A 69276-nucleotide genomic window follows, 5' to 3' on the forward strand; every position below is an offset into this window, starting at 1 on the left:
CCCCTCTGTTGGTCTTCCTTGGTCTCTTGTGTTCTGAGGGCCTCTGGATGTCTGGAGTCTTGATCTCCTCCATACCTGCTTCATGCCCTGGTGGACGGGGCTGTGGCCCCCCAACACCCTCTAGCAGATCATTACATGAAGGAACCTTTTAAAACAAGCGCGCTCATGCTCACAGGTGTACACACGGGTGCTCACACACACAAACTACACCCTTTTTGGCTCCTACCTCAAAGCACACTGTGCGCTGTCGATATTATGTGCTGCACATGTTTAACACTTAGTATTTACTGCTATATTCCCATATATCATCATGATGTTGTTTATCCCTTGTTAAATGCTTGTTTTCTTTTTTCTTTCTCAACAGGTGATCCAGATGATTGATATATGTATTTTTTGTCTGCTTATTTTGTTGTTTTTTGCCCTTTATCCCCGTCCCTCTCCCCCGCTGTTTTTCTTTCCCTCTTTCTTTCTCCCTTTTCTTTTCCTCATTCAAGTCTGTCCCGTATCTAGTAAGTGAAAATAAAATAAACAATAAAAGGTGAATCAAATAGACCATTACGGCAAGGCTGGGATGGTCAATTTGGTAAAGTAAATCTGTTGGGCATCTTTCTTCGCCTTTAGACAATAATTCTGATGGCAAAAGAGCCAAACGGGACAGGCAAAAAAAAAAAAAGAAAAAGGAAAAAGAAAAAAGAAAAAAAAATCCTCGGCCTATAAAAACGAAAAATCACCATCGACCCACCGGGATGGCCAGTCGAGCTATGGTCGTGCCATCAGTAGTGATGTGCGGATCGATCCTGAAATATCGATTCCTCCGATACCAATCATTTATGTTCTAGAATCAATTCTCATATTAAAATATCGATATTTTAGTAATTTAGGGTAAATTTGTAGTTTATCATTAACAGGAACACAGTGGAAAGAAACTATATCATTCGGATTGTCTACATTGGAAGGAACTACTTCCTCTTCCACCTTTCATAGTCATGTGTGAAATACGGCTGTATAAATGTGTGGCAGCCTCTGGCGTGCGCACTCACAATGGCTGAGCGTAAATGGAGTCATGTGTGGACGCATTTTACCTCCACAAACAGCCAACACGTGGTTTGCGATACATGTGGCAAGACAGTGAGGTGTTTTGGCAACACCACTAACCTGGTCAAGCACCTCAGAGTAAATCATATCACAGAATATGACGAGCGTATGTTGAGACGAACTGAAGAGGAAGACAGGGACAGGTGCTGCTAGGGCGAGACAGACGTCTCTCAGGGAGTCCTTTAGTGCTGCAGGCAGGCAAGGTGTTCAAATAGGCACAACTTCAGGTTTTTTATTTCTATATGATGAACTCTGCATTATTAAGTGATAAGAACAAGTAATCTGATGTCCTGTAATCATTATGACGCTATAATTTGAGACAATAAAATATACAATAAATAAAATAAGTTTTTGCAAAAAGTATCGGTATCGGATCAGTATCGTCGATACCACCCTGAATTTTACTTGGTATCGGATCGGAAAGGAAGTCAGTGGTATCGCACATCACTAGCCATCACCCCTAATCTAGAGACTTAAAATAGGGGCATGCGCCACACCTGTTTTATTTAATATCTGAAGGTTTTTTAAATTCGATATCATTTGTATATAAAGAAATGCCAGAGGAACGCGTGTTGCAGCAGGGACACATGGAAAAGTGTCAGGACACTGGAGTTTGACAGCTGTGATGTAAAGTGACTCCTTGCAGTACATTTCTACATTCTGACCTCAACCCACCACTTGCACCATCAGTTTTCTGATGGTCACACTTTCCATACATTAATGTTGTTTCTGAAAGACTCCAACCTCTGCAGGGATGTTTGGCCTCCTCCTTTAAATGCCACATTTAGAAATGACAAACCTTCTCATTTAAAGATTGGTGTGAACAGGCACATCCAAGAAAAACATTACACATAACCAGAGTGGCAGCACGGTGCACTGTGAAGGATCAACTTTGTGATCATGTTACTCATGGTATGTTCACACTGATTATTCTGTATCTCTAACCTGAGCAGGATACACTAACATTACATGATGCCCCACAATATGACCAGTCAGATTTCTGACAACACTAGCAGACAGTTTTTCTGAAGCATCGTGTTGGCCTTGGTTTGTGGAAAGTTGTATTTATTGAGTTTTCTGCTGGGATAGTCAGGTAGTCTCATTGTGACTCAATATGAGGATTTACTAGAGAAAGCCTCATTTTGACACTTTCATCATGTTGCCACGCTCATCTGTCCATGTTTGTGATTGGTTACTTGTTGCCAAGCCTTTATAGTAAAGGACACACATTTAGTCAATGCTGAATTAACTGACATATAATATTAACATAGTATTTTGCAAGTGCAACTCAATTAACGAGACAAAGCCTGAGTTTCTTTGATATGTAGACCAGGGAAGGAAAAGTCCAGCTCTAACCAACCCAGATAATTTCAACCCCTCCTAACCAGTTTAAACCAGATCATGGGTTTAATTAACTGGGTTTGGATTTAACGAGCTCACTTCTGACCAGTTCAGTTCAGAGTATAAATTAGCCAAGACGATTTCAACTGAGATGAGGGACAAACAGGTCCAGTCCAAATCAGATGACCCTGTACAGGTGGATCTGTCTGAGAGCATCGGGGTCTGTGTCTCTGCCCAGGTAGACGTCATAGTTGATAGGAAGCTCCTCCACCCAGTCAGGCTGCAACACCTCCTGTTTGACACAGACACAAACACATTGAGGAACAGACCAAGAACGGCTTTGTTCATGATGTTAGCAGTCACTTTATCCACGAACAAACTTCATGCATCTGTCACAACATGAGAAACACTTTTTACTGTCCACATGTAAGAACTGCTAACATCAGCCGAGTGTCACCTGCAGGGGATTCAGACTCTCGTGCAGACTGGGAACAGTGACCAGCAGAGATCCCTTCTTCCGGAAATTCTGCATGATGAACTTCCATGCCCTGAAAACAGAAAGTCATCATAGCTGTGTGCATCTGACAGAGCGTACAGAAGGGTGTTTGTGCGCTTTATACAGCCAAGCCAAAACCAAGGTTTTCTATATCAGGACATAATGAAACACATATGGTCTTTGGCAGGTCTCCATGTAGTTAAAGTGTCTTAAGGTCCCACCTGAGTTTTCAGTCAGGTAAACTTTGACTGGCACATGGATTCTTTTCATGAATTCTCAGTAGATTGAGAACAAACTGGACTGTCAGACCAGGGACCTCACATCCGACTCTAGAACAGAGGTCCCAGGTCTGTTCTGGCTGCACGACGAACCCAAATCATCACGTGTTTGTGCCAGTGTGCTGTGTTTGGGTTTAACTAATTGTACTGCTGTGGACTACAGACACACATCTCCACTTTGGTCTCACCTGTCCAAAGCACATTGTTCAAATGAAGTTTGCAAACCTAACGGGTATTTTTGAAAACGGAAAATCTCCGTTTTCAAAAATACCCATGTACGCGTGGACGTAGCCTCAGTCTTTTTCCAACTGCACATGAACTTTTCAGCATGCTTAATGGAGTCCTCTGTTGTCTGAGATAATCCTCAGATAACCCTTCCCAGACTAACGGGCAGTAACTATTGTTTCTCTACTGCTGACAGCTTTCATCCTTGGCAGCGAGTTAACACACACCTGAAAGTCACAGTCATGCAAACTGCCCGATCTGCTTGTATAGAGGCGCTCACACCTGTTCATCACCTGATACGGTGCGTTCACTAGCAGCACCGAGCTGCTTTCGCACTCTTGGTTCCTCTGGAAGCAGAAAGACAAAGTTAGGTTGTATTCTGTTTGTTATAAGACCTGCTAATGAGCTGAGGATTTTTATTATGTGCTGATGAAACTGTACTTTCCTATTACCATCACTGTATCACTGTTTCTGGTGCTGCTTGTATCTTGTATATACTTTGAGTGTATTTCTGTGTGCATTGTAGTGTAGTTATGTACATTTCTGTGTGTGTTTATGTACGCATCTTTGTACATTTTGTACATGTATTTCTATCAGGGTTCATACGCCTTTTTCAGGGTCAAATTCAAGCACTTTTTAAACACTTTCAAGGTCCCTTAAAACAAATCATCCTAGGTGAACTTAAACACCTTTGTTCCCCTTTTATTAAGACCACACAAAAATACTGCAAAAGGAAACGGTCGCATTCTATGCAAACAGTGCATAAACTCAAAATGCACATTTCACTCAAAAATTAAGATGTGAAAATGTGAACAAATCAACTTGTTAGAGATTCTTCTCCTGTTGAAAAACAGTCTCATCAGATACTGATGCTTCTTTCCTGTACGACACAAAAATAGGAGACAGATGTTTGTTTGTTTTCAAGTTAATTCCCATTAAAACTAACTGTGAGATGTTTAACGACACTACATTATTGCTGAAGTCCTACATGATCACCTTTAAAGTGGTAATAACATCATGTGCAGTCAGACAGGCCTGGAGAACAGCACTGACTGGGAGGCTTTGAACAGATCACATAGTTCAATTCAACATATAAGACTTTAAGAATGCACAAGCATCTACTTAAAATCTATTTAATTTATCATCTGTGATATTATTATGTACAATTCCAGTGTATTTTGTTCATCTCCCTTAAATAAACAGCCTTAAAATATGAAATATTCATATACAAACACACATAAATGTGTGTACAGTCTCAGTGGCTGATTGTGCCCCACAGGCCTCAGTGTGAGTTTGAAGACATTTATAATGTTTAAGTAGTTTAATGTGTCGGTGCTGACCATAAACACAGAAACAAGTGGCTATTCTTTGTGACCATATGGATCACTCATATTACCATTATTTCACCCAAAGGCACCAAGTTAATACTCAAAAAAGCTGCAGCAATACACACAAATACAAACAGTACTTGGTGACAACTTTGCTTTTAGCCTTTAACCCTCTGGGGTCCAGGGTGTAATTGGCCGTTTATGACTACTTTTGATTTGTTCTCTATATTTCACCTTTAAAAACGGTTTATCTTGCCAATCTGTTATTTTCTCATTTTGACAAACTGTATCAGCACAATTTATCTACATTCAGACAAAATTTAAAACATGAGTAGAAAGTGATATTTTTGACTGTAAAAACCACAGGCATGTTTAACGAATCATTTTCATAACTTGAAATGCAAATAGAAATTGTACATTGTTAAAAAATATCACAAGTTTTGCAAACAACAAAGTTATTTGGTACTATTTACCTAAAAATGCAGCCAAGGCTCAGACGTTTTTTATATAACCATTTAAAACTATTTACAGAACAATCAGATGTTCTGCATCAAATAAGAAGACACACAAATTATGTATGCAACTCCAAAAAATAGTTTGTGTCACTATAAGACAGATGAGAACAGCACAGGGATAAACCTGCAGGTGTGACAGCAGCTGTGTCACTCAGCGTTTACACTGCAATCTGCCTTTGGTGGCTTTAAGGCAGCAACTGTGACGTTCACTAGTAGAACTGACACACAAAACAAAACAACGACTACACACTAACTACACAAGACAACACACTAACTTGAGACTCCAAACACGGTAAACGTCACAAGTCTATCACCTATCAAAACTCGCTCTCTCTCGCTGGTGTCACTCCTAAAACTTCCCCCTCTTCCCAAACCTTCAAATGCCACATGTTGCCATATCGTTTTTTGATTCACACAGTTTTTACGGTTTCTTCCCGCTGTAAACACCACTGTTTTATTCAGAAAAAATATCGCGTGTATTTTTTTATTGTAACTCTGGTTTTACGTGGCCTATCAACACAATTTAAAAACTGGTATAGAGATGTGGGCACGAGTGGCACCAAAATCTAAACACTGCATCAAGCGCCAGCATTTCCAGCACCAGTAATCATTAGTTCTGTGGTTTTAATCCCTACTTGCATTTTATTTGCCCCAAAAACAGTTATGTACAAAACGACGGAGAACACGGCAGGTCGGTACAAAGACAGACGTGACGAAGAGGCAAAAAAAGTACAAAGAGAAAATCAAAGGAGTGAAAGGGTCAGACCCACACGAGCATACAGAGTGGAGTAAGGACGTTAGCGTGCTGCACAACTGTCATCACGCACATATTTATTATTATATGGTCCTGAGTGTGAGTGCATACACTCACAAGATGTTTATTGACTTCAGATCCCTGCAACAAGCCCAGGTCCAGTTTACTTTGGTGATTTGGACTATTCCATCTCACAGCTGTTGTTTTTTTCCTTTATCTCCTGTACAGGCAAACGCATCTATTTGTCGTTTCAGGTTGTAGTGTTACACAACATTTTCAGATCTAATAGAAATAAAATGTTTTGTAATTCATTCAATTCATTGTCTTTATTTATAACTGGCATTATTGTTTCGTTCTGTTATAGAATCTTACAAGAAAGAGGCAACATTGTAAAAATCCATCAGCTTTATTAGCTGCTTCGGTGAAAAACAACAATGCAAAACAACATACTGGAAAACGGTTATTCATCACTTGATTGCTTCAATACAACCCTTCGGCACATATATGCGGACGTTTCGTGGCTGTTTTGATCTCGCTCTCTCTCCTAACCGATCAAATCTGGCTGTGGTAGCAGCTTTAAACTCGGTATGACCCAGGTTGATAGAGGGGCCCAGTCTGGATCGCATTCCAGCATTTTGTTGGCTGGTTTTCCTACAAAACACAACAAACATTAGCCCTCACATTATGTGAGCTGGAGTGTTCTGGGACGTTATATTTGGTCTTCGAATGGCTGCAATCCAGGCCATCCGTCGGCTCTTTGTTACTTCGGAAACATGGCTCGAACAATTTCTCTTCAACGATGTAATCCGATAACAACCGATCTCTTTACCCGTCGGCTTCCTGTGGCTGTCATGCAACCGGCTATTGCAGTTAATAATACAACAGCTTCTTGCCATTTTTTGTGTTTCTTTTTATCGCTGTGTGACTGTTTTCTTGTGAAAGCCTGCATGCGCTAGTACTGCTTGCCACTCGTACCCACAATCCTTTGCGGTTTTACCCCAGAAATGACGTCATATTTTCAATCTCTATATAGTTTGAAGTCCGCACTTTCGACCCAAGTTGAAACTGAGACTTCTCTGGGTCCGTCAACCCCAGAGGGTTAATCAGAAAGCCTTAAGTTAGCTAGTTATGTAACGGGCTAATGTTTAAAGCTTTCACTTGAGTAAAGTAACTTATATGACTGCTACTGCTAAGTAATGTTAGCTAAGTTCACAGCATATTCCATGCCATAACTAACTGTGATATAGCGCTGCCGTATTGCATCACACTCAGTGCATTTCAATCATTTCTCCAGCGAGTTTGACAGCAAAATAATAATCAGGCAGCCCAGGAGGAGAAATTTTGCTTTTACATATTGTGACTCATTTTATTTCTCTATTTGATAAGAAAAATATTCAATCAGATAGTTATTTGTGGTGAATGAAATACAGTTACACTTTCAAGCACTTCATCTGAAATTCAAGCACTTTTCAAACCGTGAAAAGACAATATTAAAATTCAAGCATTTTCAAGGATTTCAAGCACCCTTACGAACCCTGTCTATAAAAGATAGTTATAGCTCCCGGTCGGCAACCCTGGGCATGTGTGCCACAGCTGGCACGCGAAAGGTTAACTGATTGCATGACCATAGCTGGGCTGGCCATCGACCCACCGGGCATTGGTCCTAAGTGTGAGTTTTTCGTTTTTATAGGCCGATGATTTTTTTTTTGTTTCTGTGTGTAACGGTATAAACAGTGGATTGGCCAATCTGTAAAAGTAACTCAGTTGTTTGGTGGTGGCTATGGCGGAGCTCCCGGAGGAGGAGAGACCCGAGGCAGCCGCCGGTCCGAGTGTCAGGTGAACTGAACTTCAGGTAAGAAGTTATGACCTGCAGTCTATCTGGGTCAGATATAAACCAAGTTTAGGTGGAGTTTATTTTCGTTGTGCTGACTTTTTACAGTCAGTTACAATAACTCGTACTGCGTACTAGCTAGCATGACGGAGTTTCTATACAGCTGGGTGGGTGCTATGATGTTACTGATAGTGAACTTTATTTTATTCATAAGGTTAGTTAGTCGAGTTGCCAACCGTCCCCTAAAAAACGGAATCACCTCGTATTCAGAGAAAATATTACGCGTTTTGTATTGAGGTGAGAAGGAACACAGTTTGTCCCGGACTTCAGCTACAATGAAAAAGACACTGGAGTTATTCTGTGTCTTTGCTGCACAGCTGCCTCTTCTCCTCTCATTCTCTCCCCCTCCCTCTCCTGTTTCTACTTCAATCATGAAACTGATCAATGATCAGCTGATCGGCTTTTCTCTCTTGTTTGTTTATCGCCCACTTTGCGCCAGAAAGAGGAAACCAGCGGATGTCGCGCTAAACAACAGCAGCAGTTTAAGCTTGATCAGCTGTTGTTAGAATTTATTTAATATTACTTTCTAGTATCAGCTGATGTTTGCTGGAGCCACAGCTGTAAAGCTGCTGGTCATGATGTCGGTTTGGATATGTGGTGAGAGGGAAACATGAAGATGAAACCAGGAGATGTCCTTACTGAATCATCAGAGCTGAACAGGTGATGGAGAAACAGGTTTACCTTTTAGGTGACATGAATGAGTTGAAGTTATGAACTGTTTCTGAGAGACAAATAACACCAGGATCCTTTTCTATGTAGCTGACAGCTGGTAACTGTGCAGGGGCGGGTCTAGCAAAGTGTTGCCAGGGGGGCAGGTAGGGCATTAACAGGGAGAGGGGGGCACAAAGAAATACTTTTCATTCTTATTCTCATTGAAAATGTCTCGCTGTTAAAAAATAATTATCTGAATCTTACAATCAAAGTTTTATCTGATGTAACATGTATAGAAATCATACATATAACAACAAGTTTTTTTAATTTATTTATTTACAGAATTTCCCACAGGAACCTACCCAAGGGATTAATAAAGTTTCATCTAATCTAATCTAAGACAGCGTACATCACTGTCACAACAGGGTTGTTTTCATTCAAAGGCTTTATGGCTTTAATACCTGGGGGCCGGTCTCTAGTCAAAAGGCTGTTCTTTTTGTCCCAGTCCAGCCCTGGACACGACACGCAGTGAATTAATCTGAGAAGGTGCATTAAAAAATAAATGGCCGCACCAGCGGTGCACGTCGCAAATTAGCTCGCATAGACACATTAGTTGTGCCGCTTCTTAATGACGGTATCTTAGCTAACAACCCCAACTACCAGATTCAACTTGTAACTGGCTAAAAATAACTTAGCCTACCAGTGAGAGGGACGTTGCTAGCTGGCAATTTTATCAAGCGATGTTGAAATTTCCACATTCCGACACTTCAAAAGCTTCAGGAGCAGCAGCACCACGTAAATACACGGATACATCCATAGACTGGAGACAGAATTCACAATGCTTTTTTGGGACTTTCAGGTGTTTGGACCAATGTTTTATTTTCTGATCAAACCAGAAAGTTTTAATGAGCAGCTGGATTTGTCTCACATTAACTGGTTGGATACAGAGGACATCGAAATGCAGCTGACTGAACTGAAAAGCTCGACTCTGTGAGGGTCAAAGTTTGCAGAACTACGAACGCAGCTGGAATCCACAGCTGTGCGTGCTCATGGAGCTGCATGTTCACCTGCTGGACATCACTACCGGACAAGTTTAACTGTCTTCAGAACATTGCAGAGGCCTTATTGACAGTATTTGGCTCTACATGTCTGTGTGAGCAGATTTTCTCTCACATGAGTCCTCAGGTAGCCGTCTGAACGCTGGACACTCGGAGACCTGTGTCTCTTAATATAGAGCGTTACTAAATTTATTGATAATGCAATCATATGGCACACTGACCTCTCAGGAAATGTTAGATGGCGCTCATCATCAGAAAGGTTGCCGACCCCTGCTCTACACAAACGTAAATAACTGAGTACTGATTGCTCCGATCAGACATTACTATAGAAACAGATGATACAGATGTATAAAGAATAGAAACAGGATGACAGAGTAATGCTGCAAAAATCACTCAACTGAGAGGTCAAAGAAAAACTCCAGCTAATGCACTGATCCTGTTCATTTCTGCAGATTAGAGCTCTTTAACCTCCTAGGACCTGGCGTCCACATATGTGGACATCACATTTTGGGTTATTTAGACCAAAATACTCAATTTTGCTCTACAAGGGCCTGATATCCACTTACGAGGGCATTATACTGCTACTGTTCTTCAACATTTTAAATAAATATCCTCATACGTGGCTCTGATTTTTCTTAAAAACAAAAATAAGGTAAAAGAAAAAATCTGGTAATTCTTTGTTTTTACATTCATCGGGCCCCAATATGCCCAAATATCAAAGAGAAATTAAAAATGCTGCTGTGGAAGAGTTCAGGTCTTAGGAGGTTAAAGTGCATCCATTCAAACACTAAAGGTTACTTTAGGACTTGTAGTGTTTCACCTGATCACAATTACATTTATTGCTCTGAGTCAATCAGTATGCTTAGTGATAAACAGCCTGCAAGCACACCTGATGTTTTTTTTAACTTCTGCAATTCACTGTATTACTTTTGTAATACAGTGAATTGCAGTGACAGGCTTGTGCTTCTGTAACTGTAACAGCTGGGCTGTGGTGTAAAGCTCCTTCATGACACTGAACACTGAGTTGAACAAACCTCTTTAACTAAATAATGGCACTTCTTCGTACAACCCTCTGAGACGTGAAGCCAGGAATGTCTTAAACCTGCATTCTTTCTAATGGCCAGCAGGGGGAGACGACTCTGGCTGCAGAGAAGCTGTGAGAAAATGATCATTACTTTCATGTTTGAACACAAAATGCTGATCATTCGTTTCATTACAGGAGCAAACCAGTGGGACAAGTCTGAAATAGTACATATGGAGGCTGTCCAGCCTGCGCCTTCACATGAACAGTCACAATAGGAGATATATGCCAGTGCTGTCCTACTGTGCACATACGTCACAGGACTAAACCCTTATTTTAGGGCAAAGTCAGCACATTTTTTGCTGGATTCGACTGATGATTCTGTACATACAGCTTTCTGTGCCTAAGGGCTTCAAAGACGCCTGCCCTGATTCAACGAGTTCAGTCAGACCTGAGTGCATGTCAGCATGTCCTCTCAACAAAAACGAAAACCAAGATCAAACTGTCACACAGATAACCAAACACAACAAAACTTGAGCACTGTCCAAGCTTACAGCCTGCAGGTCTTATATTCTGTGTAACCTTACCTGACCTGTTGCTCGGGCTCCATGAAGTACTCAAAGACATTATTCATGACAACAACATCTGCGTTTTGCAGCAGAATATCCTGCGTGCAGACGTCAGCCTGGAGGACCTGTAGAGAGAAGAAACCATCTGTGGCTGAGCGTTCTTCTAGGCGATCATCACGACTCAAACACACAAACCTGAACTCTGTCAGTCAGCTTGTATTTGTGCAACATGGAGTCCTGCAGCCTGACAAAACCCTCGCTGATCTCCAGGCCGAGCAGCCGGGACGCTGAGCTGTACACGTACCCCTGAATACACACACACACACACACATGCACGTACCACACACACACACGCACATTAAAGACAACAGGTGAAAAAGAAATGAAAGACTTCCAAGCAACAACATTTGTTAAATTAAATTGAATGATTTACTTTTTTAAAAGTTTGTCACAAAAGTGCATTCAGACCAAACGTCTGAGCGTTTGTTCGTGTTCCTGGAAAATCCTCCTGCAAGTCTGTACAGCTCCACTTATTAGGAAGAAGGACAGTCGTTCTAATGTCCTCTAAAGTGACAAAAACACGACAGCAACAGTGTGTGTGTGTGTGTGTGTGTTGACCTCTGACCCCATACAGCACAGCCCCCAGTCTGGATCCTACATCCACCAGTGTCCGGCCACTCAGATCTGGAAGAACGTGCTGGAACAGGAACCGAAGCTCGGTCACGGAGAACGAGTGAGAGATGAAGTCTGCCAAAGGAGACGATGACAGCAAACGGTTTCATTCAGCTGCCTGCACCATCACCTCGTGCATCCACTGGTCTGCTGTAAGTGCTGAAAGTGGAGCAGTTTACTGGCTTAAGCCTGGGTCATCTTTTCAGAAGCCCGGGGTCTTTTGGAGTGTAATTTGTTTCATAGTTAGATGCCTGACTGACAACTGTATAAAACAAAAACTACACACAATATTCGAAGCACATAGCGCACAGTAGTAAATTCCCCCTAATTTTGGTATGATCCGAGCTCAGGCACTCGGCGACTGAGCACAGAATGTGAGCGAGGGGGGAGGAGCTGCTGCCTGCGAGTTTGCTGTAGGAGAAGCGCAGCCAGGCAGACAGAGGAGAGCTGAAGTTTGAGCAGGTACCAAAGCAAATCATTCGTACTGTACAAATAATGTAAATATGACGGTGAATCACAAAAGATTGATATCAAACTGATCACTTGACCCATATTACGTTACTTGCTCTTGGAGTGAATCAACAAATGGTGAAATGAAAAGCCGAACAACAACAATGCTGTTTCTTTAGAGAGTCTTAGCTTACATGTGTGTTTATTTCATATTTTCAGTTGTTACCCCCGACACAGTGATCCGAGTGGAGGGCACTGCGAGGGGTGAAACCTGCATGAATTCATCGTTCAAATACAGGCCACTCTCTATAAGCTGATTGACAAACCCCTGCTCTTTCAAGAATATGACAACCGCTTTATTCATACGTGAAGCATACAAAATGTTTCCATGCCCCACCCGCTCACCTACAGCCAACAGCACCTGCTCGACAGTGGTGCTCGGCTGCGGCACCACCCTGACTCCATGCTTCAAAGACAGGGACAGCGTCCCACTGGACGCCATGCCTGTCAAACTGAAATACAAACTACACAACCACAAACAGCTATGAAACAATCATACAATAAACACAGCAAGAAAACGGGAAAATAAGCATTCAGTGAAAAAAAAAATCACACACTCTCACTCAGACACACCAAACTCACCACCATCAAACTCCCAGCATGCAGTGCGAGAGAGAGAGAGAGAGAGAGAGGAACAGAGAGAGAGAGAGAGAGGAACAGAGAGAGAGACCTTTGACCTTTAACACACCTTTATTACATCAATACTTCAGCTCACAACCATAACCGAAAATGAATGCCAAATCAACATAGAAACAACCCTCCCACCATCAACCCCACCCAAATACAATAAACACAAAAAAAAGAAAACAAAACCAGAAAACACTCCATTCGGCTTCCTTCAAAAATTCAAAACTAAATCATCATCAGTCATTTTACACAAAACTCCATTAATGCCCCAAACAGAGACAAACTCTTCAATGTGGGACACCATCTTGTAATAAACAAACTCTACTTTCAAACGTGCACCTACTAACCCTTCAAACATAATCTCTAAATGAACAGATCCTGTTCCCTTCATTTTGTTCCTCCTTGTGAGCCATATACTCATCTTAGCCTGACCTATTAAAAAATTAATCAAGCAAACCGTCCTACGCTGCACTGCAGAGTACCTCGGACCCAGGATAAAGAGACCCTCCTCCAAAACACTCCCAAGGCCAGCAAGCCACTGCCGCAGCAATGAAACAAGGCCATCTAGCCTGGAACAGCCTAGCCACAGGTGCTGCAGTGTTTCCTCAGTCAGACAGAAAGGACAGTGGTTCCCTGTTCGTGGATCCATATGTGCCACGTGTCTGTTCGTAGCCACGGCCCCATGCACTATTCTCTACTGGAGATCCGCACTGCGTTTCTCTATGGGAGGTTTGTACAGGGACCTCCAGCTGCCCCTTGGAGATGACCCCGGAGCCAACACACCTGACCACCTCGACTCCAGAACACCAGCCAACAATCCCCTGTTCAGCACCTTTACAGCCACCTCATATATAGCCTTCTTAGAGATCTTTGACAGGTCACCCAGAACAGGTGTTCAGAAGGAAAGAAGAGAGCCTCCCTCCACATCCTGCTCCCCAACTGCGGCACAAACAGACAGCGAAGGAAAGTCAGCTGAACTTGGTTGACCACCTGCAGAGCGAGTCCCCAGCGCAGCCCTTACGAGTCCAGGAAGACCACCCATGACTTCTTCCACCAGCTTCTCCAGAAAGCGCAGAGACCTGATCCCAGTCTCCTGAGCCAACTTGGAAGCCGTTTTCCACTGCCCCGCCGTCCTCAGGCCCGCCAGCTTGGTAAGACCAGCATTGACGAGGAACCTCTGCACACTAGCAGTGCTGAGCATCCTATTTGGCACCAAGGGATTGTAAAAAAGAGGCTCCTCACCAACATCACCATAAAATTGAGAACAGTCTCTCTGCACTTTAAAAACAGTCTGCCAAGCAGTCAAAACAGACTGGTAAAAAACAGAGGTCTGCGAAAGGTCCATGCCAGTTAGGTCTATAAGAAACAGGTGCTTGTCATATGTAAGGTCCTTTATTCTGTGAAGCAGCGTAGATGCAGTCTTGAACCAGGGTGGTTGTTGTCCTTGATAAAGATAACGCTGTGCTGTCTGAAGACGAAACGCTGTGATACGGCTGCGAGGGTCAATCAAACCCTGACCCCCCTCTGACACAGGTAGAGACAGCACAGCAGACCTGATCCAATGAAACCCTCCCCAAAAGAAATCAACCAGTCTTTGTTGTATCTCCTTGATAAGAGAGGCTGGAGGTTCAACAACAGTGGCACGGTGCCAGAGTACAGAAGCGGCCAAGTTGTTAACAACCAAAGTCCTTCCCCTGTAAGACAACTGTGGCAGGACCCAAGTCCATCGAGACAACCGGGCAGCAATGTTTTCAACAACACCCTCCCAGTTCTTCCCCTGAAAGGCATCAGTTCCCAAAAACACTCCCAAACACTTCAGCCCCTCCCTGTTCCACTGTAATTCTGCCGGTAACACTGGCTCCTCTTCATCAACCCACCCTTCCAAAATGAAACCTTCACACTTTGACCAGTTAACCTTCGCGGAGGATGCTCGCTCATATAAATCCAGTATCTGTCTGAGTGTTTTAATATCACATTGACTGGTTATAAAAACCGTAACATCATCGGCATAAGCTGACAATTTTACTGGACTTCCTGCTTCTTCAAGGGTAAAACCTGAGAGTCCCTGTCTAAGATGGTGTAAAAGGGGTTCAATGGCCAGCGTATACAACATACCAGAAAGAGGGCATCCCTGCCTGATGCCCCTCTGAGCTGGAACAGGCCGACTCAACCCTCCCCCCCACCTTTAACATGACAGCAGCGTTTGAATACAACAATTGGATCCAAGAAATGAAAATGTTCCCAAACCCAAAAGCTTCTAAAGTTTTTAACAGATAGCGGTGATCCACTCTATCAAAAGCCTTTTCTTGATCCAGAGATAAAAACCCCACATCCAAGTCCCTGAGCTTGGCCAGATCAATAATGTCTCGAATTAAAAACAAGTTGTCCATAATAGTTCTTTCAGGGACACAGTATGTTTGCCCCACATCAACAATCATGTCAATACAGGTCTTCAACCTGTTAGAAAGACATTTTGCAAGAATCTTGTAGTCCGTACAAAGCAAAGAGACAGGCCTCCAATGTTTGAGCAAGCCCAGGTCCCCTTTCTTTGGCAGTAAAGTCAAAACTGCCCTCGTGCAACTTGTTGGCAAGATCCCAGTGGTCAAACAGTACGTGAAAACCTCATGAATGTCCTCTCCTAGCAGCGACCAGAATTCCTGGTAAAATTCCGCAGGAATACCATCAACTCCTGATGACCGACCACCATTGAGTTGTTGAACCACTGAAGACATCTCCTCAAAGGAAATAGCAGACTCCAACACAGCCGATTCAGCCTCATCCAGCCGTGGCAGCCCCACCAGCATCCTCATCACACATTCAGGGTCACACGTGTCAGCACTAAAGAGGCTGGCATAAAAGTCAATGGCAAGCGTCCTCATTCCTACTGAGTCAGATGTCACCTTCCCATTTGGAAGCCTTAGGTGCAACATTTGGTGTGACTCTCGAACCCTTTTCTCCAGCTTAAAAAAAGAACCTTGTTGAGGCATCCATTTCTTTAATAGTAGAAATCCGAGTCCTAATAAGAGCACCCTTTGCTCTTTCGTGAAGAAACTTGCCCAAAGCCTTCCTCCTACTGTCCCAGGTATTATTTGTATTATCTGTCCCACTTATAATCTCAGTCTCCAACCTCTTGAGCTCTCATTCTAAGTCCTCAAAGCAGTCTTTAACAGTGGCCGTTGCATGTGATGTGTACTGGTGACAAAAAAAGCTTAATCTGTGTTTTCCCCACCTCCCACCATTGAGCCAAATTGCAAAAGTCTGTCTTCCTTAGTTTCCAGTGGCACCAGAAGTCAGAAAAAGCTCGACAGAGCTCTTTGTCATGAATCAGCTGCACATTAAAGCGCCAGTGCGAACAGATGTTAGAATGCATCAATAAAGAAATATCTGCAGTCACTAAGTGATGATCAGAAAAACCAACAGGTGAGATCTCTGCTTTAACCAGTCTATTATTATACATCTGGTTGATACATCTGGTATAATCTATCAAGCCTAGCTGCCTTCACATTGCTCTCAGAAACTTTCATATATGTATACTGTCTGGTTGTGGGATGGAGCTTTCTCTACACATCAATCAAATCATTCTGAAGAACGATTGTAGACAAAAGTGAGCCCGAAGGTGGGTGAGGCTCTCCTGTGTTTCTGTCAACTGAAGGGTGGGTTGTGCAATTCCAGTCCCCTCCCACCACTATTATTGAACCACTATTTAATTTTGATAACTCATCATTAATTTTACGAAATAATCGCACACGACCTGCAACTGAGTTATGGGCGTATACATTCATAAAAGCAAAAGATATTCCCTCGATGGTTGCTTTTACTACCTGTCCCCTTCCCTGCTCGATCTCACAGACAGAAATATGTGACAGTTGAAGGTGCCTAGAAAATAAAAATGCTACACCCGCACTGAGGTTAGTACCATGACTGAAAAAAGCCTGTCCACTCCAACTCATTCCCCATTCTGTCTCATTATCCATAGTGCTATGTGTTTCCTGCAAAAGGAACACATCAATGTTTTTGTTCTTGCTAAGCTCCACTAAGACTGCACGCCTTTCCCTATCCCTACCCCCACTAATGTTAAGTGTACCTACTCTCAAATTTGCCATATAAGACAGAGAGAAGAGGAGGAGAAAAAGAGAAAAGACAGTGAGACGCTTCCAGAAAGACACCCTTAGTGCTCCAAACATTTTACTATGCGTTTAAAGGAGCTTTTCTTCGTTTTTCCCTCCTCAACTTAGTCAGGATCTTTTTAAGATGGAATCTTTTCTGTTTACTCAATTGTTCATAACCAACAACTCTTCTTATTTTCAGAACAGATTTTATAAAAAGATCAACATCTGGAAAAAACTCAGTGACTTCCACAGACTGCATGCCAAATGTCTCATCCAAAAAGCGGTTTATATCCTCTAAGGAATACGACTGCTGATGGTCTTCTTGTGAAACAATATCAGAGCATTGTGACAGGGAATCATCTTCCAACAAGTCGTCTTCCTCATTTTCCGTGCTCAAAGAACCTGAAACTACATTCGCAATACCCACCTCACTTGCCGTTGCTTTGGTCTGTCCACTGTCCTGATTGTCCTCCACACTTTCCCTGTCCTGTATGTCATCACATCCATCCTCCACCTCATTGGTCCTGTGTACTATCCCCTGTTCTTCTAGCGCAGCCTGTGGAGCACTGGCTGCGACCTCCATTCTGTCACCCTGCGCCGCTAGCGGCTCGCCGATGACAGCGCTGCTCATAGACAGCTGCTTGTCCGCACCGCTACGAGCCGGCTGTCCTCCCGTACCGGCATCTACAGCGCGCTCCTGCTCACTTGCCCCACTAGCATGAGCCTCTTGTTCACGGCGCACCTCCTGCTCTTTGTGAGGGCAGGATGAGCGTTTATGGCCAACATCACCACACTCAAAGCACTTCATGCTACCTGCACTGACGTAAACAGTATACAAGCCGTTTTCATATCTTACTTTAAACGACACTTCCAGTGTCTGGGAAGGATCGTTCAGATACATGAAGGCCTGCCTTCTTAGTGACTGAACGTGCTGCAGTCTGGCGTCTTTGCAGCCAAGACGAACAACCCTGAAACCGCTAGCAAACTTTCCAAAGCGGGTCAGTTCCTTTTCAAGCAGCTAATTCGGGATGAACGGCGGGACACCGGTGACCCGCGTAGATGGCACAAACAGTGGCGAAACAGCCACAAACAAATCATCCAGAATGATCCCCCTTTTCAACCAACAGGTGAACCAAGCGCTCCTCACTGAGGAAAGCAATCACAGCCTTGTTCATCCGAGAGCCATAAGTTATGTTCTCATGGCCCACCTGTTCACCAACAGCTAGCAGAACCTGCTCCACGGTGTACTGTTGGGGTGCCACCACCCTGGCCCCATGTCAAATAGACAGGGGAGGCGAACCCTCACTGGGGAGGGACGCCATGACTCAAGGTAAAACTGGCCAATTAACTAAAATTCGTCACTTCACACAACACAATGAAATAAACTTGCCTTACCTTTTAACCACCCATAAGCCCAAAGTTTTCTGGAAAAAAAACAGTCCAAACGTCCCAAACTCACTCAGCAGCTCCACGCACTCACCAAACACCTTCACACACCCATTCACTCACACTCCCAGCATGCAGTGCAGGAAGGAGAGGAGAGGAGCAGAGAGGGAGAGAGAGGACAGAACAGAGATGGAACAAGAGCAGGTCAGACACACCTGTTAGTCACATGGTTGTTTGCCAAAACTCACCAGAACATGTATCCGGTACCTAGTGTAACTTTTTAGATACTAGGGCTGGGCCATATTATACCATTCACGGTAATACCGGTACAATGTTAGGCAACGATAAGAAAATGAAATATCGCGATACAATATGGGTATGCGCAGTGCCTTTGTTTTCATACGCACATGGCCGAAAAAGCATGGTGGCAACGGAGAATGAGAAGGGGGAAAGCGGATCGTTGAGTGAAACGGATGAACCAGATTTTGTTTGTAAAAATGGTGCAACTTCAGTGATGTGGAACTGGTTTGGTGTTTGTCCGTCAGATACCTACCAAAGCACTGTTTTTTTGTAGAACATGCAAGCGGGTCGTCGTTATTGCCGTATTTGTCGGACTAAGGTGCTTGTAAATCTAGGAGTAATCTGGGTCCTAAACTCTGCTTCAGGTCCCAAAGTCAAACGAACACACAGCATCACTGAGAGTTACAAACTGTCTAAATTCTTTCATCTTTAATAAAATCATCAGCGTTGCTGCTTTACCAGGTGTAACTATGAAGTTTAACATCCAGGCATCCATGAAAACAGAATTTATTACATTTAATGGAGTTAGAAGGTAGCAGGAAGTTAGCGGAAGTTAGCTCGCTAGTTTCACTAGTTACCTAATCATGATATACCATGTTCTGACTGAGAGACTTTTGAAAAAATTAAAACGTACAGCTCTGCTATCACTTCCAACATAAATGAAGACAGAAAACTAAACAGCAGTGACGTTTGTAGGGTTACTGAAGTTGGGCTAGCTGGTATATAATGATGTGCTATGTGATCGCTAGCGACACAGCTATGTTAGCATAACATAAACAGTGAAGCTGGAGGATGAAGGCTAACATTTTTCCACTCGCTAAAAATTAACGTGAAGGTTCCCGATGGTTAGAGACAAATGCAATCGCATGGCAGGATGCTGTAAACGGACCAAACTTCAGTCAGGAGAACAACTGAGATAATCCATCCACAATAGAAGGTTAGCCATTAATATACTGCAACAACATGGGAAATTTTTATATAGCTTTAATGCACATAAAAAAAACAGCTGCTTGTTTAAGTGAAAATAAATGCATGGGGTTTTTTTTTTTTTGCACTAGTAAAGTTGTGGAGTTTTATTTTGTCTCGCATCAATTATATCGTCAGTTATATCGTTATCACAAATTTTCAAATATATATCGTGATAAATATTTTTGGCCATATCGCCCTGCTCTATTAGATACAATTTGTTACTTTTCATATTCTATATTTATTAAGTTTTGCAGGCTTGTTTGCACAACAAGGCTAAATAATTATATAAATGTTTCTCAATCTAAATAGTCTACTATCATCTAGTTTTGATTCTGGTTCTGTTTTGGTTAAGTCCTAAGTAGTCCTGATTTTGAACTGTTGTAGTCCTGTTTTAATTCCAGATCAGTTCTGGGTCTAGTTGAATTGGGGTTTAGTCCCTGTGTCTTGATACAGCCCTGACAAGGGATGGGTATCGTTTAGGTTTTATCTGATACCAGTACCAAACCGGTACTTTTGAAACGGTGCCGGTGCTTAAACGGTGCTTGAACCGGTGCTTAAATAATGGAGAACACACACTTTGTCCAAAAACCTCTCATGTTTAGCTGTTTTTTTGTAAAAAGATAACAATGTTAGCCTTTTCTGCAGCTATGGGGCATATATGGTATCACTCTTGGCTGGAAGCAGTGCTTAAACAATGGAAAAAAAAACAAACTTTGTCCAAAAACCTCCCACGTTTAGCTGTTTCCCTCTTTTTCTTTGGTCATTTTAGCCTTTTTGGCCAGTGTGAAGGGAGCATCTGCCATCAAACAAGAAGACAGCTGGATGTAACTACGACGGTGTTTGCTAGTTCACCTTACTTGCATTAATTTAATAACGTGGTTAGCCTACTCAACGTAAATTACACACGAACAACATTAAGCTACTCACGCAGAGAAGAACGGCTGCTGCTGCCATCATCATCCGTCATCATTTCTGCTACACTGGCAGGGCTAGGGGCCAGGACTCTAATCTTCGGGTTTTTGGGGGATGTTGCTAACTCCGGGTCTGATAACAGGCACCACACCCGCAGTAGATGTGCTCGATGTGAGGTCTCGCAGCAAGTTATCAAATACGGTGCGTTTCTCAGCTTTTAACAAAATGCTGTAGTCGCCAGGTGTTTCATCAGATTCGAGGAGTTACCTCCTTTGCACAGTATCAGCTTGAAGCACTTGTTGCAGGCTGCTGAGTTTGAAGCTTTTGCTGTGAAGTACAGCCAGACTTTGACCGCTTCGCTTTGGGCATTTTTAATCTGTAGCTGTGCTCTAAAAGAACGTACGTACCTGGCCCTGCCTACTACGCTTGCAAAGGTAAAATGATTGGCTGGAATCCAAAGTGTATGACATCTCAGGGAAAAAAAGCACCGAAATGTGCGCTGCTTTTCGGTCTGGTTACTACCGTTTATGTCAGAACCGGGGCCATAATGGCACCGGATACCAGTACCCATCCCTAGCCCTGACTTTGTTCTGCCTTGCTGCTTAATTAAAAAACTAGTTTAAGGTGTCCTGCATATGTGATATATATTTTTTCCTATATGAAGTCATTCTTTTTTGAACAAAACTCATAACTCAGCCTAATAAATCTTTCAGTCACCCCCCCCCTGCATACTACCCTTTGGGGCTAAGCCCCGGGTGTATAAAATGTCTGGCTCCGCCTCTGGAGTCAACAGTATCCATGACACACAACGTAACGTTTGATAATGTGTCATTTCAAAAGCATCAGCTCTAAGAGCCGTGCTTACAGAGTGCTTTGTAGTGAATCCGAAGAGTCGACTCCCATTGAGCGAGAGCCGGCTACATTTCCTTTGGTTGCTCAGCTCTCACACAGTGGCTCAGCTATGCTCCAATCCCTCCATATTGTGGCCAATCGCATGCGAGGATATAGGATAATATCATTATGTGAAAAACAGAGAGGGTGATGGACGCGACAGTCAAGTGGAGCGTGCATCTGTCCTCTCAGTAAGTGAGTGAGACAGTAGACAGCAGTGAGGAGGGCTGTGCGAGTGCATCGCAGAAACACATAAATATGCCTGAAACCCGTAAACGAAGCAGCATCTGGCTGCAGTTTAAAGACTTCTCAGTCTCGATACCCTCTGGTCTTGGTCTGGGTTTAGGTGGTCTTGACTACAAGTCTAGTGCGTTCTAACAAACATCGTCTCTACTGCACGAGGCTGTAGCATAACCCTGCATCTGCCTGTCAGGGTTAGCAGACGCAGCTTTCTGCTCCATGTGTTCACACTCTTATACTGAGCACCGCACTGTGTTTGTGAGCTAAAAGACAAACCGTTTGCTTTCTTGTTATTCAAACTGATCCTGAAGTAAGACTTCACTATGTCAGAGGGAACAGCGACTGTGCCGGTTTGTCTTTAAACAGCTGTCATCTTTTTCCTTAATGTGGACCTAACACTTCTTCACACATATGCGAGTCTGCCAGCTAGCTACAGCTGCTAGGATAACACATGGAAGCGAGCTGTTAAACATGTAGACCTGAACAAAGGTGAGCAGTGGTGATGTGCTCCCACCCAGAGGTGCAGTCCTGTGGGATCCACAGCTGAGGCAGTAGTTGCGGCTCATGAGCCCCCGTTCACACAGGGAGTCCACCTGCTCGTCGTCGTACAGGAAGCTATCCACGTGAACCGTCGGCCGTGACCGCCGCTGCATCTGGAACACGTACCAAAGCTTCCTCGTCATCCTCATCATCACCACACCTCTCTCCATTAACATCATGAAGCTCAGACCTGTCTCCACTAACACTGCCTCATTCTACCAACATGGACACTCACATAAGGAGGACACTGAGTGTCTCATGATCAGACGTACGCAGCAGACGCACAAACACGAAATCAAATACTGAAATATAATGGCTCAATATTTTTAAACTTCAGAAAAGTTTGAAAATGTTTGTAAGCCCCAAAAAAATATGGCGTTATTTTTGTGCCACTATTCTGAACGCACGTAAAAAAAAGGTTTGCAGGTGCAAGTGTTGCATTTTGAAGAGAAATTTATTTTGAGCGAAGAAAAGCTGAATCTGAGTGAACAAAATTCATTGCTGCGTGCAAAACATGTATTTCAGTGTTTGCTATTATCCACACACACACAACAGCAGCCCCTCTCGCTCAGTTTTTGCATTTGCGCTCGCTCGCATTGTGTTGCTCGCGCTCTCAACATTTCTGCCCGTGCGCGTTCAACTCTTTCTCTACACCGTTATATTTGTGACACAAAACCAGCCAATCACAGACTTGGATGCAAAAAAATCTGATTGGCTGTTCTGGTCTCCAATCAGCTCGAAATGACGAAATGCAATATCCCAGAATCCATTTCGTCCAAAACTCAAACGAGGCAGTGGCGGAGGAACACAGAGTGGCGGAGTTTGAAATATTACTCTTTCTGGGTCACAAAATAAACTTTAAAGATATTTTCATGCGAGAATGTTTCTGTGTAAACTTCTAATATCTGCTCGATTCATCAAGACATCACATATTTGCATAAGTGCTCTGACGTTTTCGGAGATGCCTGTTACCCACCAGCTGACCGCATATTATGTATGCCATTGGGCATACCGGACATTTACCCGGTGGGCCGATGATGATTTTTCATTTTTATGTTTTATGTTTTTGTAACGGTTTAAACAATGAAAGGTGGTGGATTAGCCAGTTGGTCATGATCAACTCTGGGCTGGACGAATTACAACACATCTGTATTGAGGGGAAAACGAACGGGATTCGTCCCGGACTTCAGCTACAATGAAAAAGACACAAAGCTGGAGTTATTCTGTCTTTGGTGCACAGCTGCCTCTTCTCCTCTCATTCTCTCTCCCTCCCTCCCTCTCCTGTTGCTGCTTCAATCATGAAACTGATCAATGATCAGCTGATCGTCTCTTGTTTGTTTATCTTCCACTTTGCGCCAGAAACAGGAACCTAAACAACAACAGCAGCACGTTCAAGCTTGATCAGCTGTTGTTATAATTTATTTAAAATTAATTTCTAGTATCAGCTGATGTTTGCTGGAGCCACAGCTGTAAAAGCTGCTGCTCATGATATTGGCTTGGAAACATGAAGGTGATACAAATCATACATATATACCAACAACAGTGTACATCACTGTCACAACAGCGTTTGTTTTAGTTCAAAGGCTTTATGGTTTTTCCTGTAATACCTGGTGGTGGTTTTGTCAGTTCAGCCTTTTATATTATGTTTAACTCGAGTGACCACCCGGTCAGCTGGTGGGTAACAGACATCTCCGAAAACGTTAGGGCACTTATGCAAATATGTGATGTCTTGATGAATCGAGCAGATATTTGAAGTTTACACAGCACCATTCTCGCATGAAAATATCTTAAAAGTTTATTTTGTGACCCAGAAAGAGTAATATTTCAAACTCCGCCACTCTGTGTTCCTCCGCCACTGCCTCGTTTGAGTTTTGGACAAAATGCATTCTGGGATATTGCATTTTGTCATTTCGAGCTGATTGGAGACCAGAACAACCAATCAGATTTTTTTGCATCCAAGTCTGTGATTGGCTGGTTTTGTGGCACAAATATAACGGTGTAGAGAAAGAGTTGAGCGCACACGGGCAGAAATGTTGAGAGCGCGAGCAACACTTTGCGAGTGAGCACAAATGCAAAAACTGAGTGAGAGGGGCTGCTGTTGTGTGTGTGTGTGTGTGGATAATAGCAAACACTGAAATACATTTTTTGCACGCAGGAATTAATTTTGTTCACTCAAATTCAGCTTTTCTTCGCTCAAAATAAATTTCTCCTCAAAATACAACACTTGCACCTGCAAACTTTTTTTACGTGCACTCAGAATAGTGGCACAAAAATAACGCCATAAAAAAACTATATAAAAATATAATATGACTAAATATCTAATAGTGTTTTTTATTTTAAGTCAAATAAATATTGGGGAAAAGCTTGAAGTAAAATGAAAACTGCATATTAAACACAATGTGGGCGTGGCTCTGTAGTACAGTCATGTAAAAATTAATGGAAGTTGTGTCACATTAAAAACACTTATTTGCCTCCAAAACACAGAAAACTGAATTTTAAAAGGCCAAACAGAGCTGTGATTATTAGAAACAACAACAATAATAATAATAATAATAATAATAATGGATTGCATTTATATAGCACTTTTCTAGGCTCCCAAAGCGCTTTACAATTCCACTATTCATTCACTCTCACATTCACACACTGGTGGAGGCAGCTACAGTTGTAGCCACAGCTTCCCTGGGACAAACTGTGGCTACAATCACTGTAAAGTAAATAAAGTAGTAATACCACTTTTATTATTAACTTATGAAGGTCATAATGAACTTCTGATCACAAAGTGATGCAGGAGCACTGATCAGCAGTCCTCTGTAGTACCTGCTCAGTATTCAGACACAGTACCTTACTGTAGGCAGCGGTTTCAGAGGGCAGCATAGCATCGGGGGGCACATTTGCCCGCAGGTCCTCTGCAATACTCTGCAGCAGCACCCTCCCGTTATCTCCCAGCAGCTCGTCCTCCAGCTCATCTGCAAGAAGGCATTCACACACACACACACACTCCTGAGTAAAGGGGAAATGACGGCTCAGCAGTGACAGTATGCTGTCAGTCTGTGGGCTGCTCTGTCAGCATCAACGGAAGATGTAACAAACTCGTAAAAGCCCCGAAGCGTCCCACTGTGTATTACTCCTGAAGTGTGCGTGACTGTGGAAACAGCGCGACATGGTGACGACACCGTGAGGAGTCCCCCGCTGAAGCCGTGACCCACGAAGCCCACGCCACACGTGCAGTGTGTTTACCTGAGTTCTTCATCCAGCCCAGCAGCTGCGTGAGTTCAGCCGGCCTCAGTCTGCTCAGCAGCCGCTTCAGCTCTGATTTAGCTTCAGCCACGTTCATGTTCACGCTGGAAAACACGCAGGAAGCCGTTACAGGCGCTGCACGCCTCTGAGAAACGCCAAGCTTCTTCTTCTCTGGGTTTAATGGCAGTCTGCACGCGTTCACGCTGCACTACCGCCGCCTATCACGCTATGCAGTCATTGTCTGGAAGGCTAACAGTGGCGTAAAACTGGCTTAAATAAAACTTAAATAAGGCCGTAAAACCCGTTAGTGCGTTTGAACGAGCTTCTTCTAGTCCCGCTGGGCACTGCTGGAGGTCAGTGCTGGAGGTCCGTGTTTCCCTGACCTGACAGGTCCCAAGCAGCAGCCTGAGAACATGTCAGTCCAGCAGTGCCTGTCTGCACTCCAGCTGCAGCATTTGGCATAAACACAAGGTGATGATGATGAACGACAGTAGTCCAGCCGAGGAGAAATAAACCCAGGAACTAGTTTTTCAGCGTCACTCTGAGACAGCATGTTTCTAATTCTAGAGATATTCTGCAAACACAAGAAATCATCCCAACATATTTGTTTAGTGGACACTTTGGAGGACATATCCAGGCAAACATACTGGCATCCTGTACTTAAGTAGACGTATAGACACTATTGTTTAAAAATACTCTGGTGAAAGCTAAAGTACTGATTCAACTTCTTTACTTAAGTAAAAGTGAAGACGGATGTGTTACTGATGCTTTTTCTCAGCAGCTGATCAGAGTTTCCTCTGGTTTTCTTCCCCCTCCTTTCTTTCTTTCCTGTCCCCTGGTCCTGTCGGGTTCTGATTGTAATACCTCAAAATGAAAAAATGAATAAATTCATACATTTACAATAATAATAATAAAATATGACAGTCAAGTGGACCAGTATAGCAAAAGCTGTATTAGTCTGCTTGGGAAAATAAATCTGTTCTGGTCTTTTTTCGGCCTTCAGACAATAATTCTGATTGTTACAGTGACAGGGGGAATAAAAGAGTAGCAGTAGTAATCCAAAAAATAAATACATTTAATAAAACAAAAAAGGAGAGCGATGTGATGCTGTCAGTCCTTTCAGCTGTCACCATCAGGCCACAGTTATCGTCTCCCCTGACAGACAGACAGAGAGATGCTTTCAAGCAACACAACACTGCAAGCTGCAACTTCACGCAGCTCTCCTATTTATTTATTTATTTATTTATTTATTTATTTATTTATTCAACAATTTCTACAACTGACGTATGTAAAACTGGCCCAATCCTATTTGATGTTACATTCAGGTGCGCTCGGAAATCTCTGTTCAAGCATTGGTAGGAGAAACCAGACTACAGAAATCATTTTCTGGAAACGAAAACAAGAAAATGATCCTAAAAACCAAAACTGATGTTTATATTTTTGTTTGTTTTGTATTTTGAACATATTTTGTTTATGCTGTAGTTTCAGAGTGGCTGTCATCAGAGCAGGTCATCTGCTGATTGTCAGGTGGTTCCACCTCCAGTCTGAATGCTAAAGCTTTTGGGGCATCACATTCAGTAACTGCCTGTTAGACAGAAAGCACCTACGCGTAGAATAAAAGTGCTTCATGGACGAGTCGTGTTAAAGCGCTTTGAGCGGCAGCGGGCTATAATAGAAATGCGCTACATTATAGCCGCTCCATTCACCATATTCACCTTTCTGTGAGCTGGCCCAGTTGGCTTACAGAGGGTCACTTTAAATGGTCTGTGTGCTGGGACAGTTGAACGCCAATGAAACACGTATTGGTTCAAATAATTGGGACAGTTTCGATGTTCATCTGTCCCACTGTCTGTGAACGTCGCACAGACTGACTGACTGACTGAAGCGCGTCTGCAGCTCTTCCATCAGTAACGGGACTAGGCCGACATGAACACGGAGGAGACCAACGTAGAGATGAAGGATGCTGAGCACAAGGACGAGGCGGGTCCCGCTCAGGTGGATGCTGATGCCACGGAGGCCGATGTGAGCGAGGCAGATCTGGACCAGGAGGAGCAGGAGAAGCAGCCGATGACGGGAGGAGACCAGACCGCCGACACACCCTCTGCCAGCGGGCAGGAGGCACCGACGACGGCGGAGAAGAATGGCTTGGTGAAGCTGAAGATCCCCGACGAGGAGGAGGAGGTGAAATTCACTGGGCTGAACAAGGAGGAGCTGATGAGAGTGGCGGGCACCCCGGGGTGAGGAGGACACACTGTGCACCCCCCTGCAGGGCGAGGCTCTGTCGTTCCTTTTATTTATTTATTTCTGCATGAGCTGACACCAGCATGTATCTCATGTATGCAGTAAACCTTTGACGCGTACAGTACTGCTGAGCCTGTTTCTGTGTTTGGATACGCAGGTAAACGTTGGTGGTTTGATAGAAGTGAAGAAGGCAAGTCTGAGATCGCCTACAGTTCAACACTGTTTGGCAATGATAACAGCTTTTATTATAATGTCGGTTTTTTACACCATGATTTTTAATCCAGATTCCAAAACACGTTTGAACCCCATCTCACATTCAAATAAAAACACAATACTTAAAAATAGCTGCACATCTCAAAAATGTACCATTCCCATCTCCAGAAACATCTGGGAACTAAGGAGGCCGACTGCTGGACTGCTTCTTTTTCATATTTTTAATCAGGTGGTGTATGAGATGTTTGAATTAGTCTGGTCTGCAGGCAGGCTTTTCTGCTGTAATAGATGCAGTATACAGTTGAGCAGTGTCTCTTGGAAATAAGCCTGAATAAGATGCCATCTTCAATGGAGTGTATGTTACTCTCCAAACCTAGTTTCATTTTGACTGCTTAGATTATTTTTGCTTTGCACACAGAAACTAAAACGATTAGCTCCCCTGATGCTAACAGTCAGCTGAATATCTTGCAGTCATTTGCACATGTCGCCTGAGCAATCACAGACCGTCGCCCACCCTTCCTTGGTTAATCTCTCAACTCCTCCATATTTGATGATCTTCTAGCATCGACCTTAGTCAGTTTCAGTGGGGTTCAACTCAGAGCTTTGTACATGCTACGGTTGGCATGATACTAAACCAGAAACAGAGTAAAAACTGTACCTCAGTGCAGCAGCCCCCTATGAGCAAGCACTTTGGTGACAGTGGGAAGGAAAAACTCCCTTTGAACAGGAAGAAACCTCCAGCAGAACCAGGCTCAGGGAGGGGCGGGGCCATCTGCTGCGACCGGTTGGGGTGAGAGAAGGAAGACAGGATAAAGACAAGCTGTGGAAGAAAGACAGGCTAATAACAGATATGATTCAATGCAGAGAGGTAGCTGCCAGCATCTGTAGGCCATCACTGCCATTAACCCTGTGACCGCAGCAATATGGTAGTGACCAAAGCGAACGCAGCCAGCTGGAGACTACACATTTTTCCTGAGGGTTAAAATCAGTCCCTGTCTTGTCTTACAGTTTTAATAAGAGGAGGGAGGGACACAGGTTCAAATCTACCAAGGACAGCAACAAAAGCAAAGATGTTTAATTGTTGCATTCTTAACCACAAAAACTGAAAGGAGTTAATTGTACTAAAAAGGACGCGAGATTTGTGGAAATAAATATCAGAGAAATGCTTCGTTTTTTCACCTTTCACAGTTCTTTAGTTCTTCTGTGTTAATTAGTATGCTCCGATGCTGTTGTACATGATGATACCTCTATACATTTTTATGCAATATAAAAATGTTGTATCACAATATCATTGCCATAGCAACACCATTATTATAATCCTGGTTTAAAATCTCAGTTCAGTGCACAACATTTTAGTTTTTCTGTAACAACAATGTGCAGGCTCTCAAACCGTGACAAGCAAAGTAAACTACAGAGATTTTTCTGTTTGACTCATGCTGTGTCACTCTATGCTCCTCTGTTTTCTGATTCATATAGTGTCAGGGATGACGGCAGTGAGACCAGCTGTCATATAATATTTGGAGACAGTGGCACTGACAAAAAGACAGGAGGCAGTACCGGAGTGTAAAGAACGTAAAGATTTCTGTCTTCGGTTGACAGCAGAGGGAAAGCTCAGGTTTGGAGATAAAGTTAAGAGAAATCAAGAAGAGGTGTAAGAATGTGAAAATATGAAACATTTAACACAGTAGTTATTACAGTACTTTACTTTAAATGTAGTATTCTTGACATTTGATCAAATCTTAGGAAGAAGTTAAAAGGGTTAAATGTTAAAAGTTAAATGTTCAGAAAAATAAGTACGAGGCATTTGTTGGGATAAACGGACTGGTTCTTATATAGCGCTTTTCTACTGTCTGAGCACTCAAAGCGCTTTATACAACTAATTCATTCACCCAATCACACCCGTTTACACAAGCACTTCTTCTAAGTTTAAGTGCTGAGTATCTAACATTCATACACATTCACACTCCGATGGATGCATCGGAGAGCAACATGGGGTTAGTATCTTGCCCAAGGATATTTGGCATGCAGACTGGAGCAGCCTGGGATCAAACCACCGACCTTCTGGTTAGTGGCTGATCTGCTCTGCCACCTGAGCTACAGCCACCCCCATCCCTGAGATGAAACAGTGCCCACAGCTGTCTGATAAGTTTACATGGCAACAATATCAACAGACGTGGGCTTTAGCAGATTTGTCTCACATATTTGAACACTTTGACCTTTACATGTTCTGGGTCTTTTGGCCAAGATGTGAAAATTGTCGAAGGTGTCACAAAGGAAACACAAACATTTCAGCATTCATAGCCATGGTGCGTTTCCAGATTCACTTCAGTCGTCCAGAGAATCACGTTTGGGTACCTGCAGGACGCAGAGCCTCGGCTCATTGATAATCCAGCCTTTTCCTGTTTCTCAGCTGGGTGAGGACCCGCTGGGCGCTGTTGGTGGTGTTCTGGCTCGGCTGGTTGGGGATGCTGGTGGGGGCCGTCCTCATCATCCTGCAGGCCCCTCGCTGCAAAGATCTGCCCAACACCAACTGGTGGAATGATGGCCCTCTGTACCAGATTGGAAACATCCAGGCTTTCACCGACACCCACAACCTGAAAGGTGAGTCCAAACATAGATAGAGATCATACATAAATATCATCTTTGCATCATTCTCCAATAAATGTGTAACATCCAACATGCTCTGTCTGTAACTCCCTGCTCAGTTATCTGACCGTTTGCTGTGTTTTCTAAACACAATCAGATGTAAAATCAGGCAAACACAAAGTCAGCAGCTGCTAAAGTATAAAAGAGTCACCACAAAGAAACATCACAACAGTAAACTATTGCTCCTCCTCATTGTGTGTGTTTCCACCTCAGGCCTGGAACAAAAGGTCAACAGTTTGGCTCAGCTGAAAGTCAAAGGGCTGGTGGTCGGGCCGATCCACGTAGCGCCTTCGGATGAAGCTGTGAACCTGAGCTTTGAGGAGATTTCCCCCGAGGCTGGAAACCTGGACCAGTTTAAGGGTTTCATCCAGGCTGCTCATAAAAAGGGTCAGGGAGAGAGCCTTCTACAGAAACAGCAGTCTCATGATGTTCTATGTTTTATGTCCCATATCAGTGGGAGTCCCATATCAATGCTCTGAAAAACTCAAAGAGATCAACTCAAGTATATGAAGAACAACACCAAAGTACACATGTACTTACTGTAGTACATTTGCTCCTCTCACCTGTGCAGGTATTTTTGTGGTTCTGGATTTGACTCCAAACTACCTGGGCTCATCCGGGCCCTGGTTCTCCAACAGCAGTGTGACAATTGTAGCAGAGAGACTGAAGGTGAGTGCTCACTGATGTCACACACATGCTGCTGACTGCTGTTCAGCTAAATGTGCCAGAAATCTCAGTCCGCGGCAGTAAAGTCATTATTGATTCCAATATTAACATTAAAAACATTTTTAGCTGAATCCAGTGCAAGATATTATTCATTAAAAGAAGTCATCAGGTGGGTAACAGAAATGACGAGTGTGTCTGTGTGCCTCAGTCTGCTCTGGTGTTCTGGCTGAACGAAGGCGTGGATGGCATCCAGCTGTCAGGGGTGGAGCACGTGGCCACAGTGGTGCCGTCTCTTTGGAACGACATCCGAGCCATCGTGCAGAACAGGACGGACAAGCATCCCAACAGCAGGTGAGGAAAACAGTGTGCCTGGATGTCACCGAGTACTATCAGAGATTTCATGAAGCAGAAGCAGGAGATGGCAGCAACACCAGGAAACCACCAGCTTTACCCACGTCTGTGTTTCTGTGTCTTGTCACTTAAATTACATTTGAAGTTTGTAAAAATGTTTACTATGCAAGTGTCCCTTTACTTTACGAAGCCGTTGGGTTGTTATTCCAACATAGCAGATACAACAGCCCAACACTTCATGTGGCAAACACCTGCACATGAAAGTTCCCCTTGGTCCAGAAAAGTACTCTTTTGTTTTGGTTAATACGCTCGATGATTTTCTCACACTCAAATATTGCAGAACATTTACATACAGTACAGTTTTTCTGTGGCTGACAGAGCCTGTGTATTCTGACCTGCTGTTACTGCCTGGGACTGTAACCTTGTCCCACCAGGGTGAACCTTGCTTTCTCCTTCACAGGGGTTTTCTGAATCACTCTTGCCCTGGGAGACCCTACTGAGGCCCTACTACATAGATCTGCTTTAGGACCAGATCATTTTTATTCTGTGTTTATTAGGTCTACCTGAGAAACTAAAAATCCTGCATTAACATCAGTTAATCTCTGGATTACGTAAACTGAACCTTCTGCGCATGTGATTTTCAGAGTCTTGATTGGCGTCACAGACCGCTCCTCTGCTGAAGATGTGTCCACCCTCCTCTCTTCCACGGGTGTTGACCTCCTGATCTCCCGGGTCCTTCATTCACGTGACACGGATGTCACGGAGCTCGCTCGCTCTATCCAGCACTTGTATTCGTCCCAGAGTGGGATGAATCTCGCCTGGAATCTGGGGGGGCGGCTCGAGGGTCACATGGCTTCACTGGTGGGCCCAGCTCTAGTTAAACTGCATCAGTTACTGCTGCTGACATTGCCCGGGACACCCATCTTCAGCTACGGAGATGAGATAGGTCTGATGGACGAGGTGAGGACATCTGTACAGTAAACTCTCAGGAACGTACTTCAGTATTTTAATAAGCTTATGTTCTTTACTTTAGCCTCATTGTAGTTACAGAGAAGCACAAAGCATGAATACATATGAATACATATTGTACTATTACTTGTATTTGTTGTGATATTAAGATTTTATTATTTCCACGAAAGGACACCAAGTTTCCCAAGATGCTTTGGGACTCCAATGAGGAGCTGAATGGGACTCTGCAGGTAAGATTAGATTAGATGAAACTTCATTAATCCCTCGGGTGGGAAAGTCAGTTTCCAGTAGCACAGCATCGACAGAAGTTGCATGTTACTGAGTTGAAATACTAAATAAAGGGGAATGAGAGTAAGGATATGAGCATAAATATACCATGCATACACATATATAAATACAGAATATATAATAGGGATAAAACAAACAAACTCTCAGTACCATACTGCAGAGGTGTGTTATTTGACTTGATTGTGTGGGTGGAGCGTGTTTTGAATAAAATTCCATAGTAATACACATGCTGGTAATACAGTCGACCCTGTGTGGTAGTGACAGTATCAGTATAACCTACTAAAGCTTGGTCCCTGTTTGAATGTGAATTCAGCCTGCATAAACAAACAGTTTATTAACATTTATCACTGGGGGGTAAGTTTGATTTAGTTACTGTATAATTAGCCATTCAGAGAGGAGGCCTTGACCCACGCTTCAGACAGAAGTAAAACTGGACAAACGATGCTCAGCTCTCTCGTCTGTGATCTCAGAAACCACTTTGCTGGTGTCTTTAGACTTTAGTGTCACGTCTTATTGAATCCAGGGAATTCTTTCCATCCATCCTAGAAGGGAAATTCTAGTTTCATGCTATCTTGTCATTGAGTCTTGGCATTGAGATGGCGCCAGTGTGTTCGGCAGGCCGTCTCCACTGCTCTCTGCTGCTTCTTACCTTTCTGCTAATGTGCTATTCAGGTGGCTCTGCATTGCTAACTTATGACCGGCTTACTCTTCTAAGTCTCCGGCCACCCTATACTTACGGGTCATACTTCCATGGATCGGACCCGTGGTGGAATTTAGGAGATACTCTCAGCCGTGGCTAAATGACTCTTTACGCGCTTTGCTGCCAAGCTGAGAGACGGTGAAAAAAAGATAGGCTCCAGGTGTCTTTTGATATCCTTCGCAGGACCCGCCTGGAATTTCAGAAATCTGCTAAGTTGGCTAAAGCGGCTTTTCTGTCGGGTGTCATTGCGGATAATAGTCACAACCCACGTATTTTATTTAAGACTTTTAACTCATTGTCCAATCCTTGTCCTGAAACGCCTAGATTGGCTTCCTTAGCCCTTTGTGGAAATTTTTTTAACTCATTTTACAGGCAGAATCTTATCTCTAAGAGTCTCACACCCCCCTGTGATGAGTCAGGCCCCAGCATTACGATGCTCTACTAACCTCAATCAGTTTGATCCAGTTTCACTCCCTACTCTTAAGGGTATAATTGATCACCTAAAAAACTCAAACGCTGCTCATGACATCCTTCCATCTCGCATTATTAAAGATGGGTTTAACATTATCGGGCCCTGTATTTTATCATTAATTAACCTGTCACTGTTATAAACACGCTGTAGTGCAACCTATACTCAAAAAGAGCTCCCTTGATCAGAATGACCTCGCTAACTTTAGACCCATTTCCAAACTCCCGTTTCTGTCTAAAATCCTAGAGAAGATTGTTCATTCCCAACTTCAAACTTATTTGGATGCAAATAATATCGGGGAAAATTTTCAGTCGGGGTTTAAGCCACGCCATAGCACGGAAACTGCATTACTGGGAGTCTTTAATGATCTTCTCTCAATTGCTGACTCAGGGCGCCTTTGGTGTTAATTTTGCTTGATTTGTCCTCTGCTTTTGATTTGATGGACCATAATGTCCTTTTAATGAGGCTTAAGGTGGGCATCACGGGCAGTGCCCTTAGCTGGTTTAAATCCTATCTCTCAGAAAGGTCCTTTTCTGTCACCATGGGTACCTACTCCTCCTCCATTGCTCCTGTTACCTCTAGTGTCCCCCAGGGGTCTGTGCTGGGTCCCATGCTGTTCTCTTTATACTTGTTACCCTTGGGCCGAATCTTTGATAAATACAATATTTCTTTTCACTTTTATGCGGATGACATTCAAATCTATTTTGAACTAGCTGAGGATGTCACGTCGTCGTTGCAACACTTCTCCGATTGTATGAATGAAGTTAAAGTCTGGCTACTGAGCAATTCCCTCATTCTAAATGATAAGAAGACTGAAATTGTAATCTTTGATACTCCCTCCTCTCGGGCTGAACTAATTGGTATTTTTGGGCCCTTTGCTGACTCCCTTTCTGACACTGTGAGGAACCTGGGTGTTGTCTTGGACAGTTCCTTCAAGTTGGACAAACATGTGTCCTCTGTAGTTAAATCGAGTTTCAATCAACTATGTCTAATCTCTAAGGCCAAGCCCTACTTACCACGTAAGGACCTGGAGAAACTTATCCATGCCTTTGTTACATCAAGATTAGATTACTGTAATTCCCTTTACACTGGTCTCCATTCTGCCCTTGTTCACAAACTGCAGCTCGTTCCAAATGGGGCTGCGCGTCTCTTAACTGGAACTGGCAGGTTTGAGTCTATTACTCGATTAAAAACGTATTTGTTTAGCCTTGCTTTCCCCGCCTCCTAGAGCCCGCATTTCTGGTGTACTGTAAGTTATCTTTTTCGCTTTATTAATATTTATAATGTTTTAACCTTCAGCCTTTCGGGTTGTGCCTACTATGCCTGGTGTATTATTGGTTAGTTATGTCACCCGCCTGTTAGTATATTTTATTTGTATTTTGTGTTTTGTATTTGTATTTATTATTGCTCTAACTCGTTCTGTGAAGCACTTTGGCATACCTGTGGTTTTTTAAATGTGCTATATAAATAAAATTGTATTGTATTGTATCTGTGTGCATGTGTGCATCAGATGATAACTTAGCACTCCATCATGTAGGCTAAATATCATAACCTGTGACTCAAACAACCCAACAACATGGCATCCAAATGACTGTGGCTTCACAAGTCATAGCCAAAACCAATGGCAGATGGTAGTCATGGTGACCACATCCATCTTTTGAGCAGATGTGATTATGAACACCTTCTCTGCTCTTCTGCAGGTTTGCTGTTATTGGCTGTAGTTGTTCGAGCAGGAGTATTGTAACCTAGCAGCCTACCGATAACAGTTAATATCACATAGTGATTGTGTGCTCTCTCTGTGCAGGAGGAGCGGGCTGAGCGCCTGACCTGTCGCAGGTTTTTCAGCACTGTGAGTGAGCTGCGGGGTAAAGAGCGTTCCCTGCTGTTTGGAGACTTCATCCTCCTTTTTAACTCCTCCTCCTCCCTGGCTTACCTGCGGGTGTGGGATCAGAACGAGCGTTACCTCGCCGCCTTCAACTGGGCTGCAGAGGAGTCAGCGGTGCTGCAGCTGAGCCACACAGTGCTGCCCCCGAAGGCTGTGGTTGTTCTCAGCACCAACAGCAGCACAATGCCTGCCGACAGCAGCGTGGATCTTACAAACCTGCGGCTTGGCCCCGGGGAAGCTGCGCTACTTAAGTTTCCCTACACAGGATAGAAAAGATACTAGCAGAGATTAGATGTTGATGAAAGTCTGATTCAGAAAGATTGACATCATGGTGAGGTGAGGGGAAATATTGTTGTCTAATTACATACAACACATCATTTCAGATTCAGTGACTTAGTGATAACGACTAATGATATTATTTCATGTGAAAATAATATAAATGCTCTCAGAAGCTGAACAAAAAGGCTTTGTAAAATGTCCTGGTAGTTGCCTGTTTTTAACTTGTCTTGCTAACAAATACGCTAATATTGAAGCATGCTTATATATTTGACACTTCCCAGAATCTGATGTCTTACATTCATCCAGAATAAACATGCAGAAATATACTTCAGTGATCTGTGCTCATCATCTATGATACTGCAAACGGATTCAGAACTGTGTTACTTAACCAGCAACAGTTAGAATAAATGTGGCCAATTATGGGCAAAGATGTGGTATTGTGTTCAGTTTAGTGACCTCCCTAAATCATGTCTCAACAAGGTCAAGTTTACTGGTTAGTAGCAAATGCTTCAAAGTGCTCTGATGTATGATGTCATTTCTTCTTCTTGGATGTATTGGGTTATGTCTTATATGACACGTCACTTTTCCTTTCTGTATTGTGAATTCTAAGAAAACATGAAAAATAAAAATGAAAAAAAAGCACAGCATCCATGAGAGTCTGTCAGTTTTTGTAGTTTTAAGTTCCTCGTCTCCAGTTAAACCATTAAAGTCACATGCAGGCTTATATAGAGTGATGCTCGGTCTATTTAAAGGTCTTAAGCTTCGTCTGGCGCGATGTCCAGGGGATCCATGGTGTAAGTGACCTAGAGCAACAGAAGGTTTAAGCATGCACGCTTACAAACATACATGATAGTATTCATTCTAGGCCAAAGGCCTGGGACACATTTAGCTTCTAATTGCATTTGAGTTTGCCTAGTAACAGGTGACAGAAGAAGAGTGAAGAAAAGTGTCAATCCTCAGGGACCCTCTGGAGGGTGAAACAGATTGGCATATATGGAAGAATGTGATAGAAGGAGGAACTTCTCTGTCTGTTTTTAGCTTTCTAAATGAATATTTACTGTAACTGACATATATCACAATTATTGTAAACGCATGAAGGGGTGTGGTTTGTTTCATTGCTCAACATTTTCGAGTCTAAACTGCTCATTCTGAAAACTCGATCTGTATTACACAGACCTTTTCATTAACGGTTTTCATGGAAACAATATGGAGACTCCACATACCAGAAACAAGTAAAATAATAAGAAAAAAATAAATGTCAAGACTCAGTATGGGTTAAATGCCAAGGTGTTTAAAGTGTTGACTCCAATTTTAAAAATGTTTACAGAGTCCTTTCAAAAGGGCACCATACCACAGTCCCTGAGAGGAGCATTAGTCACTCTGCTCCTGAACCACACAATAAATGTGAAAACGGGAGACCCATTAGTCTGCTTAATGCGGATTTGAAAATACTTTGTAAAATCTTAGCCAAGAGAAACAAAGAAATACTACCTAAGATAATTGAGAGGGGTCAGAATGGATTCATTCAGGACAGACAAAGATTCCACAATATCAGAAGGCTGGCTTGGTGAGGTCCTAGTTTGAAGATGCAGACTGTTGGTGAGGTCCTAGTTTGAAGGAGGAGACTTTTGGTGAGGGCCTAGTTTGAAGATGCAGACTGTTGGTGAGGGCCTAGTTTGAAGGAGGAGACTGTTGGTGAGGTCCTAGTTTGAAGATGCAGGCTGTTTGTGAGGTCCTAGTTTGAAGGAGGAGACTGTTGGTGAGGTCCTAGTTTGAAGATGCAGGCTGTTTGTGAGGGCCTAGTTTGAAGGAGGAGACTGTTGGTGAGGGCCTAGATTGAAGATGCAGGCTGTTGGTGAGGGCCTAGTTTGAAGATGCAGGCTGTTGGTGAGGTCCTAGTTTGAAGATGCAGGCTGTTGGTGAGGGCCTAGTTTGAAGGAGGAGATTGTTGGTGAGGGCCTAGTTTGAAGATGCAGGCTGTTGGTGAGGGCCTAGTTTGAAGATGCAGGCTGTTGGTGAGGGCCTAGTTTGAAGATGCAGGCTGTTGGTGAGGTCCTAGTTTGAAGATGAAGACTGTTGGTGAGAGCCTAGTTTGAAGATGCAGGCTGTTTGTGAGGTCCTAGTTTGAAGGAGGAGACTGTTGGTGAGGGCCTAGTTTGAAGATGCAGGCTGTTGGTGAGGGCCTAGTTTGAAGATGCAGGCTGTTGGTGAGGTCCTAGTTTGAAGATGCAGGCTGTTGGTGAGGTCCTAGTTTGAAGATGAAGACTGTTGGTGAGAGCCTAGTTTGAAGATGCAGGCTGTTTGTGAGGTCCTAGTTTGAAGGAGGAGACTGTTGGTGAGGTCCTAGTTTGAAGATGCAGGCTGTTTGTGAGGTCCTAGTTTGAAGATGCAGGCTGGTGGTGAGGTCCTAGTTTGAAGGAGGACACTGTTGGTGAGGTCGTAGTTTGAAGGAGGAGACTGTTGGTGAGGTCCTAGTTTGAAGATGCAGGCTTTTGGTGAGGTCCTAGTTTGAAGGAGGAGACTGTTGGTGAGGGCCTAGTTTGAAGATGCAGGCTGTTGGTGAGGTCGTAGTTTGAAGGAGGAGACTGTTGGTGAGGTCCTAGTTTGAAGATTCAGGCTTTTGGTGAGGTCCTAGTTTGAAGGAGGAGACTGTTGGTGAGGGCCTAGTTTGAAGATGCAGGCTGTTGGTGAGGTCCTAGTTTGAAGATGCAGACTGTTGGTGAGGGCCTAGTTTGAAGTAGGAGACTGTTGGTGAGGGCCTAGTTTGAAGATGCAGGCTGTTGGTGAGGGCCTAGTTTGAAGATGCAGGCTGTTGGTGAGGGCCTAGTTTGAAGATGCAGGCTGTTAGTGAGGTCCTAGTTTGAAGATGCAGGATGTTGGTGAAGGGCTAGTTTGAAGATGCAGGCTGTTGGTGAGGGCCTAGTTTAAAGATGCAGGCTGTTGGTGAGGGCCTAGTTTGAAGGAGGACACTGTTGGTGAGGTCGTAGTTTGAAGGAGGAGACTGTTGGTGAGGTCCTAGTTTGAAGATGCAGGCTTTTGGTGAGGTCCTAGTTTGAAGGAGGAGACTGTTGGTGAGGGCCTAGTTTGAAGATGCAGGCTGTTGGTGAGGGCCTAGTTTGAAGATGCAGACTGTTGGTGAGGGCCTAGTTTGAAGGAGGAGACTGTTGGTGAGGGCCTAGTTTGAAGATGCAGGCTGTTGGTGAGGTCCTATTTTGAAGGAGGAGACTGTTGGTGAGGGCCTAGTTTGAAGATGCAGGCTGTTAGTGAGGTCCTAGTTTGAAGGAGGAGACTGTTGGTGAGGGCCTAGTTTGAAGATGCAGGCTGTTGGTGAGGGCCTAGTTTGAAGATGCAGGCTGTTGGTGAGGTCCTAGTTTCAAGATTCAGGCTGTTGGTGAGGGCCTAGTTTGAAGATGCAGACTGTTGGTGAGGGCCTAGTTTGAAGGAGGAGACTGTTGGTGAGGTCCTACTTTGAAGATGCAGGCTGTTGGTGAGGGCCTAGTTTGAAGGAGGACACTGTTGGTGAGGTCGTAGTTTGAAGGAGGAGACTGTTGGTGAGGTCCTAGTTTGAAGATGCAGGCTTTTGGTGAGGTCCTAGTTTGAAGGAGGAGACTGTTGGTGAGGGCCTAGTTTGAAGATGCAGGCTGTTGGTGAGGTCCTAGTTTGAAGATGCAGACTGTTGGTGAGGGCCTAGTTTGAAGGAGGACACTGTTGGTGAGGTCGTAGTTTGAAGGAGGAGACTGTTGGTGAGGTCCTAGTTTGAAGATGCAGGCTTTTGGTGAGGTCCTAGTTTGAAGGAGGAGACTGTTGGTGAGGGCCTAGTTTGAAGATGCAGGCTGTTGGTGAGGGCCTAGTTTGAAGATGCAGACTGTTGGTGAGGGCCTAGTTTGAAGGAGGAGACTGTTGGTGAGGGCCTAGTTTGAAGATGCAGGCTGTTGGTGAGGTCCTAGTTTGAAGGAGGAGACTGTTGGTGAGGGCCTAGTTTGAAGATGCAGGCTGTTGGTGAGGTCCTAGTTTGAAGGAGGAGACTGTTGGTGAGGGCCTAGTTTGAAGATGCAGGCTGTTGGTGAGGGCCTAGTTTGAAGGAGGAGACTGTTGGTGAGGGCCTAGTTTGAAGATGCAGGCTGTTAGTGAGGTCCTAGTTTGAAGATGCAGGCTGTTGGTGAGGGCCTAGTTTGAAGATGCAGGCTTTTGGTGAGGGCCTAGTTTGAAGATGCAGACTGTTGGTGAGGGCCTAGTTTGAAGGAGGAGACTGTTGGTGAGGGCCTAGTTTGAAGATGCAGGCTGTTGGTGAGGGCCTAGTTTGAAGATGCAGGCTGTTGGTGAGGGCCTAGTTTGAAGATGCAGGCTGTTGGTGAGGTCCTATTTTCAAGATTCAGGCTGTTGGTGAGGTCCTAGTTTGAAGGAGGAGACTGTTGGTGAGGGCCTAGTTTGAAGATGCAGGCTGTTTGTGAGGTCCTAGTTTGAAGGAGGAGACTGTTGGTGAGAGCCTAGTTTGAAGATGCAGGCTGTTTGTGAGGTCCTAGTTTGAAGATGCAGGCTGTTGGTGAGGGCCTAGTTTGAAGATGCAGACTGTTGGTGAGGGCCTAGTTTGAAGGAGGAGACTGTTGGTGAGGTCCTAGTTTGAAGATGCAGGCTGTTTGTGAGGTCCTAGTTTGAATGAGGAGACTGTTGGTGAGGTCCTAGTTTGAAGATGCAGGCTGTTTGTGAGGTCCTAGTTTGAAGGAGGAGACTGTTGGTGAGGGCCTAGTTTGAAGATGCAGGCTGTTGGTGAGGGCCTAGTTTGAAGATGCAGATTGTTGGTGAGGACCTAGTTTGAAGGAGGAGACTGTTGGTGAGGGTCTAGTTTGAAGATGCAGGCTGTTGGTGAGGGCCTAGTTTGAAGATGCAGGCTGTTGGTGAGGGCCTAGTTTGAAGATGCAGGCTGTTGGTGAGGTCCTAGTTTCAAGATTCAGGCTGTTGGTGAGGGCCTAGTTTGAAGATGCAGACTGTTGGTGAGGGCCTAGTTTGAAGGAGGAGACTGTTGGTGAGGTCCTACTTTGAAGATGCAGGCTGTTGGTGAGGGCCTAGTTTGAAAGAGGACACTGTTGGTGAGGTCGTAGTTTGAAGGAGGAGACTGTTGGTGAGGTCCTAGTTTGAAGATGCAGGCTTTTGGTGAGGTCCTAGTTTGAAGGAGGAGACTGTTGGTGAGGGCCTAGTTTGAAGATGCAGGCTGTTGGTGAGGTCCTAGTTTGAAGATGCAGACTGTTGGTGAGGGCCTAGTTTGAAGGAGGAGACTGTTGGTGAGGGCCTAGTTTGAAGATGCAGGCTGTTGGTGAGGGCCTAGTTTGAAGATGCAGGCTGTTGGTGAGGGCCTAGTTTGAAGATGCAGACTGTTGGTGAGGTCCTATTTTCAAGATTCAGGCTGTTGGTGAGGTCCTAGTTTGAAGGAGGAGACTGTTGGTGAGGTCCTAGTTTGAAGATGCAGGCTGTTTGTGAGGTCCTAGTTTGAAGGAGGAGACTGTTGGTGAGAGCCTAGTTTGAAGATGCAGGCTGTTTGTGAGGTCCTAGTTTGAAGATGCAGGCTGTTGGTGAGGGCCTAGTTTGAAGATGCAGACTGTTGGTGAGGGCCTAGTTTGAAGGAGGAGACTGTTGGTGAGGTCCTAGTTTGAAGATGCAGGCTGTTTGTGAGGTCCTAGTTTGAATGAGGAGACTGTTGGTGAGGTCCTAGTTTGAAGATGCAGGCTGTTTGTGAGGTCCTAGTTTGAAGGAGGAGACTGTTCGTGAGGGCCTAGTTTGAAGATGCAGGCTGTTGGTGAGGGCCTAGTTTGAAGATGCAGATTGTTGGTGAGGACCTAGTTTGAAGGAGGAGACTGTTGGTGAGGGTCTAGTTTGAAGATGCAGGCTGTTGGTGAGGGCCTAGTTTGAAGATGCAGGCTGTTGGTGAGGGCCTAGTTTGAAGATGCAGGCTGTTGGTGAGGTCCTAGTTTCAAGATTCAGGCTGTTGGTGAGGGCCTAGTTTGAAGATGCAGACTGTTGGTGAGGGCCTAGTTTGAAGGAGGAGACTGTTGGTGAGGTCCTACTTTGAAGATGCAGGCTGTTGGTGAGGGCCTAGTTTAAAGGAGGACACTGTTGGTGAGGTCGTAGTTTGAAGGAGGAGACTGTTGGTGAGGTCCTAGTTTGAAGATGCAGACTGTTGGTGAGGGCCTAGTTTGAAGGAGGAGACTGTTGGTGAGGGCCTAGTTTGAAGATGCAGGGTGTTGGTGAGGGCCTAGTTTGAAGATGCAGGCTGTTAGTGAGGTCCTAGTTTGAAGATGCAGGCTGTTGGTGAGGGCCTAGTTTGAAGATGCAGGCTGTTGGTGAGGGCCTAGTTTGAAGATGCAGACTGTTGGTGAGGGCCTAGTTTGAAGGAGGAGACTGTTTGTGAGGGCCTAGTTTGAAGATGCAGGCTGTTGGTGAGGTCCTAGTTTGAAGATGCAGGCTGTTGGTGAGGGCCTAGTTTGAAGATGCAGGCTGTTGGTGAGGTCCTATTTTCAAGATTCAGGCTGTTGGTGAGGGCCTAGTTTGAAGATGCAGGCTGTTGGTGAGGGCCTAATTTGAAGATGCAGACTGTTGGTGAGGGCCTAGTTTGAAGATGCAGGCTGTTTGTGAGGTCCTAGTTTGAAGGAGGAGACTGTTGGTGAGGGCGTAGTTTGAAGATGCAGGCTGTTGGTGAGGGCCTAGTTTGAAGATGCAGGGTGTTGGTGAGGGCCTAGTTTGAAGATGCAGTGTATTGGTGAGGGCCTAGTTTGAAGATGCAGGCTGTTAGTGAGGTCCTAGTTTGAAGATGCAGGCTGTTGGTGAGGGCCTAGTTTGAAGATGCAGGCTGTTGGTGAGGGCCTAGTTTGAAGATGCAGGCTGTTTGTGAGGGCCTAGTTTGAAGGAGGAGACTGTTGGTGAGGGCGTAGTTTGAAGATGCAGGCTGTTGGTGAGGGCCTAGTTTGAAGATGCAGGCTGTTGGTGAGGTCCTAGTTTGAAGATGCAGACTGTTGGTGAGGTCCTAGTTTGAAGATTCAGGCTGTTGGTGAGGGCCTAGTTTGAAGATGCAGACTGTTGGTGAGGGCCTAGTTTGAAGGAGGAGACTGTTGGTGAGGTCCTATTTTCAAGATTCAGGCTGTTGGTGAGGTCCTAGTTTGAAGGAGGAGACTGTTGGTGAGGTCCTAGTTTGAAGATGCAGGCTGTTTGTGAGGTCCTAGTTTGAAGGAGGAGACTGTTGGTGAGAGCCTAGTTTGAAGATGCAGGCTGTTTGTGAGGTCCTAGTTTGAAGATGCAGGCTGTTGGTGAGGGCCTAGTTTGAAGATGCAGACTGTTGGTGAGGGCCTAGTTTGAAGGAGGAGACTGTTGGTGAGGTCCTAGTTTGAAGATGCAGGCTGTTTGTGAGGTCCTAGTTTGAATGAGGAGACTGTTGGTGAGGTCCTAGTTTGAAGATGCAGGCTGTTTGTGAGGTCCTAGTTTGAAGGAGGAGACTGTTGGTGAGGGCCTAGTTTGAAGATGCAGGCTGTTGGTGAGGGCCTAGTTTGAAGATGCAGATTGTTGGTGAGGGCCTAGTTTGAAGATGCAGGCTGTTGGTGAGGTCCTAGTTTGAAGATGCAGACTGTTGGTGAGGGCCTAGTTTGAAGTAGGAGACTGTTGGTGAGGGCCTAGTTTGAAGATGCAGGCTGTTGGTGAGGGCCTAGTTTGAAGATGCAGGCTGTTGGTGAGGGCCTAGTTTGAAGATGCAGGCTGTTAGTGAGGTCCTAGTTTGAAGATGCAGGATGTTGGTGAAGGGCTAGTTTGAAGATGCAGGCTGTTGGTGAGGGCCTAGTTTAAAGATGCAGGCTGTTGGTGAGGGCCTAGTTTGAAGGAGGACACTGTTGGTGAGGTCGTAGTTTGAAGGAGGAGACTGTTGGTGAGGTCCTAGTTTGAAGATGCAGGCTTTTGGTGAGGTCCTAGTTTGAAGGAGGAGACTGTTGGTGAGGGCCTAGTTTGAAGATGCAGGCTGTTGGTGAGGGCCTAGTTTGAAGATGCAGACTGTTGGTGAGGGCCTAGTTTGAAGGAGGAGACTGTTGGTGAGGGCCTAGTTTGAAGATGCAGGCTGTTGGTGAGGTCCTATTTTGAAGGAGGAGACTGTTGGTGAGGGCCTAGTTTGAAGATGCAGGCTGTTAGTGAGGTCCTAGTTTGAAGGAGGAGACTGTTGGTGAGGGCCTAGTTTGAAGATGCAGGCTGTTGGTGAGGGCCTAGTTTGAAGGAGGAGACTGTTGGTGAGGGCCTAGTTTGAAGATGCAGGCTGTTAGTGAGGTCCTAGTTTGAAGATGCAGGCTGTTGGTGAGGGCCTAGTTTGAAGATGCAGGCTTTTGGTGAGGGCCTAGTTTGAAGATGCAGACTGTTGGTGAGGGCCTAGTTTGAAGGAGGAGACCGTTGGTGAGGGCCTAGTTTGAAGATGCAGGCTGTTGGTGAGGGCCTAGTTTGAAGATGCAGGCTGTTGGTGAGGGCCTAGTTTGAAGATGCAGGCTGTTGGTGAGGTCCTATTTTCAAGATTCAGGCTGTTGGTGAGGTCCTAGTTTGAAGGAGGAGACTGTTGGTGAGGGCCTAGTTTGAAGATGCAGGCTTTTTGTGAGGTCCTAGTTTGAAGGAGGAGACTGTTGGTGAGAGCCTAGTTTGAAGATGCAGGCTGTTTGTGAGGTCCTAGTTTGAAGATGCAGGCTGTTGGTGAGGGCCTAGTTTGAAGATGCAGACTGTTGGTGAGGGCCTAGTTTGAAGGAGGAGACTGTTGGTGAGGTCCTAGTTTGAAGATGCAGGCTGTTTGTGAGGTCCTAGTTTGAATGAGGAGACTGTTGGTGAGGTCCTAGTTTGAAGATGCAGGCTGTTTGTGAGGTCCTAGTTTGAAGGAGGAGACTGTTGGTGAGGGCCTAGTTTGAAGATGCAGGCTGTTGGTGAGGGCCTAGTTTGAAGATGCAGATTGTTGGTGAGGACCTAGTTTGAAGGAGGAGACTGTTGGTGAGGGTCTAGTTTGAAGATGCAGGCTGTTGGTGAGGGCCTAGTTTGAAGATGCAGGCTGTTGGTGAGGGCCTAGTTTGAAGATGCAGGCTGTTGGTGAGGTCCTAGTTTCAAGATTCAGGCTGTTGGTGAGGGCCTAGTTTGAAGATGCAGACTGTTGGTGAGGGCCTAGTTTGAAGGAGGAGACTGTTGGTGAGGTCCTACTTTGAAGATGCAGGCTGTTGGTGAGGGCCTAGTTTGAAGGAGGACACTGTTGGTGAGGTCGTAGTTTGAAGGAGGAGACTGTTGGTGAGGTCCTAGTTTGAAGATGCAGGCTTTTGGTGAGGTCCTAGTTTGAAGGAGGAGACTGTTGGTGAGGGCCTAGTTTGAAGATGCAGGCTGTTGGTGAGGTCCTAGTTTGAAGATGCAGACTGTTGGTGAGGGCCTAGTTTGAAGGAGGACACTGTTGGTGAGGTCGTAGTTTGAAGGAGGAGACTGTTGGTGAGGTCCTAGTTTGAAGATGCAGGCTTTTGGTGAGGTCCTAGTTTGAAGGAGGAGACTGTTGGTGAGGGCCTAGTTTGAAGATGCAGGCTGTTGGTGAGGGCCTAGTTTGAAGATGCAGACTGTTGGTGAGGGCCTAGTTTGAAGGAGGAGACTGTTGGTGAGGGCCTAGTTTGAAGATGCAGGCTGTTGGTGAGGTCCTAGTTTGAAGGAGGAGACTGTTGGTGAGGGCCTAGTTTGAAGATGCAGGCTGTTAGTGAGGTCCTAGTTTGAAGGAGGAGACTGTTGGTGAGGGCCTAGTTTGAAGATGCAGGCTGTTGGTGAGGGCCTAGTTTGAAGGAGGAGACTGTTGGTGAGGGCCTAGTTTGAAGATGCAGGTTGTTAGTGAGGTCCTAGTTTGAAGATGCAGGCTGTTGGTGAGGGCCTAGTTTGAAGATGCAGGCTTTTGGTGAGGGCCTAGTTTGAAGATGCAGACTGTTGGTGAGGGCCTAGTTTGAAGGAGGAGACTGTTGGTGAGGGCCTAGTTTGAAGATGCAGGCTGTTGGTGAGGGCCTAGTTTGAAGATGCAGGCTGTTGGTGAGGGCCTAGTTTGAAGATGCAGGCTGTTGGTGAGGTCCTATTTTCAAGATTCAGGCTGTTGGTGAGGTCCTAGTTTGAAGGAGGAGACTGTTGGTGAGGGCCTAGTTTGAAGATGCAGGCTGTTTGTGAGGTCCTAGTTTGAAGGAGGAGACTGTTGGTGAGAGCCTAGTTTGAAGATGCAGGCTGTTTGTGAGGTCCTAGTTTGAAGATGCAGGCTGTTGGTGAGGGCCTAGTTTGAAGATGCAGACTGTTGGTGAGGGCCTAGTTTGAAGGAGGAGACTGTTGGTGAGGTCCTAGTTTGAAGATGCAGGCTGTTTGTGAGGTCCTAGTTTGAATGAGGAGACTGTTGGTGAGGTCCTAGTTTGAAGATGCAGGCTGTTTGTGAGGTCCTAGTTTGAAGGAGGAGACTGTTGGTGAGGGCCTAGTTTGAAGATGCAGGCTGTTGGTGAGGGCCTAGTTTGAAGATGCAGATTGTTGGTGAGGACCTAGTTTGAAGGAGGAGACTGTTGGTGAGGGTCTAGTTTGAAGATGCAGGCTGTTGGTGAGGGCCTAGTTTGAAGATGCAGGCTGTTGGTGAGGGCCTAGTTTGAAGATGCAGGCTGTTGGTGAGGTCCTAGTTTCAAGATTCAGGCTGTTGTTGAGGTCCTAGTTTGAAGATGCAGACTGTTGGTGAGGGCCTAGTTTGAAGGAGGAGACTGTTGGTGAGGTCCTACTTTGAAGATGCAGGCTGTTGGTGAGGGCCTAGTTTGAAAGAGGACACTGTTGGTGAGGTCGTAGTTTGAAGGAGGAGACTGTTGGTGAGGTCCTAGTTTGAAGATGCAGGCTTTTGGTGAGGTCCTAGTTTGAAGGAGGAGACTGTTGGTGAGGGCCTAGTTTGAAGATGCAGGCTGTTGGTGAGGTCCTAGTTTGAAGATGCAGACTGTTGGTGAGGGCCTAGTTTGAAGGAGGAGACTGTTGGTGAGGGCCTAGTTTGAAGATGCAGGCTGTTGGTGAGGGCCTAGTTTGAAGATGCAGGCTGTTGGTGAGGGCCTAGTTTGAAGATGCAGACTGTTGGTGAGGTCCTATTTTCAAGATTCAGGCTGTTGGTGAGGTCCTAGTTTGAAGGAGGAGACTGTTGGTGAGGTCCTAGTTTGAAGATGCAGGCTGTTTGTGAGGTCCTAGTTTGAAGGAGGAGACTGTTGGTGAGAGCCTAGTTTGAAGATGCAGGCTGTTTGTGAGGTCCTAGTTTGAAGATGCAGGCTGTTGGTGAGGGCCTAGTTTGAAGATGCAGACTGTTGGTGAGGGCCTAGTTTGAAGGAGGAGACTGTTGGTGAGGTCCTAGTTTGAAGATGCAGGCTGTTTGTGAGGTCCTAGTTTGAATGAGGAGACTGTTGGTGAGGTCCTAGTTTGAAGATGCAGGCTGTTTGTGAGGTCCTAGTTTGAAGGAGGAGACTGTTGGTGAGGGCCTAGTTTGAAGATGCAGGCTGTTGGTGAGGGCCTAGTTTGAAGATGCAGATTGTTGGTGAGGACCTAGTTTGAAGGAGGAGACTGTTGGTGAGGGTCTAGTTTGAAGATGCAGGCTGTTGGTGAGGGCCTAGTTTGAAGATGCAGGCTGTTGGTGAGGGCCTAGTTTGAAGATGCAGGCTGTTGGTGAGGTCCTAGTTTCAAGATTCAGGCTGTTGGTGGGGGCCTAGTTTGAAGATGCAGACTGTTGGTGAGGGCCTAGTTTGAAGGAGGAGACTGTTGGTGAGGTCCTACTTTGAAGATGCAGGCTGTTGGTGAGGGCCTAGTTTAAAGGAGGACACTGTTGGTGAGGTCGTAGTTTGAAGGAGGAGACTGTTGGTGAGGTCCTAGTTTGAAGATGCAGACTGTTGGTGAGGGCCTAGTTTGAAGGAGGAGACTGTTGGTGAGGGCCTAGTTTGAAGATGCAGGGTGTTGGTGAGGGCCTAGTTTGAAGATGCAGGCTGTTAGTGAGGTCCTAGTTTGAAGATGCAGGCTGTTGGTGAGGGCCTAGTTTGAAGATGCAGGCTGTTGGTGAGGGCCTAGTTTGAAGATGCAGACTGTTGGTGAGGACCTAGTTTGAAGGAGGAGACTGTTTGTGAGGGCCTAGTTTGAAGATGCAGGCTGTTGGTGAGGTCCTAGTTTGAAGATGCAGGCTGTTGGTGAGGGCCTAGTTTGAAGATGCAGGCTGTTGGTGAGGTCCTATTTTCAAGATTCAGGCTGTTGGTGAGGGCCTAGTTTGAAGATGCAGGCTGTTGGTGAGGGCCTAATTTGAAGATGCAGACTGTTGGTGAGGGCCTAGTTTGAAGATGCAGGCTGTTTGTGAGGTCCTAGTTTGAAGGAGGAGACTGTTGGTGAGGGCGTAGTTTGAAGATGCAGGCTGTTGGTGAGGGCCTAGTTTGAAGATGCAGGGTGTTGGTGAGGGCCTAGTTTGAAGATGCAGGGTGTTGGTGAGGGCCTAGTTTGAAGATGCAGGCTGTTAGTGAGGTCCTAGTTTGAAGATGCAGGCTGTTGGTGAGGGCCTAGTTTGAAGATGCAGGCTGTTGGTGAGGGCCTAGTTTGAAGATGCAGACTGTTGGTGAGGGCCTAGTTTGAAGGAGGAGACTGTTTGTGAGGGCCTAGTTTGAAGATGCAGGCTGTTGGTGAGGTCCTAGTTTGAAGATGCAGGCTGTTGGTGAGGGCCTAGTTTGAAGATGCAGGCTGTTGGTGAGGTCCTATTTTCAAGATTCAGGCTGTTGGTGAGGGCCTAGTTTGAAGATGCAGGCTGTTGGTGAGGGCCTAATTTGAAGATGCAGACTGTTGGTGAGGGCCTAGTTTGAAGATGCAGGCTGTTTGTGAGGTCCTAGTTTGAAGGAGGAGACTGTTGGTGAGGGCGTAGTTTGAAGATGCAGGCTGTTGGTGAGGGCCTAGTTTGAAGATGCAGGCTGTTGGTGAGGTCCTAGTTTGAAGATGCAGACTGTTGGTGAGGTCCTAGTTTGAAGATTCAGGCTGTTGGTGAGGGCCTAGTTTGAAGATGCAGACTGTTGGTGAGGGCCTAGTTTGAAGGAGGAGACTGTGGGTGAGGTCCTAGTTTGAAGATGCAGGCTGTTTGTGAGGTCCTAGTTTGAAGATGCAGGCTGTTGGTGAGGGCCTAGTATGAAGATGCAGACTGTTGGTGAGGGCCTAGTTTGAAGGAGGAGACTGTTGGTGAGGTCCTAGTTTGAAGATGCAGGCTGTTTGTGAGGTCCTAGTTTGAATGACGAGGCTGTTGGTGAGGTCCTAGTTTGAAGATGCAGGCTGTTTGTGAGGTCGTAGTTTGAAGGAGGAGACTGTTGGTGAGGGCCTAGTTTGAAGATGCAGGCTGTTGGTGAGGGCCTAGTTTGAAGATGCAGACTGTTGGTGAGGGCCTAGTTTGAAGGAGGAGACTGTTGGTGAGGTCCTACTTTGAAGATGCAGGCTGTTGGTGAGGGCCTAGTTTGAAGGAGGACACTGTTGGTGAGGTCGTAGTTTGAAGGAGGAGACTGTTGGTGAGGGCCTAGTTTGAAGATGCAGGCTGTTGGTGAGGTCCTAGTTTGAAGATGCAGACTGTTGGTGAGGGCCTAGTTTGAAGGAGGAGACTGTTGGTGAGGGCCTAGTTTGAAGATGCAGGCTGTTGGTGAGGGCCTAGTTTGAAAATGCAGGCTGTTGGTGAGGGCCTAGTTTGAAGATGCAGGCTGTTGGTGAGGTCCTATTTTCAAGATTCAGGCTGTTGGTGAGGGCCTAGTTTGAAGATGCAGGCTGTTGGTGAGGGCCTAATTTGAAGATGCAGACTGTTGGTGAGGGCCTAGTTTGAAGATGCAGGCTGTTTGTGAGGTCCTAGTTTGAAGGAGGAGACTGTTGGTGAGGGCGTAGTTTGAAGATGCAGGCTTTTGGTGAGGGCCTAGTTTGAAGATGCAGGCTGTTGGTGAGGTCCTAGTTTGAAGATGCAGACTGTTGGTGAGGTCCTAGTTTGAAGATTCAGGCTGTTGGTGAGGGCCTAGTTTGAAGATGCAGACTGTTGGTGAGGGCCTAGTTTGAAGGAGGAGACTGTTGGTGAGGTCCTAGTTTGAAGATGCAGGCTGTTTGTGAGGTCCTAGTTTGAAGATGCAGGCTGTTGGTGAGGGCCTAGTATGAAGATGCAGACTGTTGGTGAGGGCCTAGTTTGAAGGAGGAGACTGTTGGTGAGGTCCTAGTTTGAAGATGCAGGCTGTTTGTGAGGTCCTAGTTTGAATGACGAGACTGTTGGTGAGGTCCTAGTTTGAAGATGCAGGCTGTTTGTGAGGTCCTAGTTTGAAGGAGGAGACTGTTGGTGAGGGCCTAGTTTGAAGATGCAGGCTGTTGGTGAGGGCCTAGTTTGAAGATGCAGATTGTTGGTGAGGGCCTAGTTTGAAGGAGGAGACTTTTGGTGAGGGTCTAGTTTGAAGATGCAGGCTGTTGGTGAGGGCCTAGTTTGAAGATGCAGGCTGTTAGTGAGGTCCTAGTTTGAAGATGCAGGCTGTTGGTGAGGTCCTAGTTTGAAGATGCAGGCTGTTGGTGAGGGCCTAGTTTGAAGATGCAGGCTGTTGGTGAGGGCCTAGTTTGAAGGAGGAGATTGTTGGTGAGGTCCTAGTTTGAAGATGCAGGCTGTTTGTGAGGTCCTAGTTTGAAGGAGGAGACTGTTAGTGAGGTCCTAGTTTGAAGGAGGAGACTGTTGGTGAGGTCCTAGTTTGAAGATGCAGACTGTTGGTGAGGTCCTAGTTTGAAGGAGGTGACTGTTGGTGAGGTCCTTGTTTGAAGGAGGAGACTGTTGGTGAGGTCCTTGTTTGAAGATGCAGGCTGTTTGTGAGGTCCTAGTTTGAAGGAGGAGACTGTTGGTGAGGTCCTAGTTTGAAGATGCAGGCTGTTTGTGAGGGCCTAGTTTGAAGGAGGAGACTGTTGGTGAGGGCCTAGTTTGAAGGAGGAGACGGTTGGTGAGGTCCTAGTTTGAAGATGCAGGCTGTTTGTGAGGTCCTAGCTTGAAGGAGGAGACTGTTGGTGAGGGCCTAGTTTGAAGATGCAGGCTGTTTGTGAGGTCCTAGTTTGAAGATGCAGGCTGTTGGTGAGGGCCTAGTTTGAAGATGCAGACTGTTGGTGAGGGCCTAGTTTGAAGGAGGAGACTGTTGGTGAGGTCCTAGTTTGAAGATGCAGGCTGTTTGTGAGGTCCTAGTTTGAAGGAGGAGACTGTTGGTGAGGTCGTAGTTTGAAGATGCAGACTGTTGGTGAGGGCCTAGTTTGAAGGAGGAGACGGTTGGTGAGGTCCTAGTTTGAAGATGCAGGCTGTTTCTGAGGGCCTAGTTTGAAGGAGGAGACTGTTGGTGAGGTCCTAGTTTGAAGATGCAGGCTGTTGGTGGGGTCCTAGTTTGAAGGAGGAGACTGTTGGTGAGGTCCTTGTTTGAAGATGTAGGCTGCTTATGAGGTCCTAGTTTGAAGATGCAGACTGTTGGTGAGGTCCTAGTTTGAAGGAGGAGACTGTTGGTGAGGTCCTTGTTTGAAGATGCAGGCTGTTGGTGAGGTCCTAGTTTGAAGATGCAGACTGTTGGTGAGGTCCTTGTTTGAAGATGCAGACTGTTGGTGAGGTCCTAGTTTGAAGGAGGGGACTGTTGATGAGGTCCTAGTTTGAAGATGCAGACTGTTGGTGAGGTCCTTGTTTGAAGGAGGAGACTGTTGGTGAGGTCCTTGTTTGAAGATGCAGGCTTTTGTTGAGGTCCTTGTTTGAAGGAGGAGACTGTTGGTGAGGTCCTAGTTTGAAGATGCAGACTGTTGGTGAGGGCCTAGTTTGAAAGAGGAGACAGTTTTTGCGAGGGCCTAGTTTGAAGATGCAGGCTGTTGGTGAGGTCCTAGTTTGAAGGAGGAGACTGTTGGTGAGGGCCTAGTTTGAAGATGCAGGCTGTTGGTGAGGTCCTAGTTTGAAGATGCAGACTGTTGGTGCGGGCCTAGTTTGAAGATGCAGGCTGTTGGTGAGGGCCTAGTTTGAAGATGCAGACTGTTGGTGAGGGCCTAGTTTGAAGGAGGAGACTGTTGGTGAGGTCCTAGTTTTAAGATGCAGGCTGTTTTTGAGGTCCTAGTTTGAAGATGCAGGCTGTTGGTGAGGGCCTAGTTTGAAGGAGGAGAGTGTTGGTGAGGTCCTAGTTTGAAGGAGGAGACTGTTGGTGAGGTCCTTGTTTGAAGATGCAGGCTGTTTATGAGGTCCTAGTTTGAAGATGCAGACTGTTGGTGAGGTCCTACTTTGAAGGAGGAGACTGTTGGTGAGGTCCTTGTTTGAAGATGCAGGCTGTTGGTGAGGTCCTAGTTTGAAGATGCAGACTGTTGGTGAGGTCCTTGTTTGAAGATGCAGGCTGTTGCTGAGGTCCTTGTTTGAAGGAGGAGACTGTTTGTGAGGTCCTAGTTTGAAGCTGCAGACTGTTAGTGAGGTCCTAGTTTGAAGGAGGAGTCTGTTGGTGAGGTCCTAGTTTGAAGATGCAGACTGTTGGTGAGGTCCTAGTTTGAAGCAGGAGACTGTTGATGAGGTCCTAGTTTGAAGATGCAGACTGTTGGTGAGGTCCTTGTTGGAAGGAGGAGACTGTTGGTGAGGTCCTTGTTTGAAGATGCAGGCTTTTGTTGAGGTCCTAGTTTGAAGGAGGAGACTGTTGGTGAGGTCCTAGTTTGAAGATGCAGACTGTTGGTGAGGTCCTTGTTTGAAGGAGGAGACTGTTGGTGAGGTCCTTGTTTGAAGATGCAGGCTGTTGGTGAGGTCCTAGTTTGAAGGAGGAGACTATTGGTGAGGTCCTAGTTTGAAGATGCAGACTGTTGGTGAGGTCCTAGTTTGAAGGAGGAGACTGTTGATGAGGTCCTAGTTTGAAGATGCAGACTGTTGGTGAGGTCCTTGTTTGAAGGAGGAGATTGTTGTTGAGGTCCTTGTTTGAAGATGAAGGCTGTTGGTGAGTTCCTTGTTTGAAGGAGGAGACTGTTGGTGAGGTCCTAGTTTGAAGATGCAGACTGTTGGTGAGGTCCTTCTTTGAAGGAGGAGACTGTTGGTGAGGTCCTTGTTTGAAGATGCAGGCTGCTGGTGAGGTCCTAGTTTGAAGGAGGAGACTGTTGGTGAGGTCCTAGTTTGAAGATGCAGACTGTTGGTGAGGGCCTAGTTTGAAGATGCAGACTGTTGGTGAGGTCCTAGTTTGAAGGAGGAGACTGTTGGTGAGGTCCTAGTTCGAAGATGCAGACTGTTGGTGAGGGCCTAGTTTGAAGATGCAGACTGTTGGTGAGGTCCTAGTTTGAAGGAGGAGACTGTTGGTGAGGTCCTAGTTTGAAGATGCAGACTGTTGGTGAGGTCCTTGTTTGAAGGAGGAGACTGTTGGTGAGGTCCTTGTTTGAAGATGCAGGCTTTTGGTGAGGTCCTAGTTTGAAGGAGGAGACTGTTGGTGAGGTCCTAGTTTGAAGATGCAGACTGTTGGTGAGGGCCTAGTTTGAAGATGCAGACTGTTGGTGAGGTCCTAGTTTGAAGGAGGTGACTGTTGGTGAGGTCCTTGTTTGAAGGAGAAGACTGTTGATGAGGTCCTTCTTTGAAGATGCAGGCTGTTGGTGAGGTCCTAGTTTGAAGGAGGAGACTGTTGGTGAGGTCCTAGTTTGAAGATGCAGACTGTTGGTGAGGTCCTAGTTTGAAGGAGGAGACTGTTGGTGAGGTCCTAGTTTGAAGATGCAGACTGTTGGTGAGGTCCTTGTTTGAAGGAGGAGACTGTTGGTGAGGTCCTTGTTTGAAGATGCAGGCTGTTGGTGAGGTCCTAGTTTGAAGGAGGAGACTGTTGGTGAGGTCCTAGTATGAAGATGCAGACTGTTGGTGAGGGCCTAGTTTGAAGATGCAGGCTGTTGGGGAGGTCCTAGTTTGAAGGAGGTGACTGTTGGTGAGGTCCTTGTTTGATGATGCAGACTGTTAGTGAGGTCCTTGTTTGAAGGATGAGACTGTTGCTGAGGTCCTTGTTTGAAGGAGGAGACTGTTGGTGAGGTCCTAGTTTGAAGATGCAGACTGTTAGTGAGGTCCTAGTTTGAAGGAGGAGACTGTTGGTGAGGTCCTAGTTTGAAGATGCAGACTGTTGGTGAGGTCCTTCTTTGAAGGAGGAGACTGTTGGTGAGGTCGTAGTTTGAAGATGCAGGCTGCTGGTGAGGTCCTAGTTTGAAGGAGGAGACTGTTGGTGAGGTCCTAGTTTGAAGATGCAGACTGTTGGTGAGGGCCTAGTTTGAAGATGCAGACTGTTCGTGAGGTCCTAGTTTGAAGGAGGAGACTGTTGGTGAGGTCCTAGTTTGAAGATGCAGACTGTTGGTGAGGGCCTAGTTTGAAGATGCAGACTGTTGGTGAGGTCCTAGTTTGAAGGAGGAGACTGTTGGTGAGGTCCTTGTTTGAAGGAGGAAACTGTTGGTGAGGTCCTAGTTTGAAGATGCAGACTGTTAGTGAGGTCCTAGTTTGAAGGAGGAGACTGTTGGTGAGGTCCCAGTTTGAAGATGCAGACTGTTGGTGAGGTCCTTCTTTAAAGGAGGAGACTTTTGGTGAGGTCCTTGTTTGAAGATGCAGGCTGCTGGTGAGGTCCTAGTTTGAAGGAGGAGACTGTTGGTGAGGTCCTAGTTTGAAGATGCAGACTGTTGGTGAGGGCCTAGTTTGAAGATGCAGACTGTTCGTGAGGTCCTAGTTTGAAGGAGGAGACTGTTGGTGAGGTCCTAGTTTGAAGATGCAGACTGTTGGTGAGGGCCTAGTTTGAAGATGCAGACTGTTGGTGAGGTCCTAGTTTGAAGGAGGAGACTGTTGGTGAGGTCCTAGTTTGAAGATGCAGACTGTTGGTGAGGTCCTTGTTTGAAGGAGGAGACTGTTGGTGAGGTCTTTGTTTGAAGATGCAGGCTGTTGGTGAGGTCCTAGTTTGAAGGAGGAGACTGTTGTTGAGGTCCTTGTTTGAAGATGCAGGCTGTTGGTGAGGTCCTAGTTTGAAGGAGGAGACTGTTGGTGAGGTCCTAGTTTGAAGATGCAGACTGTTGGTGAGGTCCTAGTTTCAAGGAGGAGACTGTTGATGAGGTCCTAGTTTGAAGATGCAGACTGTTGGTGAGGTCCTAGTTTGAAGGAGGAGACTGTTGGTGAGGTCCTTGTTTGAAAGAGGAGACTGTTGGTGAGGTCCTTGTTTGAAGATGCAGGCTGTTGGTGAGGTCCTAGTTTGAAGGAGGAGACTGTTGGTGAGGTCCTAGTTTGAAGATGCAGACTGTTGGTGAGGGCCTAGTTTGAAGATGCAGTCTGTTGGTGAGGTCCTAGTTTGAAGGAGGAGACTGTTGGTGAGGTCCTAGTTTGAAGAAGCAGACTGTTGGTGAGGTCCTTGTTTGAACGAGGAAACTGTTGGTGAGGTCCTTGTTTGAAGATGCAGACTGTTGGTGAGGTCCTAGTTTGAAGGATGAGACTGTTGGTGAGGTCCTAGTTTGAAGATGCAGACTGTTGGTGAGGGCCTAGTTTGAAGGAGGTGACTGTTGGTGAGGTCCTTGTTTGAAGGAGGAAACTGTTGGTGAGGTCCTTGTTTGAACGAGGAGACTGTTGGTGAGGTCCTTGTTTGAAGATGCAGACTGTTGGTGAGGTCCTAGTTTGAAGGAGGAGACTGTTGGTGAGGTCCTAGTTTGAAGATGCAGACTGTTGGTGAGGTCCTTGTTTGAAGGAGGAGACTGTTGGTGAGGTCTTTGTTTGAAGATGCAGGCTGTTGGTGAGGTCCTAGTTTGAAGGAGGAGACTGTTGTTGAGGTCCTTGTTTGAAGATGCAGGCTGTTGGTGAGGTCCTAGTTTGAAGATGCAGACTGTTGGTGAGGTCCTAGTTTGAAGATGCAGACTGTTGGTGAGGTCCTAGTTTCAAGGAGGAGACTGTTGGTGAGGTCCTAGTTTGAAGATGCAGACTGTTGGTGAGGTCCTAGTTTGAAGGAGGAGACTGTTGGTGAGGTCCTTGTTTGAAAGAGGAGACTGTTGGTGAGGTCCTTGTTTGAAGATGCAGGCTGTTGGTGAGGTCCTAGTTTGAAGGAGGAGACTGTTGGTGAGGTCCTAGTTTGAAGATGCAGACTGTTGGTGAGGGCCTAGTTTGAAGATGCAGTCTGTTGGTGAGGTCCTAGTTTGAAGGAGGAGACTGTTGGTGAGGTCCTAGTTTGAAGAAGCAGACTGTTGGTGAGGTCCTTGTTTGAACGAGGAAACTGTTGGTGAGGTCCTTGTTTGAAGATGCAGACTGTTGGTGAGGTCCTAGTTTGAAGGATGAGACTGTTGGTGAGGTCCTAGTTTGAAGATGCAGACTGTTGGTGAGGTCCTTGTTTGAAGGAGGTGACTGTTGGTGAGGTCCTTGTTTGAAGGAGGAAACTGTTGGTGAGGTCCTTGTTTGAACGAGGAGACTGTTGGTGAGGTCCTTGTTTGAAGATGCAGACTGTTGGTGAGGTCCTAGTTTGAAGGAGGAGACTGTTGGTGAGGTCCTAGTTTGAAGATGCAGACTGTTGGTGAGGGCCTAGTTTGAAGATGCAGACTGTTGGTGAGGTCCTAGTTTGAAGGAGGTGACTGTTGGTGAGGTCCTTGTTTGAAGGAGGAAACTGTTGGTGAGGGCCTAGTTTGAAGATGCAGACTGTTGGTGAGGGCCTAGTTTGAAGATGCAGACTTTTGGTGAGGTCCTAGTGTGAAGGAGGTGACTGTTGGTGAGGTCCTTGTTTGAAGGAGGAGACTGTTGTTGAGGTCCTTGTTTGAAGATGAAGGGTGTTGGTGAGGTCCTAGTTTGAAGGAGGAGACTGTTGGTGAGGTCCTAGTTTGAAGATGCAGACTGTTGGTGAGGTCCTAGTTTGAAGGAGGAGACTGTTGATGAGGTCCTAGTTTGAAGATGCAGACTGTTGGTGAGGTCCTTGTTTGAAGGAGGAGATTGTTGGTGAGGTCCTTGTTTGAAGATGCAGGCTGTTGGTGAGGTCCTAGTTTGAAGGAGGAGACTGTTGGTGAGGTCCTAGTTTAAAGATGCAGACTGTTGGTGAGGTCCCAGTTTGAAGGAGGAGAATGTTGGTGAGTTCCTAGTTTGAAGATGCAGACTGTTGGTGAGGTCCTTGTTTGAAGGAGGAGACTGTTGGTGAGGTCCTTGTTTGAACGAGGAGACTGTTGGTGAGGTCCTTGTTTGAAGATGCAGACTGTTGGTGAGGTCCTAGTTTGAAGGAGGAGACTGTTGGTGAGGTCCTAGTTTGAAGATGCAGACTGTTGGTGAGGGCCTAGTTTGAAGATGCAGACTGTTGGTGAGGTCCTAGTTTGAAGGAGGTGACTGTTGGTGAGGTCCTTGTTTGAAGGAGGAAACTGTTGGTGAGGTCCTAGTTTGAAGATGCAGACTGTTGGTGAGGTCCTAGTTTGAAGATGCAGACTGTTAGTGAGGTCCTAGTTTGAAGGAGGAGACTGTTGGTGAGGTCCTAGTTTGAAGATGCAGACTGTTGGTGAGGTCCTTCTTTAAAGGAGGAGACTTTTGGTGAGGTCCTTGTTTGAAGATGCAGGCTGCTGGTGAGGTCCTAGTTTGAAGGAGGAGACTGTTGGTGAGGTCCTAGTTTGAAGATGCAGACTGTTGGTGAGGGCCTAGTTTGAAGATGCAGACTGTTCGTGAGGTCCTAGTTTGAAGGAGGAGACTGTTGGTGAGGTCCTAGTTTGAAGATGCAGACTGTTGGTGAGGGCCTAGTTTGAAGATGCAGACTGTTGGTGAGGTCCTAGTTTGAAGGAGGAGAATGTTGGTGAGGTCCTTGTTTGAAGGAGGAGACTGTTGGTGAGGTCCTAGTTTGAAGATGCAGACTGTTAGTGAGGTCCTAGTTTGAAGGAGGAGACTGTTGGTGAGGTCCTAGTTTGAAGATGCAGACTGTTGGTGAGGTCCTTCTTTGAAGGAGGAGACTGTTGGTGAGGTCCTTGTTTGAAGATGCAGGCTGCTGGTGAGGTCCTAGTTTGAAGGAGGAGACTGTTGGTGAGGTCCTAGTTTGAAGATGCAGACTGTTGGTGAGGGCCTAGTTTGAAGATGCAGACTGTTCGTGAGGTCCTAGTTTGAAGGAGGAGACTGTTGGTGAGGTCCTAGTTTGAAGATGCAGACTGTTGGTGAGGGCCTAGTTTGAAGATGCAGACTGTTGGTGAGGTCCTAGTTTGAAGGAGGAGACTGTTGGTGAGGTCCTTGTTTGAAGGAGGAAACTGTTGGTGAGGTCCTAGTTTGAAGGAGGAGACTGTTGGTGAGGTCCTAGTTTGAAGATGCAGACTGTTGGTGAGGTCCTAGTTTGAAGGAGGAGACTGTTGGTGAGGTCCTTGTTTGAAAGAGGAGACTGTTGGTGAGGTCCTTGTTTGAAGATGCAGTCTGTTGGTGAGGTCCTAGTTTGAAGGAGGAGACTGTTGGTGAGGTCTTTGTTTGAAGATGCAGGCTGTTGGTGAGGTCCTAGTTTGAAGGAGGAGACTGTTGTTGAGGTCCTTGTTTGAAGATGCAGGCTGTTGGTGAGGTCCTAGTTTGAAGGAGGAGACTGTTGGTGAGGTCCTAGTTTGAAGATGCAGACTGTTGGTGAGGTCCTAGTTTCAAGGAGGAGACTGTTGATGAGGTCCTAGTTTGAAGATGCAGACTGTTGGTGAGGTCCTAGTTTGAAGGAGGAGACTGTTGGTGAGGTCCTTGTTTGAAAGAGGAGACTGTTGGTGAGGTCCTTGTTTGAAGATGCAGGCTGTTGGTGAGGTCCTAGTTTGAAGGAGGAGACTGTTGGTGAGGTCCTAGTTTGAAGATGCAGACTGTTGGTGAGGGCCTAGTTTGAAGATGCAGTCTGTTGGTGAGGTCCTAGTTTGAAGGAGGAGACTGTTGGTGAGGTCCTAGTTTGAAGAAGCAGACTGTTGGTGAGGTCCTTGTTTGAACGAGGAAACTGTTGGTGAGGTCCTTGTTTGAAGATGCAGACTGTTGGTGAGGTCCTAGTTTGAAGGATGAGACTGTTGGTGAGGTCCTAGTTTGAAGATGCAGACTGTTGGTGAGGGCCTAGTTTGAAGGAGGTGACTGTTGGTGAGGTCCTTGTTTGAAGGAGGAAACTGTTGGTGAGGTCCTTGTTTGAACGAGGAGACTGTTGGTGAGGTCCTTGTTTGAAGATGCAGACTGTTGGTGAGGTCCTAGTTTGAAGGAGGAGACTGTTGGTGAGGTCCTAGTTTGAAGATGCAGACTGTTGGTGAGGTCCTTGTTTGAAGGAAGAGACTGTTGGTGAGGTCTTTGTTTGAAGATGCAGGCTGTTGGTGAGGTCCTAGTTTGAAGGAGGAGACTGTTGTTGAGGTCCTTGTTTGAAGATGCAGGCTGTTGGTGAGGTCCTAGTTTGAAGGAGGAGACTGTTGGTGAGGTCCTAGTTTGAAGATGCAGACTGTTGGTGAGGTCCTAGTTTCAAGGAGGAGACTGTTGGTGAGGTCCTAGTTTGAAGATGCAGACTGTTGGTGAGGTCCTAGTTTGAAGGAGGAGACTGTTGGTGAGGTCCTTGTTTGAAAGAGGAGACTGTTGGTGAGGTCCTTGTTTGAAGATGCAGGCTGTTGGTGAGGTCCTAGTTTGAAGGAGGAGACTGTTGGTGAGGTCCTAGTTTGAAGATGCAGACTGTTGGTGAGGGCCTAGTTTGAAGATGCAGTCTGTTGGTGAGGTCCTAGTTTGAAGGAGGAGACTGTTGGTGAGGTCCTAGTTTGAAGAAGCAGACTGTGGGTGAGGTCCTTGTTTGAACGAGGAAACTGTTGGTGAGGTCCTTGTTTGAAGATGCAGACTGTTGGTGAGGTCCTAGTTTGAAGGATGAGACTGTTGGTGAGGTCCTAGTTTGAAGATGCAGACTGTTGGTGAGGGCCTAGTTTGAAGGAGGTGACTGTTGGTGAGGTCCTTGTTTGAAGATGCAGACTGTTGGTGAGGTCCTAGTTTGAAGGAGGAGACTGTTGGTGAGGTCCTTGTTTGAAGATGCAGACTGTTGGTGAGGTCCTAGTTTGAAGGAGGAGACTGTTGGTGAGGTCCTAGTTTGAAGATGCAGACTGTTGGTGAGGGCCTAGTTTGAAGATGCAGACTGTTGGTGAGGTCCTAGTTTGAAGGAGGTGACTGTTGGTGAGGTCCTTGTTTGAAGGAGGAAACTGTTGGTGAGGTCCTAGTTTGAAGATGCAGACTGTTGGTGAGGGCCTAGTTTGAAGATGCAGACTGTTGGTGAGGTCCTAGTGTGAAGGAGGTGACTGTTGGTGAGGTCCTTGTTTGAAGGAGGAGACTGTTGTTGAGGTCCTTGTTTGAAGATGAAGGGTGTTGGTGAGGTCCTAGTTTGAAGGAGGAGACTGTTGGTGAGGTCCTAGTTTGAAGATGCAGACTGTTGGTGAGGTCCTAGTTTGAAGGAGGAGACTGTTGATGAGGTCCTAGTTTGAAGATGCAGACTGTTGGTGAGGTCCTTGTTTGAAGGAGGAGATTGTTGGTGAGGTCCTTGTTTGAAGATGCAGGCTGTTGGTGAGGTCCTAGTTTGAAGGAGGAGACTGTTGGTGAGGTCCTAGTTTAAAGATGCAGACTGTTGGTGAGGTCCCAGTTTGAAGGAGGAGACTGTTGGTGAGGTCCTAGTTTGAAGATGCAGACTGTTGGTGAGGTCCTTGTTTGAAGGAGGAGACTGTTGGTGAGGTCCTTGTTTGAACGAGGAGACTGTTGGTGAGGTCCTTGTTTGAAGATGCAGACTGTTGGTGAGGTCCTAGTTTGAAGGAGGAGACTGTTGGTGAGGTCCTAGTTTGAAGATGCAGACTGTTGGTGAGGGCCTAGTTTGAAGATGCAGACTGTTGGTGAGGTCCTAGTTTGAAGGAGGTGACTGTTGGTGAGGTCCTTGTTTGAAGGAGGAAACTGTTGGTGAGGTCCTAGTTTGAAGATGCAGACTGTTGGTGAGGTCCTAGTTTGAAGATGCAGACTGTTAGTGAGGTCCTAGTTTGAAGGAGGAGACTGTTGGTGAGGTCCTAGTTTGAAGATGCAGACTGTTGGTGAGGTCCTTCTTTAAAGGAGGAGACTTTTGGTGAGGTCCTTCTTTGAAGATGCAGGCTGCTGGTGAGGTCCTAGTTTGAAGGAGGAGACTGTTGGTGAGGTCCTAGTTTGAAGATGCAGACTGTTGGTGAGGGCCTAGTTTGAAGATGCAGACTGTTCGTGAGGTCCTAGTTTGAAGGAGGAGACTGTTGGTGAGGTCCTAGTTTGAAGATGCAGACTGTTGGTGAGGGCCTACTTTGAAGATGCAGACTGTTGGTGAGGTCCTAGTTTGAAGGAGGAGACTGTTGGTGAGGTCCTAGTTTGAAGATGCAGACTGTTGGTGAGGTCCTTGTTTGAAGGAGGAGACTGTTGGTGAGGTCTTTGTTTGAAGATGCAGGCTGTTGGTGAGGTCCTAGTTTGAAGGAGGAGACTGTTGTTGAGGTCCTTGTTTGAAGATGCAGGCTGTTGGTGAGGTCCTAGTTTGAAGGAGGAGACTGTTGGTGACGTCCTAGTTTGAAGATGCAGACTGTTGGTGAGGTCCTAGTTTGAAGGAGGAGACTGTTGATGAGGTCCTAGTTTGAAGATGCAGACTGTTGGTGAGGTCCTAGTTTGAAGGAGGAGACTGTTGGTGAGGTCCTTGTTTGAAAGAGGAGACTGTTGGTGAGGTCCTTGTTTGAAGATGCAGGCTGTTGGTGAGGTCCTAGTTTGAAGGAGGAGACTGTTGGTGAGGTCCTAGTTTGAAGATGCAGACTGTTGGTGAGGGCCTAGTTTGAAGATGCAGACTGTTGGTGAGGTCCTAGTTTGAAGGAGGTGACTGTTGGTGAGGTCCTTGTTTGAAGGAGGAAACTGTTGGTGAGGTCCTAGTTTGAAGATGCAGACTGTTGGTGAGGGCCTAGTTTGAAGATGCAGACTGTTGGTGAGGTCCTAGTGTGAAGGAGGTGACTGTTGGTGAGGTCCTTGTTTGAAGGAGGAGACTGTTGTTGAGGTCCTTGTTTGAAGATGAAGGGTGTTGGTGAGGTCCTAGTTTGAAGGAGGAGACTGTTGGTGAGGTCCTAGTTTGAAGATGCAGACTGTTGGTGAGGTCCTAGTTTGAAGGAGGAGACTGTTGATGAGGTCCTAGTTTGAAGATGCAGACTGTTGGTGAGGTCCTTGTTTGAAGGAGGAGATTGTTGGTGAGGTCCTTGTTTGAAGATGCAGGCTGTTGGTGAGGTCCTAGTTTGAAGTAGGAGACTGTTGGTGAGGTCCTAGTTTAAAGATGCAGACTGTTGGTGAGGTCCCAGTTTGAAGGAGGAGACTGTTGGTGAGGTCCTAGTTTGAAGATGCAGACTGTTGGTGAGGTCCTTGTTTGAAGGAGGAGACTGTTGGTGAGGTCCTTGTTTGAACGAGGAGACTGTTGGTGAGGTCCTTGTTTGAAGATGCAGACTGTTGGTGAGGTCCTAGTTTGAAGGAGGAGACTGTTGGTGAGGTCCTAGTTTGAAGATGCAGACTGTTGGTGAGGGCCTAGTTTGAAGATGCAGACTGTTGGTGAGGTCCTAGTTTGAAGGAGGTGACTGTTGGTGAGGTCCTTGTTTGAAGGAGGAAACTGTTGGTGAGGTCCTAGTTTGAAGATGCAGACTGTTGGTGAGGTCCTAGTTTGAAGATGCAGACTGTTAGTGAGGTCCTAGTTTGAAGGAGGAGACTGTTGGTGAGGTCCTAGTTTGAAGATGCAGACTGTTGGTGAGGTCCTTCTTTAAAGGAGGAGACTTTTGGTGAGGTCCTTCTTTGAAGATGCAGGCTGCTGGTGAGGTCCTAGTTTGAAGGAGGAGACTGTTGGTGAGGTCCTAGTTTGAAGATGCAGACTGTTGGTGAGGGCCTAGTTTGAAGATGCAGACTGTTCGTGAGGTCCTAGTTTGAAGGAGGAGACTGTTGGTGAGGTCCTAGTTTGAAGATGCAGACTGTTGGTGAGGGCCTACTTTGAAGATGCAGACTGTTGGTGAGGTCCTAGTTTGAAGGAGGAGACTGTTGGTGAGGTCCTAGTTTGAAGATGCAGACTGTTGGTGAGGTCCTTGTTTGAAGGAGGAGACTGTTGGTGAGGTCTTTGTTTGAAGATGCAGGCTGTTGGTGAGGTCCTAGTTTGAAGGAGGAGACTGTTGTTGAGGTCCTTGTTTGAAGATGCAGGCTGTTGGTGAGGTCCTAGTTTGAAGGAGGAGACTGTTGGTGACGTCCTAGTTTGAAGATGCAGACTGTTGGTGAGGTCCTAGTTTGAAGGAGGAGACTGTTGATGAGGTCCTAGTTTGAAGATGCAGACTGTTGGTGAGGTCCTAGTTTGAAGGAGGAGACTGTTGGTGAGGTCCTTGTTTGAAAGAGGAGACTGTTGGTGAGGTCCTTGTTTGAAGATGCAGGCTGTTGGTGAGGTCCTAGTTTGAAGGAGGAGACTGTTGGTGAGGTCCTAGTTTGAAGATGCAGACTGTTGGTGAGGGCCTAGTTTGAAGATGCAGTCTGTTGGTGAGGTCCTAGTTTGAAGGAGGAGACTGTTGGTGAGGTCCTAGTTTGAAGAAGCAGACTGTTGGTGAGGTCCTTGTTTGAACGAGGAAACTGTTGGTGAGGTCCTTGTTTGAAGATGCAGACTGCTGGTGAGGTCCTAGTTTGAAGGATGAGACTGTTGGTGAGGTCCTAGTTTGAAGATGCAGACTGTTGGTGAGGGCCTAGTTTGAAGGAGGTGACTGTTGGTGAGGTCCTTGTTTGAAGATGCAGACTGTTGGTGAGGTCCTAGTTTGAAGGAGGAGACTGTTGGTGAGGTCCTAGTTTGAAGATGCAGACTGTTGGTGAGGGCCTAGTTTGAAGATGCAGACTGTTGGTGAGGTCCTAGTTTGAAGGAGGTGACTGTTGGTGAGGTCCTTGTTTGAAGGAGGAGACTGTTGTTGAGGTCCTTGTTTGAAGATGAAGGGTGTTGGTGAGGTCCTTGTTTGAAGGAGGAGACTGTTGGTGAGGTCCTTGTTTGAACGAGGAGACTGTTGGTGAGGTCCTTGTTTGAAGATGCAGACTGTTGGTGAGGTCCTAGTTTGAAGGAGGAGACTGTTGGTGAGGTCCTAGTTTGAAGATGCAGACTGTTGGTGAGGGCCTAGTTTGAAGATGCAGACTGTTGGTGAGGTCCTAGTTTGAAGGAGGTGACTGTTGGTGAGGTCCTTGTTTGAAGGAGGAAACTGTTGGTGAGGTCCTAGTTTGAAGATGCAGACTGTTGGTGAGGTCCTAGTTTGAAGATGCAGACTGTTAGTGAGGTCCTAGTTTGAAGGAGGAGACTGTTGGTGAGGTCCTAGTTTGAAGATGCAGACTGTTGGTGAGGTCCTTCTTTAAAGGAGGAGACTTTTGGTGAGGTCCTTGTTTGAAGATGCAGGCTGCTGGTGAGGTCCTAGTTTGAAGGAGGAGACTGTTGGTGAGGTCCTAGTTTGAAGATGCAGACTGTTGGTGAGGGCCTAGTTTGAAGATGCAGACTGTTCGTGAGGTCCTAGTTTGAAGGAGGAGACTGTTGGTGAGGTCCTAGTTTGAAGATGCAGACTGTTGGTGAGGGCCTAGTTTGAAGATGCAGACTGTTGGTGAGGTCCTAGTTTGAAGGAGGAGACTGTTGGTGAGGTCCTAGTTTGAAGATGCAGACTGTTGGTGAGGTCCTTGTTTGAAGGAGGAGACTGTTGGTGAGGTCTTTGTTTGAAGATGCAGGCTGTTGGTGAGGTCCTAGTTTGAAGGAGGAGACTGTTGTTGAGGTCCTTGTTTGAAGATGCAGGCTGTTGGTGAGGTCCTAGTTTGAAGGAGGAGACTGTTGGTGACGTCCTAGTTTGAAGATGCAGACTGTTGGTGAGGTCCTAGTTTGAAGGAGGAGACTGTTGATGAGGTCCTAGTTTGAAGATGCAGACTGTTGGTGAGGTCCTAGTTTGAAGGAGGAGACTGTTGGTGAGGTCCTTGTTTGAAAGAGGAGACTGTTAGTGAGGTCCTTGTTTGAAGATGCAGGCTGTTGGTGAGGTCCTAGTTTGAAGGAGGAGACTGTTGGTGAGGTCCTAGTTTGAAGATGCAGACTGTTGGTGAGGGCCTAGTTTGAAGATGCAGTCTGTTGGTGAGGTCCTAGTTTGAAGGAGGAGACTGTTGGTGAGGTCCTAGTTTGAAGAAGCAGACTGTTGGTGAGGTCCTTGTTTGAACGAGGAAACTGTTGGTGAGGTCCTTGTTTGAAGATGCAGACTGCTGGTGAGGTCCTAGTTTGAAGGATGAGACTGTTGGTGAGGTCCTAGTTTGAAGATGCAGACTGTTGGTGAGGGCCTAGTTTGAAGGAGGTGACTGTTGGTGAGGTCCTTGTTTGAAGATGCAGACTGTTGGTGAGGTCCTAGTTTGAAGGAGGAGACTGTTGGTGAGGTCCTAGTTTGAAGATGCAGACTGTTGGTGAGGGCCTAGTTTGAAGATGCAGACTGTTGGTGAGGTCCTAGTTTGAAGGAGGTGACTGTTGGTGAGGTCCTTGTTTGAAGGAGGAAACTGTTGGTGAGGTCCTAGTTTGAAGATGCAGACTGTTGGTGAGGGCCTAGTTTGAAGATGCAGACTGTTGGTGAGGTCCTAGTGTGAAGGAGGTGACTGTTGGTGTAGTCCTTGTTTGAAGGAGGAGACTGTTGTTGAGGTCCTTGTTTGAAGATGAAGGGTGTTGGTGAGGTCCTAGTTTGAAGGAGGAGACTGTTGGTGAGGTCCTAGTTTGAAGATGCAGACTGTTGGTGAGGTCCTAGTTTGAAGGAGGAGACTGTTGATGAGGTCCTAGTTTGAAGATGCAGACTGTTGGTGAGGTCCTTGTTTGAAGGAGGAGATTGTTGGTGAGGTCCTTGTTTGAAGATGCAGGCTGTTGGTGAGGTCCTAGTTTGAAGGAGGAGACTGTTGGTGAGGTCCTAGTTTGAAGATGCAGACTGTTGGTGAGGTCCTAGTTTGAAGAAGCAGACTGTTGGTGAGGTCCTTGTTTGAACGAGGAAACTGTTGGTGAGGTCCTTGTTTGAAGATGCAGACTGTTGGTGAGGTCCTAGTTTGAAGGAGGAGACTGTTGGTGAGGTCCTAGTTTGAAGATGCAGACTGTTGGTGAGGGCCTAGTTTGAAGATGCAGACTGTTGGTGAGGTCTTTGTTTGAAGATGCAGGCTGTTGGTGAGGTCCTAGTTTGAAGGAGGAGACTGTTGTTGAGGTCCTTGTTTGAAGATGCAGGCTGTTGGTGAGGTCCTAGTTTGAAGGAGGAGACTGTTGGTGACGTCCTAGTTTGAAGATGCAGACTGTTGGTGAGGTCCTAGTTTGAAGGAGGAGACTGTTGATGAGGTCCTAGTTTGAAGATGCAGACTGTTGGTGAGGTCCTAGTTTGAAGGAGGAGACTGTTGGTGAGGTCCTTGTTTGAAAGAGGAGACTGTTAGTGAGGTCCTTGTTTGAAGATGCAGGCTGTTGGTGAGGTCCTAGTTTGAAGGAGGAGACTGTTGGTGAGGTCCTAGTTTGAAGATGCAGACTGTTGGTGAGGGCCTAGTTTGAAGATGCAGTCTGTTGGTGAGGTCCTAGTTTGAAGGAGGAGACTGTTGGTGAGGTCCTAGTTTGAAGAAGCAGACTGTTGGTGAGGTCCTTGTTTGAACGAGGAAACTGTTGGTGAGGTCCTTGTTTGAAGATGCAGACTGCTGGTGAGGTCCTAGTTTGAAGGATGAGACTGTTGGTGAGGTCCTAGTTTGAAGATGCAGACTGTTGGTGAGGGCCTAGTTTGAAGGAGGTGACTGTTGGTGAGGTCCTTGTTTGAAGATGCAGACTGTTGGTGAGGTCCTAGTTTCAAGGAGGAGACTGTTGGTGAGGTCCTAGTTTGAAGATGCAGACTGTTGGTGAGGGCCTAGTTTGAAGATGCATACTGTTGGTGAGGTCCTAGTTTGAAGGAGGTGACTGTTGGTGAGGTCCTTGTTTGAAGGAGGAAACTGTTGGTGAGGTCCTAGTTTGAAGATGCAGACTGTTGGTGAGGGCCTAGTTTGAAGATGCAGACTGTTGGTGAGGTCCTAGTGTGAAGGAGGTGACTGTTGGTGTAGTCCTTGTTTGAAGGAGGAGACTGTTGTTGAGGTCCTTGTTTGAAGATGAAGGGTGTTGGTGAGGTCCTAGTTTGAAGGAGGAGACTGTTGGTGAGGTCCTAGTTTGAAGATGCAGACTGTTGGTGAGGTCCTAGTTTGAAGGAGGAGACTGTTGATGAGGTCCTAGTTTGAAGATGCAGACTGTTGGTGAGGTCCTTGTTTGAAGGAGGAGATTGTTGGTGAGGTCCTTGTTTGAAGATGCAGGCTGTTGGTGAGGTCCTAGTTTGAAGGAGGAGACTGTTGGTGAGGTCCTAGTTTGAAGATGCAGACTGTTGGTGAGGTCCTAGTTTGAAGAAGCAGACTGTTGGTGAGGTCCTTGTTTGAACGAGGAAACTGTTGGTGAGGTCCTTGTTTGAAGATGCAGACTGTTGGTGAGGTCCTAGTTTGAAGGAGGAGACTGTTGGTGAGGTCCTAGTTTGAAGATGCAGACTGTTGGTGAGGGCCTAGTTTGAAGATGCAGACTGTTGGTGAGGTCCTAGTTTGAAGGAGGTGACTGTTGGTGAGGTCCTTGTTTGAAGGAGGAAACTGTTGGTGAGGTCCTAGTTTGAAGATGCAGACTGTTGGTGAGGTCCTAGTTTGAAGATGCAGACTGTTAGTGAGGTCCTAGTTTGAAGGAGGAGACTGTTGGTGAGGTCCTAGTTTGAAGATGCAGACTGTTGGTGAGGGCCTAGTTTGAAGATGCAGACTGTTGGTGAGGTCCTAGTTTGAAGGAGGAGACTGTTGGTGAGGTCCTAGTTTGAAGATGCAGACTGTTGGTGACGTCCTTGTTTGAAGGAGGAGACTGTTGGTGAGGTCTTTGTTTGAAGATGCAGGCTGTTGGTGAGGTCCTAGTTTGAAGGAGGAGACTGTTTTTGAGGTCCTTGTTTGAAGATGCAGGCTGTTGGTGAGGTCCTAGTTTGAAGGAGGAGACTGTTGGTGACGTCCTAGTTTGAAGATGCAGACTGTTGGTGAGGTCCTAGTTTGAAGGAGGAGACTGTTGATGAGGTCCTAGTTTGAAGATGCAGACTGTTGGTGAGGTCCTAGTTTGAAGGAGGAGACTGTTGGTGAGGTCCTAGTTTGAAAGAGGAGACTGTTGGTGAGGTCCTTGTTTGAAGATTCAGGCTGTTGGTGAGGTCCTAGTTTGAAGGAGGAGACTGTTGGTGAGGTCCTAGTTTGAAGATGCAGACTGTTGGTGAGGGCCTAGTTTGAAGATGCAGTCTGTTGGTGAGGTCCTAGTTTGAAGGAGGAGACTGTTGGTGAGGTCCTAGTTTGAAGAAGCAGACTGTTGGTGAGGTCCTTGTTTGAACGAGGAAACTGTTGGTGAGGTCCTTGTTTGAAGATGCAGACTGTTGGTGAGGTCCTAGTTTGAAGGATGAGACTGTTGGTGAGGTCCTAGTTTGAAGGAGGAGACTGTTGGTGAGGTCCTAGTTTGAAGATGCAGACTGTTGGTGAGGTCCTTGTTTGAAGGAGGAGACTGTTGGTGAGGTCTTTGTTTGAAGATGCAGGCTGTTGGTGAGGTCCTAGTTTGAAGGAGGAGACTGTTGTTGAGGTCCTTGTTTGAAGATGCAGGCTGTTGGTGAGGTCCTAGTTTGAAGGAGGAGACTGTTGGTGAGGTCCTAGTTTGAAGATGCAGACTGTTGGTGAGGTCCTAGTTTCAAGGAGGAGACTGTTGATGAGGTCCTAGTTTGAAGATGCAGACTGTTGGTGAGGTCCTAGTTTGAAGGAGGAGACTGTTGGTGAGGTCCTTGTTTGAAAGAGGAGACTGTTGGTGAGGTCCTTGTTTGAAGATGCAGGCTGTTGGTGAGGTCCTAGTTTGAAGGAGGAGACTGTTGGTGAGGTCCTAGTTTGAAGATGCAGACTGTTGGTGAGGGCCTAGTTTGAAGATGCAGTCTGTTGGTGAGGTCCTAGTTTGAAGGAGGAG

The 69276-nt window shown here is 45.9% G+C and overlaps 2 protein-coding genes across 3 annotated transcripts; one reads left to right on the top strand and one right to left on the bottom strand.

Annotated features, from left to right (window-relative positions):
* Positions 1 to 2143: 2143 nt before the first annotated feature.
* On the bottom strand, positions 2144 to 25990 carry LOC146365194 (uncharacterized). 2 transcript variants are annotated; one of them, XM_084914544.1, is made up of 8 exons: positions 25616 to 25941; positions 25220 to 25344; positions 22353 to 22491; positions 11848 to 11969; positions 11418 to 11528; positions 11241 to 11347; positions 2894 to 2984; positions 2144 to 2728 (listed from the first exon to the last, which is right to left on the bottom strand). In XM_084914544.1, the coding sequence occupies exons 1-8, from the start codon at positions 25710 to 25712 to the stop codon at positions 2615 to 2617; spliced, it is 906 nt and encodes a 301-aa protein (XP_084770670.1). In that variant the 5' UTR covers positions 25713 to 25941; the 3' UTR covers positions 2144 to 2614. The 2 variants fall into 2 exon arrangements, with proteins under 2 accessions (XP_084770670.1, XP_084770671.1); XM_084914545.1 differs by lacking the exon at positions 2144 to 2728 and having other exon boundaries at positions 2965 to 3782; positions 25616 to 25990.
* A 1451-nt stretch (positions 25991 to 27441) lies between these two features.
* slc3a2b (solute carrier family 3 member 2b) lies at positions 27442 to 36969 on the top strand. The gene is made up of 8 exons (XM_084915052.1): positions 27442 to 27852; positions 30480 to 30670; positions 30929 to 31102; positions 31287 to 31384; positions 31590 to 31732; positions 32377 to 32692; positions 32872 to 32931; positions 35963 to 36969. The coding sequence occupies exons 1-8, from the start codon at positions 27542 to 27544 to the stop codon at positions 36311 to 36313; spliced, it is 1644 nt and encodes a 547-aa protein (XP_084771178.1). The 5' UTR covers positions 27442 to 27541; the 3' UTR covers positions 36314 to 36969.
* The last annotated feature ends 32307 nt before the right edge of the window (positions 36970 to 69276 follow it).

This window comes from Perissodus microlepis, chromosome 19 (assembly GCF_051167445.1).
Source record: "Perissodus microlepis isolate ML-2025 ecotype Zambia chromosome 19, ASM5116744v1, whole genome shotgun sequence".
NCBI lineage: Eukaryota > Metazoa > Chordata > Actinopteri > Cichliformes > Cichlidae > Perissodus > Perissodus microlepis.

What these genes read in the sequence shown, in the direction of transcription:
- LOC146365194 (XM_084914544.1), bottom strand. Translation starts at nt 25,712, where the DNA reads ATGAACGTGGCTGAAGCTAAATCAGAGCTGAAGCGGCTGCTGAGCAGA. An exon ending in GGGCTGGATGAAGAACTCAG is followed by an intron (nt 25,345 to 25,615) that starts GTAAACACACTG and finishes GCCTTCTTGCAG; the next exon opens with ATGAGCTGGAGGACGAGCTG. An exon ending in AGCTGACTGACAGAGTTCAG is followed by an intron (nt 11,348 to 11,417) that starts GTTTGTGTGTTT and finishes TTCTCTCTACAG; the next exon opens with GTCCTCCAGGCTGACGTCTG.
- slc3a2b (XM_084915052.1), top strand. Translation starts at nt 27,542, where the DNA reads ATGAACACGGAGGAGACCAACGTAGAGATGAAGGATGCTGAGCACAAG. An exon ending in GACAAGCATCCCAACAGCAG is followed by an intron (nt 31,733 to 32,376) that starts GTGAGGAAAACA and finishes TGTGATTTTCAG; the next exon opens with AGTCTTGATTGGCGTCACAG. An exon ending in AGCTGAATGGGACTCTGCAG is followed by an intron (nt 32,932 to 35,962) that starts GTAAGATTAGAT and finishes CTCTCTGTGCAG; the next exon opens with GAGGAGCGGGCTGAGCGCCT.